Here is a 72,089-nt window from a genome sequence, read left to right as displayed (position 1 = left end):
ACTAATTTTTTTCCTCTTTTTTTCTTTTTGGTGATAACTACATTTCTACCACTCATTTCTCCTAGTTGGTACAATACAGAGCCCCTACTGATTTTCATAAAGCAATCTACAAGCACATTAGTGATTTCCTGTGTTCTCGCTTCTTGTCTTACTTTAACATATCAGTTTTTAACATAACAAATATATTCAAAAGAGAAACAGCACATTCAGGCAATAAAAATGATATAACCGAACCTAGTGACATAATAGCTAAGAAAAAATGAAATAGGAAAACAGAAACATGGAGTAGAGGTAGATATTCCACACCACGATTGCACGAGTATATGGAAGATATCATCCTCCAATTTTGACCAGCAGATCAATCAATAATGTGTTAGATAAAATCTACTATAAGTCTAATAATCTCTTTGGAATATCGCTCTGTTTTCATCTCAGGCTCGGTAGAAAAATATATTTAAAGCAATGTCCAGGTTTATATGCTTAATTCTCAAATTAAATAACAGGAATTGGACAGCAGAGAAAAGGAAAAAAAAAAAAATTGCATCCAAACCTTACAAGATGGGAAAACAGTTGCAAGAGCAAAGAAGTTTCCTGCTTCAAGAGCCGCATTTTCTGTATACTCAAGCCCAAAATGCCTTGTACACTCATCTACTAATGAGCTAAGCGGGAAGTTGCTTTCATGTCTCTTCAAAGGAGCAAGGGATACCTGTTAACATTAGAAAGTAAAATAAGATCAAACCCTGAAACCGATAAATGTTTAATTCCAAAGGAAGGTTGAAAGTTGACAAGGAAGCAACGACATATGGGCAATTTTACATACTATAACTTATGTGGCACATGTAAACCCGAGAAAGCACATTGCCTTGGCAACCACCCCCTCTTCCCAAATCACAAACCAGCTCAAAAGATTTTAATATTTTCTCGAGTAATATTTATGTTGATACACATTTTCCGAATTTTTTACCTGCTCCTTTTTCCCTTATTAAACATCTATCTGGAACAAAGATCCATATTCGAAGCTGCTTCATCAGCAAAGTTTAGTTTGGATCTCAATCATGCAGTATGTGGCCCACACAGGCTCAACATCTTCAATAGGACAATCTCTTTTGAATACGTGAAAGAGAAAATAAATGCAGCCTTTTTTAATTGTTCTCGTGATTATATTCTTTCAGTTGAAAGAGGCTCATGTTAAGTTCTAATTTGAACTCAACTCATAAACGAAGGAAAAACATAGACACATATCAGTTACAAACAAATTAAGTCTATTGACCAAACAGATTTCATCTCACATTAAGGATGCTGTTAACGAGAGGTACATAAAATTCATACATCAACAGATCAAAGAGAAAAGAAACTCAACTTGATGTAAATCAGAAGTACAGGACAAAAAATTTAAAAAAAGAACTTTCTCAATGTTCAAAAGAGATTAAAGAGAATTCAATATATATGTACGTCAGTATGTGTGCGTATGTAAAATATGCACAACCATCAATACACACATGCACGTAGATATGATTTTTTCCATTAGAACCAGATCAAACCCCTGAAATAACTACAATAAGCAGCAAATACACACACACACAGAGAGATATAATTTAATGCAGGTTTAAGGCATAACAACCACATAAACCGTAACCAGTGTTGTCAAAGGCGTGCTTAAGCCCTGAAGCGAGGCGCTCTACACACAAAAACATGTTGAGCATTTAGTGTCGTCATCAAGGCTCTAAGGCATTCTTTTTCTAGCCAATTAGTGTAATTCTGAAGAGGTGACACTAAATAATTGATATTTCATTTTATCGTAATTGTTTTTCAATTTCTTTGTCCATATATTTCTTTGCCATGCTTATAATTAATAGTTGTGGACGATACATACATATTTATATATCTTTTTCTCCATTTGCGTCTTTCTTCATTAAAGCCCACGCTTTATTTATACTTTGCACTTAAAGCCCCCAGCAGACCTTAGAGCTTTTTTGCCCGCCCCAAATAAACAATGGCGGAGCCACCCCTCATCGGAAAATCACACTGTATAGCTAGATAAAAAAAAATCTTTTCTATGTATATATATATTATATATTGACTCCCATTTGATTCTTTGTGAGTTTACTCCTTTTTATTTTGATAACCCTTAAATGAAAATCCAAGCTCAGCCACAGCTAGTAAATAATGCATATATAGTACAGAAAAAACGAATCTTTTTGAACTTTTTTATGTATATATACTATATATTGACTCCCCTTGACTTCTTCATGTATTTCCTCCTTCATATTTTAATATTCCCTAGTGAAAATCCTGGCTCCACCACCAGCTAGTAAATAATGCATATATAGAAGGGAAAAAAAGAACCTTTTTGAACTTTTTTATGCATATATACTATATATTGACTCCCCTTGACTTCTTCATGTATTTACTCCTTTATATTTTAATACTTCTTAGTGAAATTCTTGGCTCCGCCATCAGCTAGTAAATAATGCATATATAGAAGGAAAAAAAAATGAGCCTTTTTGAATTTTTTTATGCATATATAATGTATATTGACTCCCCTTGACTTCTTCTTGAGTTTACTCCTTTATATTTTGATATCCCTTAATGAAAATCTAGGCTCCGCCACTGCTAGTAAATAATGCATATATAGAAGCTTCTTCAAGACGAAACCTAAGTTCTCCCACAAAGCTTCAACATTTTTTCAAGTGAAATATATGTTCAAACACAACTTCAACTTTCAATATCCTTTTTCAACTTAACTCCAGATGCTACTTTATTTTTTCAAATATCACTCAATTCATGTCCAAACGCCTCCATGTTTTAACCAGCAAACACACACACACACACAGATATAATTTAATGTATGTTTAAGGCATAACAACCACATCAACCCCTAATAAACAGCTAGTAAACAGTGGCGCAGCTAAAAATTACACTATATAGCTAGGTAAAAAATTCTTATATAATATATATCTTGACTTCTTCGCACGTTTACTCCTTTATATATTGATATCCCTTAGTGAAAATCCTAACTACGCCACTGCTAGTAAATAATGCATGTATAGAAAAAACTGAATCTCTTTGAATTACAACCATAGAGATGAAATAAACACAAATTTACGCAAGTGAGGATTTTTTGTATATATACTGTATATATCGACTCCCTTTTGCCTTCTAATGAAAATCCTGGCTTCACCACAGGTAACAAAAAAAAAAGAATCTTTTTGAATTACAACAATAAACGTGAAAGTAAAAAAAAAAACATAAATTTACCGATACAATGGAGGCAGGTGAAATAGAATTAGCAAGCATTGAAGATTCTGAAATCCAAATTTTACAGCCTTTATTATCAACTGTTTCAACAGCATCTTCTGATATTCTAACAATTAAAGATGTTTGAGAAATCAAATTGGGGAACTTTCTAGAAGCTTCTAGAAGAGAGAACTTAAGTTGTTCTTCAGTGAATTCAACATCTGATTGAGTATTATCACTACTAATTTCTGATTGTGATAGCCTTGATGATGACTTTTGATTCTTCTTCTTTGATGGCATTTTTCCAAATTGAATAAAATTACAAAGAAATAAAAATTGGGCTTTTTTTTTTTTTTTTTTTTTTTTATCAAACAATTTTGTGAATTGAATTGAGTTTCTGCTGTTGCTGCTATGGTTGTTTGTTTAAACCCTTAACAGAGGTTTACCACTTGGGAAAAAGAAGAGTAAAATGCTATTTTCCTCCCCCAAATTTTCAGGAATTGCGTTTTTAGCCTCTAGAACTTTTAATTTTACAAATTGGTGGACAATCTACATGCTCAAGTGCTTTCTTTAGCAGTCCTTTCTCGTTTCTTTTTTCCTTTTACTTTATTATTACATGTGACATTTTTTCCCCTTTATAATGTGTCAAAAAGAATGCTACAATTTTATATTTGAAAGTAATTTAATATTAATTCCTTTTATTTCATATTCATGAAATTTACTTATCACCATATAAATGTCTGTGGCTTATTTTTAGAAAATAAGTTTTAAAAATATTTCTTTCTTTTTTGAATAACATTTTAACTTTAAAATGTGTGAGTTTACAACATGTATTAACAAATGAAAAGATGGAAAATAAAAAGTATCACTAGAACTAGAGGTTGATAATTAACTTGCTTTGTACCAGCCTATATTTTGTGTACTTCGAAGTGTTGACTGGCCTTGCTCAATGCCCTACACATTCTTCTTGAGCGCTTCATTATGCATACTCGATCTTATCTTCTATAACATGTATTTTCATTCATATCATAACTAATTCAGTAAGCTACGTGTCTGGTGTGGGAAAAACTGTCTTCAATCCCTAACATACGTACTTGTGACAACTCTTAGGCCGCTTAGAGGGTAAAATAGACATTACAACATACCCAACGAAATCCCACAGGTGGAGTTTGAAGAGGATATAGTGTAGCACTAAGAGAGATAATATCGTACATTTAAAGTCATTGGGAGAGTTTGATTTTGTCATTTTATCACACAAAATTAGAGAGAATGAATTTCTATATGTATCACACAAAAGTCATTGAGCATACTCGTCCCTATCTTTGACAACATGCATTTCTATATGTATCGCAACTGATTACGTGTCTGCTGAAGGGAGAATTGCCTTCGATCCCTCAAACTTACTTACTCATGGCAGCCTTCCGGCCGTTGAAAGTATAGAATATACATTGTATTTCGAAATTCATAGAATAGTGAAAGAGAAAATATCGTATATTTAAAGTCATTGGGAGAGTTTTGGTTGTGTTCATTTATTACACAAAATTAGAGAGAGAATAAATTTTGCCTATAAATGGAGGGCAAAAGAGGGATAATGTTGCAAATCTCCCACATCGTTGAAAGAAGCAAGTGTTCCATTCTTTATAACCAAAATACAAGAATGGTAGTTTCACTGGGCTCAGTAACGCGGGCCTGTAACCCAAGTGGGAGTATTAAGGTAATGGAAAGTTATAACCCATTTAGTTGGAAGAGAAGGGTTTGGGCCTAGTATACTCTACTACGAGGTCCAGTACAAATACCTGGCTGGTAAAGATTTGATCTCTACTCGTTTGGGTAATTGTGTTATGCGTCGGTTTGGCTTAACAGAGCAGGCCGAGTTGGTTTCACTGTTGTAATGGTGGCATTAAGGTGGATCTCATATTAGATTTGCTAGGCCCAATTCACTTCTGGGCCTTATAACTCGACCATTTCCTTTTTACTGGTTTGAGAAATGATTCAGTTACAATTTGGCTCAAATGTGATTTTTTTTTTTTTTTTTCTTGCTCGGTTTTGGTTGCTGGACTTAATAATGACCTTTTCAAGTCATTGATGTGGAACTTTTTTTTCTTGGTTTCGGTTGCTTGACTTAATAATGACCCTTTAAAGTCATTGACGTTGAACTTTTTTGACCTCCTCATCTCTGAATCTCGGCAAAGTTGTTTGCCTTTCTCGGGTTCACTGTTGTTTGGTGGATCTCGTATTACAGTTGCTATGGCCCAATTCCTCGACCATTTACTGAAGCCCAGAGCTGATTTCCCTATATATTTTTTCAGAAATGAGCTAGTTATAAGGTTGAAATGTGATTTTTTTGCTCGGTTTCGGTTTTTTGACTTAATAATGACCCTTCAAAGTCCTTGAAACTCAGCAAAGCTACTTGCCTTTCTCTTTCAATGCTCTAATGGAAGTAGGTCAAGGATAAGGAAGGTTTTTCTCGACCGGAGTCTCACATATATTTTTTCTTGTTTAATCTGGATAAGTTGCATCTTTTTGGAAGTGGACATTATATGATGCCAATCTATGAAAGACTGGAGGTGGACAAAATCCACTTAATCAGGAGAGAATAAAAAAGGAAAAGAACATTTGAAAAAACTAAAGATACACAACAATTCACAACACTGTTGGGTAAAAGAATAAGAACAGAAAAACAAGAATTCTCTTGTCATGGCCTACTTGGAGCTCAAGTAGTGCTGCTTGAGCACCAAATAAAGTTTTCCTTTTAAAGGTAGGTAGTACTGCAAATACAAATTTTTGTGTTAACATTTTCTTTTGTGCCTCACATATTTCTTGCCTAATAATTTGGAAAAGTTGCATCTTTTTGGAAGTGGACATATTATCATGCCTATGAAAGACTGGAAGTGGACAAATTCCACTTGATCAGGAGAGAATAACTAAAAAAGCAAAGAAAACATTAGAATAAACTGAAGATAGATAGATCCACAACACAATTCACAACATAGCAAAAAGAATAAGAATCAACAATCAAGAATTTAAGTTTCAAACTTCCTAATGGCTACTTGGAGCTCAAGTAGCACTATTTATAGAAACCAAATAAAAGGAGGTCAAAGGGGATTCTTGATTGATCAAACAAAAACTAAGTCATCTTCCTAGTACTGCTCTTTCTTGTAGTTTGGTTAGCTTTAGCTAGCATATGATGATGATGATGCAGCCAAGAGGGACTTGGCTGGAGATAATAATGCAACAGCACCTCTCTCAGAACTTGAGTACTTCTTGTAAATCACCTTTAGCTTGTGATTTGCAGCCTCAGAATGATAGCTAACTAACAACTTCGCACACTCTATTATCTGTGACTCCGAAAAACCAGTGTGCAGCTTAAGTGTCCCATTCCAAAATGGTGTCCTATTGAGGGTGTGTCGAGCAGCATAGACCGCTGAGGCAGCAATCATCGACGAGCAGTACATAATAGTTGCATAATTCATCAACCCCAGCTCAGCCAGAAAATATACCATGCTCTCCATCTGGTTTCAATGTTCAAAAAGTAGTTACAATTAGTACTATAAACTCATAGTGACACAAATAGTAGTAGTCAAGAATGTCAAAAGAACTTACTTCTGAATCAGGTATGGAAGCTTTAATGAAACGTGCAAGGAACACGTAAGGTGTTGGCACTGTTAAGTACCATTCCAGACCTCCAAGAATTTGTTTCTCCATAGTTAACACCTGATCATGAGTGTAAGTTTTGTCTGATATGCCCACAAAGTCATTGACCTGAAAAATCAAATCCAGAAAGTTGTAAGCTTTTTTAGCCATTAGCAGCTCATATTGTGAACAAAACTTGCATAGTTCTATACCTCAGGAGCCCAAATTTCTTCATATTTGGAGGCAATAAGCATAGCACTAATGCCAACCAACTGCAGTTCCCTTCTTGATGTAGTTTCCACGGCGAGGTAGCGATCAACAATGTTGATTGTGAGGTAAAGAGTCTCTGGATTAAGTTCAAATTTGTGGTGGACTTCAATCAGCCAATCAATCAGAATTGCTCTCATCTTTTCGCTTAACTCAGGCTGTGAGTCAATGTAGTCATGAACTCTGGTCTCATTCTGCAAAGTCATACAAAATATTCAAGTTTATCAAATACAGAAATGTCTTCAAGAAACAAAAATAGACAGAAGCAATAGATAATATATACCTCAGCTAGTTTGTAGAAACTGTAAATGTCTTCAACATATTCAAGAACTGCCAATTCATTGTTCAAATCTGCAGCATCAATGTCCACAATCTGGTCCTTTGGTTTCTTGCTCAGACCACATGCAGCCTTTATAATGTTGACAAAAAAATCAGTACAACTGACACAATTATGTAAACACAGAACAATAAAAACTACGCCTCAATCCCAAATCAGTTGGGATATATATCGAACCTTGCTTCGAGCAGTGAGAGTTGAAGTAAGAGTTGATTTCTTCTTTGCTGGGTCTTCAGCAGCCTTTTTCTTCCTTTGCATCTTTTTGTCCATTAGTCTTTCATGAGTGTCAGGACTAATTACAATAACATCCTCAGGGTTTGGCTTAACTGTGGCTTTCTTCTGAGCTGGTTTCTTTACTGCAGGTACTTTAGCAACATTTGCTCCTTTTACATTAACAGCCACAGATTTCTGCAGACAGTAAAAACAAACAACCAAAATCAGTACTTTATAACATCATTTTGATTGGAAAAACTTCTTAATGACCTTATGATTTTCAGCTGCTGCCTGTGCATTATTAGCCAACAATTGTGCACAAAAGCTCCTTGTTAACGGGCGAGATACCTGAGGAGGCGGCTTTCCTTCGACCCCACGTCCAGTAGCCAGATTCCCAATATCGCCAAGCGCCTTTCGGTTTCTCCCTTCTACTGCCATAGTCTTTTTCTGCTTTACTGCACCAGGTACCGCTACCTCACCTGAACAACATACAAATATTTCCACTTAGTATCAGACAAAACACCATTAACATTCAATAATAATTAAAGGGCTGATTATATAACATCATTTCTACTTAGTTATCAAGGACTACTACCTCACTTGAACAACATACCAATATTTCTATTTAGTACCAAACAAAACACCTTTGACATCAATATCAAACAAAACACCACTAACATTCAATAATAATACTTAAAGGGCTGATTATGTAACATCATTTCTTTTTAGAATCAAACAAAACACCATTAACATTCAATGTAATATTTAAAGGGCTGATTAACTAACATCATTCCTATTTAGTATCAAAAAAAGCACCATTAACATTCAATATAACATTTAAAGGGCTGATTATGTACATCATTTCTATTTTGGTATCAAACAAAACACCATTAACATTCAATATAATATTTAAAGGGCTGATTATATAACATCATTTCTATTTAGTATCAAACAAAACACTACTAACATTCAATATAATGTTTAAAGGGCTGATTATGTAACATCATTTACTGAATAATCTATCAAGAACATTTCAAGAGGTTCACCTAATAACAAATACTCAAATAGGTCGATTAGTTTACGAATAAAAATACAAATTTATATCCTGAATATTACGAGAAACTCATTTGAAGAATAGCAATAAGCCCCATTTTTCTTACAAGATTTACATCTGAAGTTCATAACATTTAATTCAGACATTAGAAATATTTAGTCTGTCATTGGGACACGAACAATTATGAAGCATACTTCAGAAATTTTAATACACACATGTTTACATTTAATTTAAGCATCTTTAAGAGACACAACAAAGAATAAACAACTTGGGTAAGTAGAAATTGAAGGATACATCACAGAAATGAGATTTTTTTTAACAAAATAAGATTCATGGGTTACCATTTGGGTTTCTTGAAACGACAAAAACGCTTATTCAAATCAAACAAACAAGAAAACTAAGCAATGAAGTTACTCAGACTCTCTTGTTTACATTTAATTTAAGCATCTTTAAGAGAAACAAAAAAAAAGACTTGGGTAAGTATTAATTAAAAGATCAAACACAAAGATAAGATTCATGGGATTTTTGGAAATGAAAATCACTTATTCAAATCAAATGAACAAGAAAACTAATCAAAACAAAAAGATTCAAAATCTAAGTATACAAAGAAAGAAAGAAAGAAAGAAAGAAAGAACCAAAAATCTCACCTTTATTTTGCTGTTGAAGAACAATTCTTGAAGCCATTTGAGAGAAACTCTTTTTTTGTTTTTCTGTTTAGAGTAAAAAGGGATATTTTTGGAGAGTGAACAAAGACACCCTATTTGAAGCTGTATAATCGGCGCTTCACTTCCAACGGTCTTATTTTTTCCTTTAAATCTAAGCCGTTTGATGATGTTGTAGTAGATCGAACGGTCGTGATTGGGTTTAGGATAGTTGGGCTAATGTGCTCTCTTTCACTGAGTTTGTAATAAAGCCCATTAAGGACTGTTCAAACTTACCGTTGAGTTTAATTGTATTTACTCCACTACAAGCTTTCTATTTCTTAAATATTTCTTAATACTATATAATCATAGAATATCTAATACTGCTGCTCATGATGATGATGATGATGATAATAATAATACCATATTACCTAAAATAATCAATTAATCGCTATTGTTTAATCCAATTAGTTGTAGCCAATTGTATGATTTTTTTCTAATAATTTCTTTACATGCGAGCTTTTTTCATTTCAATAATGTTAACAAAATGTTGTGACTAGCTGCCGTTTTGGCCATAAATACTAAAAATAAATTCACTTTTTTTTAGAATTTTTGAAGTTGGAGTTGTGTTTGGTCATATTTTTTGAAATTGTAATTTTTGGTGAAATGTAGTTGTAAAAGGTAAAAAAAGTGAGAAAAAAATTGAAAAATAAGTTTTTCTTGTTTTTGGTATTCCGGAATACAACTTCAAAGTTAAAAAAGTGAAAAAAAATCCGAAAAAAAGTGAATAATTTTTATGGCCAAACGGCTACTAAAAATAAGGATGATAAGTGATAACAAATAATCAAATCTTAATTTGTACTAGTTGGTATTACATATTTGGTTCATTTATTACTATTGTGTTATGTTTTTAGCTATATTCATTATGATACAGAGAGATTATAAGTCTTTTAAAGTAGTTTCTTACCATATATGTATGTTACTTGCACCTTCTATCTCACACGTAATATATACGAGTAAATGTCGCCTACCCTAAGATGGTTCGGCCACCCATACATATACACATCAATTACTTTCTTATACACATACACAATGCAGTATAGAATGAAAAAACCATAGTTAAAAAAACTCTTCGAAAAACAAAAGCTAAAAAACAAATACAAATGCCACCTTAAAAAGAAAGAGGGGAATTGAAGTGATTAGACTTAAAGTTGATGCAATGCTCTTCAATCACTTGACAGAACCAAATTTTAGTAGCTGCAGCTCTAGCTCATGTTGAAATACTAACATGGTGTCTTTATCCTTCAAGCATATCCACGCATCTATTCCACCACGATCCCTTGAATCCATCAATCGAACATTATTTGTCCCTATCCTTGGATTTGGACTTACCCATAACGGTTTTCCCCAACCAAAATCAACATATAATTCGTATCCACACAAACTATTAACTTGCATCGCTACCTCCCCTCGGATTTGCGCTTCACTTAGCTCTGTGAATTCATAAGGAATAGCCAAAATCGCCTCATCTCGACTTTGTTTCTCCACATACTTAGTGTCATACCCCTTTTTAACCGGGAGGTTAAAGTAAAAGTACAACATATTGGAGATTCCTATGTTTTTGTTTGTTTTAAGGAGGAGTCGCCACCTAATTATTTACGGTGAATTAGGACACCTAAAGTTTATTAAAGTTATGTTTAAAGTTAACTCTGTTTAAGGTCTACGAAACTTAAGATTCTAGGTAAGGGTTCAATTAGTCTAAAGGGAAGGTATTAGGCACCCTTTAAGATCCATTAACAATGGTTAACCGACCGGACTTACGATTAGATAGGCTAAGTGCAAATATGGTGTTATAGAAAAGAAAGTAGCTTTGTAAATATTGCTAAAGTTATAAATAGACATGTAAGAATGCTATTTAAAATAGAACTTGTAGAAAAATAATGATTTGTATAAAAGAGTATTTCTAATGTTATTTTGTAAACACGGCTTATAAATGTCGTCAAGATTTTAAAACGAAAGTGTAATAATGTTGTTTAAAATAATACTTATAGAAAATGTAATAATTTGCGTAAGAGAAGATTCTAAAATGTTAAATGAGACTCAAAAAAATATTGCTAAGGCCTTAAATGAAAATATAGTAATGTTATTCGAAAATAAGATTTTGTAGAAAATAGGGTAATTTGCCTATGAATAATAGCCTTTTAAAAGATGATTTGTCAAATGTTATCTTTAGATAAAAATGATGTTCTATGAATATGGTGGTATAGAAATGCCTAGACTTATGTTCTTAAATATGATGAAAAGTCCATAAGTTTCTTTTTATTTTTATCACTCTTTATTTAACCAATTTCGGCTAAAAATATGTATAATTGGATAAATCTTGAAAATATTTATAAAATATAATTGGATTCCTATTTAACGACGTTTTGAAATTCATGAGATAGTAAGAATGAAAGATGATTTATTTAACTCAAAAATATATAGTCATATTATTTGAAAATCAATTACTCGACTAAATGTTATAGATACTATAAATAGTTTAGAAAATAGAAGTGAATGTAATTCGTGGAATTAACTACCCATTATTAAACTAACCCCTTAATGCCACTAGGGTTCATTCTAGCTAAGGAAAGACAAAATAAGAAAAGTGTTAGTCACGTAATTACAAAGTAAATGCACAAAGAAACTAAAATAAAGAAGTAAAATGATTTAAATGGGCTCAGCCCATTTTAGGATTGTTGTTGTTCGCTGCCACTGTTATGGGCCTCAGCCCAGAATATTTTGACTTCTTGGCTGCGGATGGGACTGACTCGAGAAGAAGATTTTTTGCTGGGCTTTGACCCAACACCGAATGCAGGAGATGACGAGTCCCTGGGACTCGTGTGCGAGATGGTCATGCACAAAATGAAAAGAAAAGGATTAGTATGTGATTTATAGACAAGACTAAGCATACACAATGTAAATTTAAAGAAGGAACAGGTTTGAATTGTCACGACCAATTCCCCTAATGAAAGAGATCAAGTGAACATACGCCACAGTTTATGAACCAAAACACGCTTAACTACTTAAACTGACGCAGCAGATTTGAAAAAGAGAAACTCAACTTGGCAAGCCGAACTCAACTCAACTTGGCAAACAGGAAATATTCTCAATGATCAAAATGAAAATAAAAGATGGATCAGATAAGGAAGACTCAGGCACAAAATCCACAAGCTGACAGTTTGCAACATAATATAAAGAGAGGTCCATTCTCCACTTCTTAACAAGCTGCTAACTTAATGGCAAAACCAAACAAATAGCACACAAACATAGCTTATAAATTTAGGATACTGAATCTCAAAACATGGTTCAGCTTCAGCTATTAGAGCAAAACTCAACTAAAAGACATTCTGAAACTATAATTTGGAATGCAGTGACTTGACATTTAATTGAAGAAATGATGTAATGATCACTCTTTAGCTTCTTATTTGAGAACGAAGAATGGCAGCAACTAACTTCCTATTCCTTCCCCTTTATCCAATATCCAGTCAAGTATATCTGGTTTTCTTCCTAGTATAAAAAGTTCGAATCAAATAGCTGGCTAAACTTTTGAAGAGTAAACGAGCACCACACAGGAGGGATAGGCAATCCATAATCAAATACATTATCATCCTATGCAGATGCAGATTTTTAAAACAATCTTCTCATGTAAAACAGATTCAGAATCAGGAAAAAAAAAGGTTTAGAGAACTGCCCATGCACAGAAGGTCTATAATTGAGATATATTAAAACAGGGTAGAGCTATGCAAACGAGTCTAGTCAAATCCCAATCCTAATGTTGGTGTAACTACAACAATGAAACATTGATTGCAGCTTGGGGAATGCATGTCTCCTGTCATTCTAATCCTATAATTATCAGAACTGATGAAATTTTCTACTGAGCTCTTCTTAAGCAAGTACAATGGCACATTTGTCAAGAAAGAAGAAGACACAACAAATCTTTAAACAAATTAAACCTCCGTGATAGACAAAGAAAGATGTATGCAATCTGTAAGCAAAATAAAGATATGTGAACAATGCATAAACCCATAGTTTTTATTATCTGATAAGCAATCTCGACACCTTAACTTATTCTAATTCAAGCAACCCACCATATAAGCATTGAACTTAACATAAAAATCAGCGAAGGAACTGAACAGATATGAGACTGGTCGAGTCGCCTGAAGAATTAACTGTGATTCAGAGAGAATAGCAAAGAATACAGTGACTAGTCAACCAAAGTAATGAAAGTAGCAGCAAAGAGAAGAGTGATAATGCGGACAGTGATGACTAACAAGAGAACACAAGCAAGGAAAAACAAGCAGATGTAAAAGTAAAACTCACTCAATAACATGAAGGAAACAGAAGGTAAACATACAAAACAACTGGGTATCAAAGGGAAAACAACCTTCAGGCAGTGTGAGCAATCAAATAGGGCTACTGGATTCATGTTCACATTGACATATGCAAACAAAGCTAATAATAATGCATAGATGAAATGACCCCTGAGATGCATACAAACTAGTATCCAGCTTATCATGCAAAAGGTTCGACACACCACAATTTTAAACTTCTTGAGGCCAAATATCATTTTGGATATCCTTTCTATTGGACAGCGTATTGAAATATACGTGCTTAAGGTGAGATTATACTACCAAATACCAAAAAAAAAAAGTCATTTAATTAACATGAGAAAGGCATGACCAGATCAAACTAACAAAACTATAGCTTAACTCTGCTAGCAATTATACCAAAACGATGTATCCCCTTAAAACACACTCATTAATCTCATCATAATTTAATCACCTGCCAATCCCCACATTGAATAAATAGAAAAAAAAACTGAACCAGACTGTGAAAGCAAGAAAAGAAACAGGGCAGATTTTAGGACTGCTATATTCTCTTCTTCTATGTGGTTTAAACTGATCGAGTGCGAGGGGATAGTTACAACCTCATGGTCTGAAATAATGTATTTTTTTTTTGTTAAAACTGAGCCTAGGCAGTATCAAATTAACTAGCAAACAACATCCACATGTTATATAATCACTTCATCATATCTCACCCCAAACAGATTGCGTCCACATCCAGTTATATTACCTTAACAGATAGAGTAGACGAGGGAAAGTGTTGACCTATTCTGACCATATAGACAGTATACCTAGAATATGTATCAGGGTGTGTATATCGGGTGTATACCGAATGTATATCTTCTTCTTATCTTGTTAGCTCATTGTATACCACATGTATATTCGGCTCTAAATGGATTCTAAGTTCTGGGAATTCAGTCTAGACATCCAAACTACAGTATACACCTTTCAAATTCATTTTTTGCGACTAAAATTCTATCCTAACAGCTCCCAAACATCAAAGGAATAATACGACGACACAGAAAACTACATAACTACTAAATAGCAGAATCAGCTAAAATTTAACTAAAAGCAGAAATTAAAGACTAGAAGTGATAAATGTATCGAGGTTCACCTGTTTTGTGCGCAATGAACTGAGGCGTCGAAGTCGTCGAATCTACACTCTCGTTATGAATAGACCCGAACACGAGCGAACCCAAAACAGAATGGAATTTTAAACAAAAAGTCCCAGATTTAGAGTAGGTAAAGTAGAAAATGTTGAGGGTAGTAAAGAATCCTTTCTTTGATGAATCAAGCCAGATATATTTAAAAAAAAAGGAGTAGGCGTTCTTTTTCTTCGAAAACGTTCCGTCTTCCCAAAATCTGAAAAATCCCCCCTTTAGGCTGAATTTCAAGAAAATGTTTTTAAACAAAGTTGATGAAAACTGTCCTTTTCTCGGAGATTTGAGGTGATTAAACTTGTGTTTTGTGGGGAGGTTTTTTGTTTCCCCGATCTTCCCTTTTTTCTCTTTTCTCCCCCTGTCAACGATCCAAGCACAACAATTTATAGGGTTTAAGAAAGGAAAGGGAGGAGCGTATGAGAGAGAGGAGCGGGGGGGACAGAGAAGAGTGGAGGCGGCATAAGCGTGGGGAACAAAGATAGCTGGATGTGCAGAGGCGTGGAGATGAGGGGACAAGGGAACGTGGATGAGCAGGGAGCAGGCGTGGGGATGAGGATGGTGGAGAGGAACGTGGGCGTGGGGGACAGCAGTTGAGATGGCAGAGGCGGGTCAGAAGAGAGAAGGTGAGGGAGACGATGTGGAGAGAGAGAGGTGAGGGATGAAGAGAAGGGAGAGAGGAGGCGAAAGATGAAGAAGAAAGAGGGAAAGGGATTAGGGTAAAAGAAGGTGAAGGGGTTTGGGCTGATCGGGTCGGGTCGAGTAAATAATTGGGCTGGACCGGGTAGTTTAGGATATGGGCTGGTCCGTTTGGGCTGGCCTATTAATTTTAAATGTGGGTTGAAAATGCGGGTTGGGTATAAAAATGTGGGTTGTTCGTTTGGGTAGGAAATAATATTGTATTTGTATTTTAAGCCATTAATTTGCTAAAAAATATTGGTCCTTCCTCCGCTATTTTAATTATTTCCGGTCTTCTAATTTAGTAACTAGTACAATATTTATTATGTGAAGATAAATAGTAATTGGTAAGGATTTACAAAGTGTTGTCTTGTAATTAATTTAACGAGTCCAAACTCAAAAAAAATGAAATGATGACAAAATCATTAAAAATTTGTGGTAAAGTAATACTCGTAATGTTAAAAAATAAAAAGTAGCGAAAATAATAGTAGTGAAAATAAAGTATTTGGCTCGTCAGTTAGACGCCCGAGTGAATAAAATTAAATAAAGGAGGGACAAAATTGGGTGTCAACAGATGCCCCTCTTCGACCGGAGATGATGTAAGAATCTTCGGGCGAAGAAGTTGACGTAGTAGCCAATTTTGTTCCGACCGACAAATATGAATTTTAGAAAATATGGGTTAGGAGAATTGGTGGAAAATATTATGAAGGCAGAAGGAATTGTGGTCGAACCTGTTGAGCGAATGTTATTTATGGATTTATAACTTGAGAGGATTGTGGACAGGTGACGAGAAGGGAACATATGTTTATAGCCTCCTAATTATAAATGTGGTGCATAACACACCCATAAGTAGGACTCTACTAGACACGATGTAAGTTTCTCGAAACATGCCCCAGTGTTGAGTTATGGAGACGCTGGGGATGTAGAATGGAATATGAGATTGTGCAAAGAGTTGATTGAAATACAGTTTTGGTGGGGAATATGAAAGAGAAATTAACCTATGTATCACGTGTTTGTGGACATAGGCGGAATTGAGTTCGAGAGTAGATTCGTGACCTTTGCTTGTGAGTTTGATATTCCTCTTCAGCAAATTTGCCCCAGTTCACTGCATAAGATAAAGTTCCACGTTGTGTTGCGTCTCTGCAGGTTGTACTTTCTGCCAAAACTGAAATTCATGTCAAAATTAGTAATAAAGTTGAAATTATAAAATTATAAAGTGTGTAAAAGATAGTAAATATGAGTGTGGGGATGAAAATGAAGCCGTGTGGCCAATGTTGTCTCTGGTTGTCTTCAGGGACTTGAATTAATGCGTGATGCGTATGCTGAGGATGTGATAAGGTCTCTAGTCGCGGTTGAAGATGATAGTGATAGAGCCTCCGGCTGTCTTCCGGGACTCGATGATCTGCGAAATTTAAGGTAAACTCGTTAAAGTAGGTAAAGTAGATGATGAAATAAAGAAATGAAGTAAGGAGTAAAGTAAGTGTATAGCCGTTTGGCTTATGCAGGTGAGGCCGTGTAGCCATGCGATATCTCCGGTTGTCTTCGGGGACTTGATGTTGTGTCTCCGGTTGTCTTCGGGGACTTGATGCTGTGTCTCCGGTTGTCTTCGGGGACTTGATGTTGTGTCTCCGGTTGTCTTCGGGGACTTGATGCTGTGTCTCCGGTTGTCTTCGGCGACTTGATGCTGTGTCTCCGGTTGTCTTCGGGGACTTGATGCTGTGTCTCCGGTTGTCTTCGGGGACTTGATGATATTCCTGTAAAGTTCAAGGTAAAATCGTTAGAGTTGATGATGTGTAGCCGTCTAGCTTATGCATATGAGGCAGTATAGCCAAGTGATGCCCGGTTGTCTTCGGGACTTGATGATCTGTCTCCGGTTGTCTTCAGAGATTTGATGATGCGTCTCCGGTTGTCTTCGGGGACTTGATGATACATCTCCGGTTGTCTTCAGAGATTTGATAATGTGTCTCCGGTTGTCTTCGGGGACTTGACAATAATTCCTGCAAAGTTCAGAGTAAAATGGTTAAAGCTGGTAAAGTATATGATAAAATAATTGGTAAAGTATGGAGCAAAGCGGTAGAATGGCCGTTTGGCTTATAATGTTGATGGCAGCGTGACAGGCTGAATTAATGACACGGAATCCTGATTTAATTCGCCTTCAACTTCGTCAACCTACAAAAAACAGGTATATAAAGTCATAAAGTTATTGTGATAAAATAAAAATGAAATTACAGATAAAGTTGGAAATAAAGTCGTTTGGCTTTTAAGGCGAGGCCATAATGAGTCAAATGATGCTTTTGGCCCTGATTGATAGACTTGACTGTCGATCTTGCGGTCCTTTAATTCCTGCACTCAAAGAAAAATTCTTAGTTTGGGAGGGGGAAGTTGATTCGTGTTGACTCGAATCTTGACGTTGTTGGCGCTCCATTTGTTTGTTTGGATCTTGTGATCTCCGTACAAATCTCGGTAGATGACCAGTAGTGAAAATGATTGAAAGAAAATATTTCATTTGAAAGGTAGGTATGTAAGTATATGTATAAGGAAATGTAACTATATGTATATAAGTTGTGAAATATGTATATGTAAATGTATGTATGTAAGGAAACATATATATGTAAATATATGTATGTAAGTTGTAAAATATTTCTGCCAACTTCAGATTGTGATACTTCTGAAACAATTGAAAAGTCATTTGTCTAAAATACTTCCTGTCTGGTGACCTTAATCTTATCGATGTCCAACTCTTCTCTTGTCTAATCTTTCAAAATATGCCCCAGTTTTGATTCCGAAGGGTATACTAAACCTATGCTATGGTGTGACCGAACCTTGTATAGGTTGCCTACGTATCCGCCAAGGAATCAGGTCAGAACGTAGTTCGTGAAACATAAAATGGTCTGAAGTTTTCTAATAAAGGGACCGAACCCGATGTGGATTGCCTACGTATCCCACCAAGGGAATCAGGTCAGCGTAGTTCTGTTATATAAATGGTAAAAGATTTGTTGGATTTTATCTAGGTGTGACGGATCTATATGTTGATAGTGTACGAATCCCGCCGAGGGAATCAGGCCCTGTGTGGTTTCCTTTGATTTTTCTGTTATAGCGTAACCGAACCTTATGTGGGCTGCCTACGTATCCCCCATGGGAATCAGGTCAGCGTAGTTTGTACGGATAAGATATTTTTGGTTTTTTGGTTTTTTTTTTTTTTTTTTTTTTTTTTTTTTTGTAAAGCAACCGAACCCTTTGTGGGCTGCCTACGTATCCCACCAAAGGAATCAGGTCAGCGTAGTTCGTATGCATGCCAATGGGAAAAATTCTAACCTAGTATGACCGAGTCCCTATGTGGGCTGCCTACGTATCCCACCACGGGAATCAGGTCGAAACGTAGTTCGTACGCATAAGATATTTTGGATTTTTTTTTTTGTTATAAAGCAACCGAACCCTATGTGGGCTGCCTACGTATCTCACCATGAGAATCAGGTCAGAACGTAGTTCGTACCGTTGTTAAAGGAAAGGTTGCAAACTAGGTTGTCTTACCTAATGTTGCCCTTTGATCTTTTCTTGGGTTGCTAGTTTTCAGGCTTATGTTATTACCTATCGGTTATCTCAATTTTTAGTGGATTCTTGTCTTGTCCTCTAGTTTCTTTGTTACTCTCTCGGGATTTGTCTATTCGTTCATTTCATGTCACAATCGTAGAGTTGGCAGATTTGATAATTATAGTAGAAAATAACAATAATAGATGATTAAGGAAAATTAGAAATGCATTCATAGTTTTCACGATTAAGCTTCAAAAAGATAAAGTAAAGCAAACAAAAGTTTTGAGCATGATTCAAGCCTTTAAAAATAAAAGTTCACTACATGTTCAGTCTACCAAGACTACCGGCGAATCAGAGACGGAGTACAAGTCCAATTCTTCAGAGTCTCTCCTGGTTCGGCACCCTGGACGATTGGGGTCTCAGTAGTTGTTGCAGCAATCTTCACTGGCACTTGTTTTCGGATTATCCCCACAGGCGCAACGAACATTGATGACATGCCTCTCTCCATCTTTTCCAATTGGCGCAACGGCCTCCTTCCGATTCTTAACTTTTCGATAATTATCATGTTCATGTTGGCGTTTTCGTGAGTAGGCAAAGGGATGGGGATCCATATCGGGTCGAGCTTCAGTGAGCTGGATCGCTCCTTCCTTAATCAAGGTTTCGATTTTGTTTTTGAGTCCATAGCAATCCTCAGTGGCATGCCCAGGAACTCCAGAATGATATGCACAATGCTTGGAACTATCAAACCATTTTGGAATAGGATTGAGAATTTTTCCCTCAATAGGTTGTACCACGCCTGCCGCTTTCAGTCTTTCAAATAGTTGAGCCAAAGGTTCAGCGAACCGAGTGTAATTGCGGGTGTTTTTTAGAACAGGGTTTGGACGGACTTTACGTGTGGTATGTGGTCGATTTTGGTAAGTGGGAGCTTGGACAAGTGGGTTTTGATAGTGAGGTGCTAGAGGTTGGCGGTGATTTGCTTGAGTATTGTAGACAGGGTAGGGGAATAGCGGAGCTTGGTAGGGTTCAGCATAGTAGTAAGGGTAGAAAGGCTGTTGTGGATGGTCAAAGTATGTAATGACTTGGTTTGATGGGTTTAGAGGAGTAATTATAGGTGGTGGATTAGCGTTGGTGGGTAAAGGAATGTGAGGAGTATTACCTAGTGATTGATTTGGCGGGTTGACGAGTGGTGGATCAGGAGCGGCATAGGTAGTGTAGGTTAGAGGTAAGTTGTTGTTGGTAGGTACAGTGTTTTGCGGAGGAAAATGTTCAAGGACTAGAGATTCAAGTGATGGAAAACGAGGCGGGTTTGGTGCGACGTCCCTAGGTTCAGGAGGTGGACTTTGGAGTGTAACAGATGAGTTGGTCATGTTCCTAACCCGATTCAATTCTCTACGTAGATCCTCAATTTCTTGAGTTAGGCGGGCGATATGTTCATCCCGTTGGATAGTAGTGCTACGTTCAGAAGTCTCAGGGGGATCATTAGAAACCATGATGTTTTCCGGACCAGTTGAAATAGATGCGGCTGGATCGGACGTAATATTTGCCTTTCCTTGAACAACCCAGCTGCGTTGTGGTAACGATGATGTCTTTGACCTTGTGATGTAAGGATGGTCGGCCATTGAGTGTCGACACGAATCAACTCTCTTTGGGATTAAATGAAAAGAAACATAAAGTGTAAACGATGTTAGTCTCACGAACATATCTAGGTAAAGTCATGATCACGTAAAGTCTAGTAAGACATGTAGCAAATAATTCATCAAATAGAGTCAAACAAGTTGTCAAACAGATGTAAACGATTATATCAAAAAATAATAACGCTTCCTAATATGCATTTGACCTCTTTGTGCCAGAGGTAGGCCTAACGTTTGTTTGAAGGGTAAAGTGTGCCATAATATGTCATCCCGTTGCTTTGATTAATTAAACAAATTCTATTTCCCCAACAATAAAGTACAAAAGTAATGTAACGTTTATTACATGTCAAATGAATACAACATAAAGTGCTTCCTAATCTAAATGAAGTGAACACAATTTCCTATGTCTAAATCTCAGCCCTGTTTTTGTGATGTCATTGATCTTCGTCATTCATTGTACTCCAATGCAAATCCATATTTGTCATAGAAACGTTAGTCATTCTCTCCTTCCTAAAGTTTAATTAATTAGAGCAAATAGTCAATATTAGGCACAGTTATCCTTTAAACATGCATATAAAGTATGATTGGTGTCACTCGGGGTCGTGAACCCACTCGGACGTTTGGGTAAAGTCATCTAATGAATTTAATACACCAAGGGTATTAAACCTCCTAGGTTATAAAATGTATGCTCTTAATAAAAGGTGTTGGTTTAGCTCTATCTTAGGCTGACTAAGAGTTGGCTTCCTATGACACAAGGTTCCCCCAAGCGGACAACTTGGGAGTGGAAAGTCCGTGGCCGTCGACTGCACCGCTGATCGACTAAATCCACAAGATCGATCCAACTAAAGGTAATTTAATAGTGAACGGGCGCGAACCGCGAAGCCGTTTTAAGTGTGTGAATATGTGTGAGTTTTCCAGGAGTGGAAGAAACATGAACGGAATGACAGTTTATCAAAGCAGTAACACATAAACAGTTTATATCAAACAAACAGTTTATATCAAGCAAACAATTAATAGCATGTAAAAGCTGTTAACAAATAAATAAAGTAATTTTCGATAAGCACACAAAGCCTATTTAAACTAAGTCAGTTATGGTTAGAACCTAAGTGAGTTCCCCAGTGGAGTCGCCAAGCTGTCATACCCCTTTTTAACCGGGAGGTTAAAGTAGAAGTACAACATATTGGAGATTCCTATGTTTTTGTTTGTTTTAAGGAGGAGTCGCCACCTAATTATTTACGGTGAATTAGGACACCTAAAGTTTATTAAAGTTATGTTTAAAGTTAACTCTGTTTAAGGTCTACGAAACTTAAGATTCTAGGTAAGGGTTCAATTAGTCTAAAGGGAAGGTATTAGGCACCCTTTAAGATCCATTAACAATGGTTAACCGACCGGACTTACGATTAGATAGGCTAAGTGCAAATATGGTGTTATAGAAAAGAAAGTAGCTTTGTAAATATTGCTAAAGTTATAAATAGACATGTAAGAATGCTATTTAAAATAGAACTTGTAGAAAAATAATGATTTGTATAAAAGAGTATTTCTAATGTTATTTTGTAAACACGGCTTATAAATGTCGTCAAGATTTTAAAACGAAAGTGTAATAATGTTGTTTAAAATAATACTTATAGAAAATGTAATAATTTGCGTAAGAGAAGATTCTAAAATGTTAAATGAGACTCAAAAAAATATTGCTAAGGCCTTAAATGAAAATATAGTAATGTTATTCGAAAATAAGATTTTGTAGAAAATAGGGTAATTTGCCTATGAATAATAGCCTTTTAAAAGATGATTTGTCAAATGTTATCTTTAGATAAAAATGATGTTCTATGAATATGGTGGTATAGAAATGCCTAGACTTATGTTCTTAAATATGATGAAAAGTCCATAAGTTTCTTTTTATTTTTATCACTCTTTATTTAACCAATTTCGGCTAAAAATATGTATAATTGGATAAATCTTGAAAATATTTATAAAATATAATTGGATTCCTATTTAACGACGTTTTGAAATTCATGAGATAGTAAGAATGAAAGATGATTTATTTAACTCAAAAATATATAGTCATATTATTTGAAAATCAATTACTCGACTAAATGTTATAGATACTATAAATAGTTTAGAAAATAGAAGTGAATGTAATTCGTGGAATTAACTACCCATTATTAAACTAACCCCTTAATGCCACTAGGGTTCATTCTAGCTAAGGAAAGACAAAATAAGAAAAGTGTTAGTCACGTAATTACAAAGTAAATGCACAAAGAAACTAAAATAAAGAAGTAAAATGATTTAAATGGGCTCAGCCCATTTTAGGATTGTTGTTGTTCGCTGCCACTGTTATGGGCCTCAGCCCAGAATATTTTGACTTCTTGGCTGCGGATGGGACTGACTCGAGAAGAAGATTTTTTGCTGGGCTTTGACCCAACACCGAATGCAGGAGATGACGAGTCCCTGGGACTCGTGTGCGAGATGGTCATGCACAAAATGAAAAGAAAAGGATTAGTATGTGATTTATAGACAAGACTAAGCATACACAATGTAAATTTAAAGAAGGAACAGGTTTGAATTGTCACGACCAATTCCCCTAATGAAAGAGATCAAGTGAACATACGCCACAGTTTATGAACCAAAACACGCTTAACTACTTAAACTGACGCAGCAGATTTGAAAAAGAGAAACTCAACTTGGCAAGCCGAACTCAACTCAACTTGGCAAACAGGAAATATTCTCAATGATCAAAATGAAAATAAAAGATGGATCAGATAAGGAAGACTCAGGCACAAAATCCACAAGCTGACAGTTTGCAACATAATATAAAGAGAGGTCCATTCTCCACTTCTTAACAAGCTGCTAACTTAATGGCAAAACCAAACAAATAGCACACAAACATAGCTTATAAATTTAGGATACTGAATCTCAAAACATGGTTCAGCTTCAGCTATTAGAGCAAAACTCAACTAAAAGACATTCTGAAACTATAATTTGGAATGCAGTGACTTGACATTTAATTGAAGAAATGATGTAATGATCACTCTTTAGCTTCTTATTTGAGAACGAAGAATGGCAGCAACTAACTTCCTATTCCTTCCCCTTTATCCAATATCCAGTCAAGTATATCTGGTTTTCTTCCTAGTATAAAAAGTTCGAATCAAATAGCTGGCTAAACTTTTGAAGAGTAAACGAGCACCACACAGGAGGGATAGGCAATCCATAATCAAATACATTATCATCCTATGCAGATGCAGATTTTTAAAACAATCTTCTCATGTAAAACAGATTCAGAATCAGGAAAAAAAAAGGTTTAGAGAACTGCCCATGCACAGAAGGTCTATAATTGAGATATATTAAAACAGGGTAGAGCTATGCAAACGAGTCTAGTCAAATCCCAATCCTAATGTTGGTGTAACTACAACAATGAAACATTGATTGCAGCTTGGGGAATGCATGTCTCCTGTCATTCTAATCCTATAATTATCAGAACTGATGAAATTTTCTACTGAGCTCTTCTTAAGCAAGTACAATGGCACATTTGTCAAGAAAGAAGAAGACACAACAAATCTTTAAACAAATTAAACCTCCGTGATAGACAAAGAAAGATGTATGCAATCTGTAAGCAAAATAAAGATATGTGAACAATGCATAAACCCATAGTTTTTATTATCTGATAAGCAATCTCGACACCTTAACTTATTCTAATTCAAGCAACCCACCATATAAGCATTGAACTTAACATAAAAATCAGCGAAGGAACTGAACAGATATGAGACTGGTCGAGTCGCCTGAAGAATTAACTGTGATTCAGAGAGAATAGCAAAGAATACAGTGACTAGTCAACCAAAGTAATGAAAGTAGCAGCAAAGAGAAGAGTGATAATGCGGACAGTGATGACTAACAAGAGAACACAAGCAAGGAAAAACAAGCAGATGTAAAAGTAAAACTCACTCAATAACATGAAGGAAACAGAAGGTAAACATACAAAACAACTGGGTATCAAAGGGAAAACAACCTTCAGGCAGTGTGAGCAATCAAATAGGGCTACTGGATTCATGTTCACATTGACATATGCAAACAAAGCTAATAATAATGCATAGATGAAATGACCCCTGAGATGCATACAAACTAGTATCCAGCTTATCATGCAAAAGGTTCGACACACCACAATTTTAAACTTCTTGAGGCCAAATATCATTTTGGATATCCTTTCTATTGGACAGCGTATTGAAATATACGTGCTTAAGGTGAGATTATACTACCAAATACCAAAAAAAAAAAGTCATTTAATTAACATGAGAAAGGCATGACCAGATCAAACTAACAAAACTATAGCTTAACTCTGCTAGCAATTATACCAAAACGATGTATCCCCTTAAAACACACTCATTAATCTCATCATAATTTAATCACCTGCCAATCCCCACATTGAATAAATAGAAAAAAAAACTGAACCAGACTGTGAAAGCAAGAAAAGAAACAGGGCAGATTTTAGGACTGCTATATTCTCTTCTTCTATGTGGTTTAAACTGATCGAGTGCGAGGGGATAGTTACAACCTCATGGTCTGAAATAATGTATTTTTTTTTTGTTAAAACTGAGCCTAGGCAGTATCAAATTAACTAGCAAACAACATCCACATGTTATATAATCACTTCATCATATCTCACCCCAAACAGATTGCGTCCACATCCAGTTATATTACCTTAACAGATAGAGTAGACGAGGGAAAGTGTTGACCTATTCTGACCATATAGACAGTATACCTAGAATATGTATCAGGGTGTGTATATCGGGTGTATACCGAATGTATATCTTCTTCTTATCTTGTTAGCTCATTGTATACCACATGTATATTCGGCTCTAAATGGATTCTAAGTTCTGGGAATTCAGTCTAGACATCCAAACTACAGTATACACCTTTCAAATTCATTTTTTGCGACTAAAATTCTATCCTAACAGCTCCCAAACATCAAAGGAATAATACGACGACACAGAAAACTACATAACTACTAAATAGCAGAATCAGCTAAAATTTAACTAAAAGCAGAAATTAAAGACTAGAAGTGATAAATGTATCGAGGTTCACCTGTTTTGTGCGCAATGAACTGAGGCGTCGAAGTCGTCGAATCTACACTCTCGTTATGAATAGACCCGAACACGAGCGAACCCAAAACAGAATGGAATTTTAAACAAAAAGTCCCAGATTTAGAGTAGGTAAAGTAGAAAATGTTGAGGGTAGTAAAGAATCCTTTCTTTGATGAATCAAGCCAGATATATTTAAAAAAAAAGGAGTAGGCGTTCTTTTTCTTCGAAAACGTTCCGTCTTCCCAAAATCTGAAAAATCCCCCCTTTAGGCTGAATTTCAAGAAAATGTTTTTAAACAAAGTTGATGAAAACTGTCCTTTTCTCGGAGATTTGAGGTGATTAAACTTGTGTTTTGTGGGGAGGTTTTTTGTTTCCCCGATCTTCCCTTTTTTCTCTTTTCTCCCCCTGTCAACGATCCAAGCACAACAATTTATAGGGTTTAAGAAAGGAAAGGGAGGAGCGTATGAGAGAGAGGAGCGGGGGGGACAGAGAAGAGTGGAGGCGGCATAAGCGTGGGGAACAAAGATAGCTGGATGTGCAGAGGCGTGGAGATGAGGGGACAAGGGAACGTGGATGAGCAGGGAGCAGGCGTGGGGATGAGGATGGTGGAGAGGAACGTGGGCGTGGGGGACAGCAGTTGAGATGGCAGAGGCGGGTCAGAAGAGAGAAGGTGAGGGAGACGATGTGGAGAGAGAGAGGTGAGGGATGAAGAGAAGGGAGAGAGGAGGCGAAAGATGAAGAAGAAAGAGGGAAAGGGATTAGGGTAAAAGAAGGTGAAGGGGTTTGGGCTGATCGGGTCGGGTCGAGTAAATAATTGGGCTGGACCGGGTAGTTTAGGATATGGGCTGGTCCGTTTGGGCTGGCCTATTAATTTTAAATGTGGGTTGAAAATGCGGGTTGGGTATAAAAATGTGGGTTGTTCGTTTGGGTAGGAAATAATATTGTATTTGTATTTTAAGCCATTAATTTGCTAAAAAATATTGGTCCTTCCTCCGCTATTTTAATTATTTCCGGTCTTCTAATTTAGTAACTAGTACAATATTTATTATGTGAAGATAAATAGTAATTGGTAAGGATTTACAAAGTGTTGTCTTGTAATTAATTTAACGAGTCCAAACTCAAAAAAAATGAAATGATGACAAAATCATTAAAAATTTGTGGTAAAGTAATACTCGTAATGTTAAAAAATAAAAAGTAGCGAAAATAATAGTAGTGAAAATAAAGTATTTGGCTCGTCAGTTAGACGCCCGAGTGAATAAAATTAAATAAAGGAGGGACAAAATTGGGTGTCAACACTTAGAACTCAATTCCAATAACGAATTTCTTATACATGTCACCAAGGTGGCCAAGTAGTCACCATCAATATTCTTAACTTTACATGTTGTGGCTACTGCAACAGCATTTCCTACACAATGATTTGGCAATGGTGGGACAAATCACGTTCGTATATTTACAAGGTTAGCCAATTTTGATGACCCTGAATTTGCACTAGCCATGACACATTTCCATATTAGAGCTGATACAACTTCAACACGAGTGGGCCTTGGTTCATCATCGCTCACGGCCTTAGCCCTGAGCGATGCTATAGTAGAAGCATCAAAGATAAATAATTTAGGGACACGCTGCTCGTTACCAAAGAATTTTGTAAATTCAGACTGCAACGTGGGCCCGTTTGAAATATAGGGAATAGTTGGTGGTAAGAATTTTGCAGCTGCAATGAGTTCAGATGAATCGTTGCAGCTGCTACCTTGGGCAGTTATTGCCCAGGCATTGGCGAGGTTATACAACGTTGCCCTGTCAGCAATTTTGTGAAAAGCACACATACAAATAGCCATACCTCCACAATTGAAAAGTGTTAATGAAGGGATATAAGGTTGAATTATGGAATATTTTCGAGCCAGTTTTAGCAGTAGTATTGGGGAGCAAATCTTTGGCTACGTCAAGATTTCTAAGAACGTTTTCAAATTCATAATTATGAGCAAACACCTCGTAAAAAGGTGCCCCCTCATCGTTGCATTCGATTGAGTAATTGCCCTTAATTCAACCAGCAAAAAGGTAAAATCTAGCAAGCGTTTCAGATAAAGAATGTGCGAAGGAGAATCATAAATAGAATGTGCGAAGGAGATTCATATGAAATTACACAATGTGTGAACGCAATATAAGTACTTCAACAACTCTAAATTTCGTTCCAACGCACAAATCTCTGTAACAATCAGCAGTAATCTCTGTATAATTAGTTCAGATTATTTTAAAATTAGTAAAGATCTAAATTAGAGGAATAGATTCGCCTCAAACACGGCCAAAAGTTTTTTCCAAGCTTTGAAAAATACCAAGTATTAAAATTGCCAATATTTGGAATTGAAAGAAGGGAACCCTAAAATTTTACCGTCAATTTTCTTTGCCTCAAGGGCAGCGAAAAAGGAATTGAAAGGAGGAAGCCCTAAAATCTTAAGCAAAAAAGAAGTAAAAGGAAGGAAACCCAACAAAATCTTACCGCCAATTTATTTTTTCTTCCATATATGTCGCTCCATATATGAAATTCTCCATATTTTTCGGTAGCACAATGTATTAGTGGGCGGACTCAACCAATTTTAACCAAAATGGGACCGATTTTTGAGAAAAAACTGAGCCAAAATCTATAGACCCGTATCTTAGGCTACACTGATATTGGTAATGGGAAGTTTTGTTAACTCTTTGAAATGGGTCTTCGTATGTTTGCTGAATAGGAGTTCTTTTTGTTTTTTAAGGAGTATGATGTGGCACTTTCACATCCTAAGTTTAATTCTTTTTTTTTAAATTACTTTTACAAGACTTATTGGATGACTTACATATATATTTATCTTAAATATATTATTTTTATCACATATTTTAGTTCCAACTCTTTGGTTGAATATACAACTAATATTATATGTATTCACTAATTTTGAGTTCTCGTGGTAATTAAATAAGAATGGTTTAACAATTAAAGAAATGTATAGAAATTTTCAATATTAGTTGTAAATGGGGGTGCGTAGATACCTATTTCCATACCAAAATCGAAAAAATTATATCGTGGTTTTGATATTATGGTATTTGATACGGTATTTGGTATGCAATTAAATTTTTTTGGCATTCGGTATGGTATTTGGTATTTATAAAGAAAATAATAAAATAACGAATATCATACCGAAGTATAGTTACATATACAGTTCATAAAAATTAGTATTATTGTACTAACAAATATATAAACTAGTACTATTACAAAACTAAAATTGTTCAAATGTTGAAACTTTGCCTACTCTATCTTGATTGAAGTATCTTTTCGTGTAATCGATTTACGTAATAAGGGAATTACTTGCATTTTCTTTTGAATATTTTTACATGTGTGAGTTGTTATAGTACGATATAATTGAGACATTTCTTAAATAGCAGAACGTCATAATTCTCTACGATATGAATATGTAAGTTGAAGTGGATCAAATGATTACTGATTTACCGTAATAACGCAAAATACCAAAATCGTATTTAAACTGAACCATACCGAATTAATTTGATATATATGGTAATGGTATAGTATTTTTAGAAATCGAGAATCGAAATTACCGTACTGAAGCTTTAAATACCGTATCATGCCCACCCCTAGTTGTAAATTTCGATTGTTTATAGCTAGTTTTAAAAAGGATGTTCAAATGATATACATCCTCGCAATATTCTCAATTAGGCTCGTTTTTTGAGTTACTATCAATCTTCATATTTTTACAGATGACTTAAAATTTTATCCTTGCCAGAAATTTAGATTATTTGTAATTCAAGGGGGGAAAATACCTTCAATCTCTAACGTAGGTGCCAAAAAGGAACGAGAATTATATTAGAAGCCCAAAAAAGAACACAACCTTCGATGCCATAAACAGAATAAAACCATGCATATTGTGGTCCTAATTATATGACTTTGATGCAATGTCCTTCGAACGTGGATTCACGTAGCTACATCACGCCACCATACGAAGATAGTATATAGAACAAACCTAGATCATTCATGGAGTTTAAAGGTGAATCATTTTGTTTCTCTCCTAACTATATATAAGATTTCCTACAGATTGACAAAGCAATTAGATTCAAATTTGGTTTGGATAAATCAAATAATGTATGTAGAAAATAATTAAAAATCATAATTAAGTGATGATATATTAAAGAAAAAAATAATTCACACATTTAATTAATTAAAATTGATGTACTCTAACATGTATTTGTCCTCTTTGAAAGATTATTCACAATATTAGTGACTTCTTAATTATCATTCTTGAGATTTAAATAAATTGTTTTGGGTGTAGATTTTAAATGAATTTGTCGTTGAACTTTGCAAATGATCCGTATTGGTCCTTGAACTTTATGGAATGGCCAAAATATAACATAAGATAAAATTTTCTCTAAATTGTATTGTCCGGGGGAAATTTTTGACCTTTGTCCTATAAAGAATGATGGATAATTTTTAAAAAATTAGTTTTCCAACATTAGGTGTAAATGTCGATAATTAGTGACTAATAATATGACATTTAAAACAATTGTCATAATGTATTCGACATTTATATCAAATGTCATTATTTAACGACATTTTCGCCAAATGTCGTTAAAAACAACGACATTTTGCAACAAATGTCATAATATTATTCGACATTTGTATCAAATGTCATTGTTTTAATGACATTTCAGCTAAATGTCGTTAAAAATAATGACATTTTTTAACAAATGTCGTTATTTTAGCGACACTTGGGACTAAATGTGTTGTTTTAATGACATTTTGCCCCAGATGTCATTCTTCTTATGACATTTGGCATCAAATGTCGTTCTTTTTACGACATTTGTTCATAAATGTCAAGAAATTCCTTATTTCCTGACATTTATTTGAAATGTCACCAAATAAATGTCGTCGTATCTCTACTATCTTGTAGTGAAACAAATAATCTTGATGAATTGATTGCCCTTGCTTGCTCAAAGGAATATGATTCACCAGCATCCATGGGAGATGGAAAAAATAGAGCTAAGGGAGCAAATAGGGGTATTGCCATTTGATCCAAATAAGAGTATTCAAAGCATTTAAGGTGATTTGGAGTAGGAGAAAGAGGTCTAATTAGCTCCATAGAAACTATCTCAATCTTTCTTTCCATGGCTAATTTGCTGATTATGCAACTATTAAGTATAATTTGCTTATATATAGTGAATATCAACTTGTAATCAACGGTAGATTGAGGTACCTTATGATGTTCTGATTCAAATTTTTAATTATAAAGTTAAACTGTACGTCTCATGATGTGGTATCAATTAATGCTAGAATGAGTTGTAAAGGTTCATTTATTCATAAATTATAATTACATTGTAGTCAATTCAATAGATTATGCGCAGTTTATATACTAGTATCGTTTCATGTCCTCATCTAAATGGATGATCAGAGTTGAAATTCATGTAATTTCTTAAAAAAAACTAGAAGAATGTTTTAATTAAATTAAACAATTGATTAACGCATACTAATAGAAAAAACAATACGAATTGGGTGGCCAACTGCATAAATTTATGTTTGATCCATATAATATATAGATATACGAGTCTAGTGAAAATCATTACACGTATGGCTTCTTCTTTTTTCCGGTTAAACATTACACGTATGGCTTGTTAGTCAATCAGCACCAAATGATGGAAGTAAAATATAGGTAGAGTCCAATTAAAAAATTTATGTCAGCTGATTAGATTTTTGCACCCCTTACTATGTCAACTTAGTAGGCGTTTGGCCATAGATATCAAAAACAAATTCATTTTTTTTTGGAATTTTTGAACAACAATAGGGACGAATTTGAGAGAGAAATACTTGAGGTTATTTTCTTCAATTCGAATTCTGATTATTTTTCTATTTATGAAGTAAACCAAATTTCTTATCCTGTTCTTCGATCACGATGGGATTTTCCTGCTAAAAATACCTTGGGAATTACTGAACATTTTCGTTTTGCCCATGTCTAGGGATATGCCTGATGGGAAAGAGGTTAAGAGACTCAGGAGAAGATTATTTGCTTGTGCCTTTGATATTCTCACGGGCTTCAATGTTAGAATTTGAAGCCAAACAAGGAAGGCTCTGGAAGGAGAGTAATGATGATGGTGACAGGCTCAGGTTTATCACTTTAAGCCTGTAAGTATTTCATTTCGTCAGATATACTACTTCAATGTTGTGGTGAGCTTTTTTCTACTTTTCTGCTTGGATTTTATTCTCAATTGTTGCTATTATAAACTCCTTCTACTCGTGGTCAAATTTTGTTTTTGCCTTAGTGAGATGACTGATTACATTGCTTGAAAGTCTAATAATTTAGACTAAAGATGAGAAGATATTTAGAAGGTATGAGTTCCTTTTGCAAAGCATGTTTCCGGTCAAACCTTTTGAACTACATTTTAAGCCATTTTTTTGTTCCTATTTTAAGCCACTTTTCCCTAATGAAGATTTGTATATAAATGTTATTGTGCCATTAAGAGTTTTGATTTCTCCACAAAAATCTGTTGTAAGTGGACTCTACAACAGAGAATTTGATAATGTTGAAAACAAGAAACCCCAACACTCTCATGGATGTCATCATATCGAATTTTCTCTCCTGCCTTCTTTAAAAGCAGTTGGAAACAACTTCGTCATATGATGTTTTGTATTTTTAAATTAAAATGTATGAGAGTAAAAGGTGAAAAATAGATGGCAATAGAAGATGTGTGGAAAAATAAATGGCAATAGAAGAAGAAGAAGAAGAAGAAGAAGAAGACAGTGTAAACATTCCGATAGTGTTACTGGAAATGAATGCCATGAATTTTATTAAGGCTATGCCATAAATACAACACACACTCAAATTAAATATCTAAAAAGAATATATTGTCTCACATTTGTTCGAATTTTATGAAGTAATCCAAATATTAAGTCCAACTCAATAATAGTTAGCTCGACGAGATTTTTAGAATCCATGTAAACATTGAACAATATAAAAGGGCAGGGGTGCACTAAGCTCCTCCTATGCACGGGATTCAGGGAAGGGTCGGACCACAAGGGCTATTGTACGTAACCTTACCCTGTAATTTTTTGCTGTTTTTAGTTCTCTTTTTCTCTCTGTTTTTTCTATTTACAGTTGATTTGAACGAAAAGCGGTTATCAAAATCCTCACTTCTTCTCCGTTTGTCTACAGTTGCTTTGAACAGTAATTGATAATCAAATCTTCACTTCTCCATCGTTTCTGGAATCCTTTTTTTACATTCTTTGGATAGCATGCCTTTGATACCGATTTTCGTTCCCTTGATTATTGAAAGACTGTTTCGACGGCTCGAACCGGTGAACAATATGCACTAACAAAAAAAAAGTCGAATGGTGTGTTTATTTCGTGATAGAGAGAGCATTAGCTGCATGGTCTTTTGGAGTTTAATTCGAGTTTCATCTATGTGAGTTGCTTAGTCTTTGCGTTTTATTTAAGTTGGAAAACCTGATATCGAGCACCCACTGGTAACTAAAGCCTGTCCTGTGCAGAATATGTGTTCATTCTTCTAGCTTCTAGAGTTCTTGCTTACGTGGATTGGTGATTATTCCTTCTACAATATCCATAATGTATTGATACTCTATCAAGTTGCTGTCAGCTTGAGTTGCTTCAGGCTAGCTGTACTGGATGACAAATTGTTCTTCATACTTTTCTGATAAGTAGAAAGTAGGAAGTGGTTCGTTGTCCTTATTTAATTGGAAAGCATTATACATGATTGATTGTGTATTCATTTTCTTTGTGACATCTACTGTTTCATATGATAGAGCAATATTATTAATAGATAGTCCTTGTGTCGCATATAGGTAAAAATTTAATTGTGACTGTGCTACTTCAAGAAGGTTTTGAAGGTTTTCTTTTACTGCTTATAATGTCATGTGGGAATTGAAATTTCAAAAATTGAATGCATCTCTAAAAATTCATAGCATATGTGCTCATAATAAAAAAATAACTAAGAATCTGTAACATAAGTTCTCGACAGCCAAAATAAATAAGCTATCAATCATGTCTTTTTAAGATGTCACTATGTTGTATATATGTTTGGAGATTTGGTATTCGAGACTAGCCTATCCTCCATCTTGAATACTTATTTTGGTGAACAATGGATAAATACAATTCTTTCTCTGTACCACCAATGAATACAAGTCAACGGATCTTAAATTATGTCATCATAAGGACCTGTATACAATATCTATTGTGCTTTAAGTAATATGGTAAACCAATAGAGGATCAAGTTCTATCGAAAGAATAATTAATGAAAGTAGTACATTATTAAACATGGTTAAAGAGGGAGAGGACAAAAGGAGGATGAGCAATATAGACATCAACACTGATGCATAATTACTGTGACAAAGTGTATAAGAGCTTGATGTGATCTTTATGTTTATTTAAAATATGCTCATGTTTCTGTCATACTCTTTACGGTTGAAACTTGATTTACCTGAACTGCACAAGTAAAGAGATTTTCTGCATTTTACAGAGAAAGTGAAACAACTTGGATGAGACGAGGCTACGAACTATTGCTTGCCAAATTATCTCTGATTCTTTTGTGACATTTATCTATTCAATTTCTTTCCGAGATGTAGCATAATCATGATGCCATGGGATGCCAGAAATTTTTAAGGTGTGCAGTTGTTGCCTGCAATGGAACTTTTTGGTCCTTTACTATTTGTCAGCACACCTACTTCAGAAATCTCCCCGGTAAATATCAACTATTTCAACACTATCATGTTCAATATTTAAGTGTGATTAAAGCTTTTTTCCAATCTTATATTTTTACAACCACGAATTATCCACCTTGTCTACCTTGTAACAGATCCCAATGTTCTTTTCGAAGATCACAACAAAAGTGTGTGCACCTCAGCTAACCACCTTGAAGTCAATGCATCACATTTTGTTAATATGTAAACAGAATGTACATAAGTATACTGTAAATCTCTGTTCAGCTTGTAAAACTCGGCTCCTTACCAAATTTATGTAAAAACCTTATGTTCTCAGTGTTACTTATGTGTACATTTCACAACTTCCTCTTGATCTTTTGTGTGCGTGGATGTTACTTTGAAAGACTTTGCTCAGTAACAACTACATGGAGCTGCTGTATATCTGTTAAGCCTCCTTCAGCACGGGCCATTCTCCCCGTGTATATACATATATATATACACGTATTTGTTTTAAATTTCAGTTTTATAGATATATAGTTTGAGTCGAAGATAATGGATGGAGAAACACTTGATGCTCACAATTAGTAATATGCATCTGTCTCTCAATATAAAGTTTGATTAATCATGCACGACTCCCTAATTCCACTTTGGCTTCTTTTCTCTAAAATGAATTACTCCACATTTTGTAATTCGTACTCCATGTGAATGACCATTCACTATTAGCAGGACGTAGGAAAAAGAAAAAGATAATAGTAAAAAGCAATTTCATTAAAATGCAAATGGACCAATCAATTAGTAAAATTTGTTACAACCAATAATCAGGCAAACCTGAAAAAAAAGAACATTGCCTAGTAGGATGGATGTAACTAATTAGTGGGGAAAAAATTACAATGAAGAAAACATGTTTCATTACTAGTGCACACGCAAATATAATAAGAAATTGATCACTCACATTTAGAAGGAAAAAGAAGAAGCTAATTATAACTCACCAAAAATAAAAGAAAACCTAATTAAGTGACTCTCTCATCAGTGAAGAATAACTTGGAAATCAGTATATATGTCTAGAGCAAAGCATCATCATCAGGTCCAGCAAGAATTACCTGCAATTTAAAATTTTCGGCTTTAGTATCTCTACGAGCAGTGGTGGATTCAAGATTTTAAGTTAGTAACGCACAATATGATTGCACACATTATACCTCAGTGATTAGGCGTTAACTTAGTATACCATATCCAACATTAATGGGATTAATTTACATACACCAACAGTGCAAAGAATTGTTACATTACCAATGCAGTTTAACATGTCCGAGCTGATATAGATAAAAAGAATTCATTTAGCCGATTTCAACTGATTCTAGAATTGATACATAGTTGATTGAGTACTTTATAACTAAAAAAAGATCTGCAGCATGAAGTTAAAGAAACAAACAGAAGCTACTTACATTACAGTCCATGGCGTATTTCCGAGCAGCCATAAGGGCTCCGTTTCTTTCTTTCTCTGATTCAAACACTAACACAAAAGAATGTCCTTTCCTTGGTAGCCAAAACAATGACTTTGCTGCAGAATTTCCCCCTCCTCTAAATCCACATAGCTGAAATAAAAAGTTTTTTTGGGATAAGATATGATTGTCACTTAGTATTTGGTGTGAACAACGTGAGATCTTGTGAACCATTCAAAGAACCTGTGATAATAACTCAAACTGATAGCCTGTTTGGCCAAGCTTCCGGGAAGTTAAAAGTGCTTATTATTTTTAAAAAAAAAATGCTTGTTTTAGAAAGTTGAGGTGTTTGGCCAAGCTTTTAGTGAAAAATAAGTTTTTTTGAGTAGTAGCAAAAGCAGTTATTCAGAAGCTAAAAACAGTAGCTTTTTTCCGGAAGCACTCTTGGAACATAGACCAAGCACGAAGTACTACTCTAATATTGGGATAAGTGATTGTCAAATTAATTAGCCAAACACAAACTGCTACTCTCCAAAAGGACTTTTCCGAAAGGCACTTCTGAGACACTTTTCAAAATAAGCAAATTTTTGGAAGCTTGGTCAAACATGCTATGAATAGTAAACACTGGCAGCGGGCTATTGCCTATTGGAGCACGAATGAACTACTTTCTTGATTATCTTTTCACCAAATACCTGCATAGACGCAGAGTACGAATCTCTAGCTTTTGTAATCCATCCTTTGCCTAACTTCAGCTTTGTTTTCCCGACATGAAAGCAGTGTGCAGAACGTGATGAATAGTTCCGTCCATTCATCTGTGCAATAACCACCTGAAAAAAGAAGAAACGATAATCGGATTGGCATGAAATATAGTCAACTGACAGACAAGTCCATTACTATTATTTAATCACTTATGGAGTTTTTATCTAAGACATCTGCATATATATGCAGAAATTGTATGAGAAAACTTACACTGAATTCAATGTTTGACTTCCGGAAAATTGTCTCCACATAACTCCCCAATCCAGATGCTGTAAGAATCGAGTTAAAAGAACTCATTTTTGTCATTAACATAAATAAAAAAAGATAATACAGGAAGAAAATCTATGACAAAGCAACATTTAGAAGTGACCATTAAGATGGAAACTCATAAATGGAAATAAATGTGGTCCAAGACCAACCTGGATCGATAGGAGCAGCAGTAGTCAGTGAGACTTTTTGGCCATTTGAGATTATATCAGCTTCTAAAAGTCTCCCAACATCAATGGGCTCAGGAGCATAAACAAATTTATCGGCACCTGGTATAGTGAACAAGTAATCATTTTATGGCAAAAATTGTGGTACAAAAAAAGAAGGAAGCACCAGTACCCATAAGTGTACTACAGACATAATTTAGTGTCCTTGTAACATAGACTAACATTGAATTTGTTGAGATGTTAATGAATTTCCACATATCGATGTATGTATTTGCTTTCTTTAGCCGTTTTGAATGAAAGACTTGAGAAGATATATGCAGAATGGAAAGCAGAGTTAATACCAACAATAGGTTCTCTTCTGCTGCATTCAGATGATAAGCGATACCACTGAATTGAACATTTTGAAACATCTAAGGCTTCATCTGAACATGACTGGATTCTTAAGATAGAGCCTAACGTTTCAGAGCCAGTCAACTCATAAAATTTGGATTTATTTTGCCCAGCTCTTCTGCTCATTGCTAGCTGCAAACAATGAGGAATCATCAGTCTTCCAAACAGAAAAGGAGCAGATTTACTACAGCCTCAATAATTCTACTGGACATAATATCGGTAGATAAAAATGTAAAAAGATTCTAGTATCAACACTTATATCCTCTCCGGTTAGTGAAAGGTTAAAAAAGCATTAGAGTTTAAGAGGCTTATGTGTAATTCTCGAAAAATGTAACATATCTGCTTAATTATCTGGGATAGTCTTATCTTCTAAAGGTCATACAGAGCGAAACAATAATAATATTGTACATACGTTGTACAATACTATGTGAATATAATAATGACCGAAAATGTAGTTAAACAAATATATGCTATTTAATATAGGAAGGGCACCTGAATCATTCGATCCTAAACAAGAAGGATACCTCTTTCTTAAGCTTAATTGAAACAGTAGACTTCTCCCTGATCTGAATTCTCAAAGCCCTCAGTTCATGTTCCATGTCCATCACCTTAAATTACAAAAAGATTGTTCATCATAAGTGCATATGAAAGTAAGATAAAAAGGTTGAATGTTGTATGAACATGACCAACGATAAATCGTCAGATGGATCATAAGGGAAAACTTATGGACCATAATTGAAACTTATGGATCATATTGCCCATGCAGTCATAAGAAAAGTTTTACTATAACTTATGGACCATATAACAAAAGATTAGGTTAAGGTAAGAATAACAAAAAACAGACAGAAGAAATTCAAGTTAAGTAGTGCACATTGTCCAAGCAAACTGATATTTCCATATGTTGATAGATATACAAAGTAAAGTGAAGCATATTTAAAGCATACCTTACTAGGCTGATGCAACATTTTTATTCTTCTAGCTTCTTGAACCTCTTCCAGCAGTCCCTCCACTTCCTGAAAAGGACAAGAGTTATTTCCATGGGGAAACAAAACGTTCTTCCTTTCGTGAAAGTAAAATTGTTTTTGTATATAATTACCATAATCAACTATTGTCAAGAAAACAGAAGCCCTAATTTGGATATCTAAAGCGGAAAACCAAACTCAGATGCTTTTGTAGTTCTCGACACATTGAAATTGTCAAGGCAACTGTGGACCATCAGCAAGATTGAGAATAGTTTAGATAAGGTAACCTTGCTGACCTTCAACTCAGATGGAAGTCAAAAAGGGCATCTATTGAGAATTTAGTACGCTTTCTTTCACTTGGCTAAAACTAGTTCTGCATATATGCAGAAAGATGGAATTTATATTTATCACCTCCATAGACACTATATTCTTTTCAGATATTATTAGTCGGCTCAAGACTGAAAATATTTTAGATACGTATGCATACGAGGATTTCTTTTTGCAAGTTTCGTAGTATATAGAAAATGCTGGGTCGAATGTAAGCCTTACGTATTGTATTTTGTGACAAGATAAAAATAATAATAACAACAATGAATGTTCTTTCAAGGCCGATGATCAGAATTTTAGCAGACCAAAAACAAAATAAAAACTTTTTTCCCTTAATGAGTTCGTTATAGTAAATGAAAGACTAAATAAATAAAGCGAAAGCGGAAGAATGAGTTGGACACTAGAACTACTGGGCTAAATTTCAGAAGATCAAAAGCGCAGAAGTTGACTTAATCAATATTTTTAAAAACAAGTCAAACTTCAAAGAGGCAATTTAACAGCCTGAAAATGGAAAATGAATGGATATATATCAAAAATAAAAATGGAACAATGCATGGTAGTTACCTGTTTTGCTGAGGTAGGGGAATTCCTTTCTTCTTCGTCAAGGGCCTCTCCAATTCTTTGCACAACTGATCTGGCACTCTCAATTTCAGCACAAGCAAAAGATCTTTCCTGGTTAACCAATCTTTTAGCATCTTCTGAGGCCTGTAAGAAGGAAAAAAAAAAAAGACTTTTAGTTTCTTTTCTCCATGTTTCTTTCACATACAGAAAAACACAGAAATTAGCAATCGAGGGTTGACCATAATTCAAATGATATATAAATAACCTGCTTGAGAAAATTCACTAGCTTTTTCACTTCAAACTTCTCTTGAATCAGCTCTCCCTCATTTTGTGTCAACTTTACTGCCAAAGCTTCCACCTGGACAAAGTATGCCCGAGGCTTTAGGGAGATATATTTTTGGCTATGTATATCATAGATATTGCTGGGTTCCTTATAGCTTATTACTACCTGGCATGGAAAAAGAATTGAAGCAGAAATACTAGTGTGTGGGATGATTAGCAAAGAAGACTAACCAACGAAATAGCAATTTCAATGTCCTCCTTATTTAGTCCTGTCAATCTTCCTTTGAGAAATTCCAAAGAATCTCTGAGCTTCTTCAAAAGTACATGTCCCTCTAAGGAAGGTGCTTCTCTAATTTTAGCCTGGAAAACGAAAAGCTTTAATTAGTATATAATTCAAGTCCTGTATTTATATCTTCATAAAAAATACATCTATCTCAAAGACCAAAAAAGCAGTAAATGCTGTCCAGTTTCACATGAAAAATTTCATGTCTTTGTTTACCCTTTTCATCTCTATTTTCATACGTGATGTAAAATGAAAATAGTGATGAACAATGTGTTTGACCATGAGAATTATTCACTTTTTCCCGGAATAGATTTTCACTTTATTTCAAAATCAGTGTTTGGTTATAAAATTTCCAAATCCAACTTGGAGTTGGAATCCAGAATTGGAAAAGTGCTCCAAAACGTATTTTCCAACTCCATCTTCATAAATTCCAAATAAAGTGCTCTATTCTCTCCTTCGCAGAAACTATAACCAAACACAACTCAACTTCATAAATTCCAAATAAAGTAAACTATTTGGAATCTATGGCCAAACGCCTACTAAAAGTACCTGAAATCAAATGGCCCTAGACGTGCAAACAGAAAAATGAATGTACCTCATTAGACAATTTAGCTGCAGCAGACAAATTTTTGTCAAATTTGCTAGCAAGGTCACGAACAGAAAGGCGGTTGTGTTGTTCTGTAAGCCGGTTTGTTTCTTCCTCGACTACCTCCTTTAAAGGCGGGCCTTTATTATCCTCTTTTGTCTCCTGTAGAACCTCAAAGTTGGGTCCTAACTTGTATGTTGGAAACTGGTTATTGATCAAGGTCACATCTGTTGATACTGACCGAACTATCTGCATTTGATCAGGCTCATCTACAAATTCTGGACTGACCTTTGTCATTTGACTAGTTTATCTGTTCATCAAGAAGCAATAAAATTTAATATCCCAGCAGACATCAGCAACAGATCAAGTAACTACAAGAAAGGCTCCAGAAATACAGATAGAATATAATTCTTTCCCAAAATTAAATAAAGGTCACATTTTGCATTTAATTCAGATAACTTGAGGTGATGGGATATAACTAAAAACCATTGATGCCCCAAAAAAGACAATCTGGGAAACTAACCATAAGCTTTAGAATAACATGTTGAATATAGGCCTGTAAACCCAAAATAAATAGGTAATTGCCTAAAACTTGGTAACAATAGTGGAAAAGGGTATTCACAAATTAGCAAAACTGCAACTGGTCAAGGAATGAAATATTAAGTAGAGTGTTAATAGAATAAAGTTCCACACACAAAATAAAAAATATACTAAAAGGAGGTAATTTAGGAGTTTTGGTGGGTGAAATGGGGGGCAACATAAAGTTAAAAGGCTGCAATATACAATCAAAGAAGGAACAAAGCATGATTTGGTTAAAGACATAATGATAACTGCTTGAAGTTAGCAATAATTGTATTAACAAAAGCTTACTAGTGAAGATCCATCATCAACAATTCTGATCTTAAATGTCATAAAAGAAATTGACAAAAAAAATAAAGATTCAAAGAGCATTTTCAGAGAAAGTAAAGTGAAAAAAGGCAAACCTCAGATTTTAACTTTGACAACCAAAATAGAGAAGAAAAAAGTGAACTTGTAGAATCAAGAATTAGTACAGTTTTTAAACTGGAGAGATATCAAAATTTGTACTGTAATTATTTCTTGAGAGTGAAAGTTCTTGTAATTTGGTAAAGTAGCTCATCTGTCTTCAAATAGAGAATATGAAGATATCAAACCTAAAGTCTTGACACATGCATTACCAAATTTAGAAACCAAAATTTTCTTTACTGATACAGACATTTCTTTATAATTAACCCTTTTATTTCGCGTGAATATTACTGCATTAAGATGCATAAAGACACAAACTTTCCTTACTAAACATGCTTAAGAAACCAAAATCAAGGCATTTAATTAAGGAAAAAACATCCTTTTACTCACCAGCAAAGCAAACAAAAATCCATCAAGCAAAATAGTTTTAAAATTAAAAAAAATCATGCATTAACAGAAGAACAAACATGGCAGAACCCCATATGAATAAAACACTAAACAATGAATCAAAAATCTTAAAAAATGCTAATACTTACAGATTATTGAGGAACTAGGCATATAATAAAAACAGGAATTTTCCTTAATGTTAATAAGCAAAAATCAAGGCTTGATTAAGGAAAGAACATTCTTTTACTCACCAGCAAAGCAAACAAAGACCGAACAAGAAAAATAGTTTTAAAAAAAAATGTTAAAAAAAGCTTAATGCATTAGCAGAGGAACAAAAATGGAAGAACCCCAAATGAATAAAACACTAAAGAATGAATAAAAAATGCTAATACTTACAGATTATTGAGTAAATTAATTAGGCAGATGAAAAGAACATGTTTTTTAATGTTCTTGAAAATGAAGAACAATATTAGGCCACTTGAAACTGAAAGTTCCTTGAGAAAGAGAGAAGGGTTATGGGAACAAGTGAGAAGAAGAGAGAGATGAATGTTAGGCTTTTCTAAAAGCAAAGTGAAAAAAGAAAAGCTTCCTCTTCTGGTTTACCAGATTTCAGTTTTTCCCTTTTTCTATTTCTCTTTCTGGTCTACTCACAGCTAAGCAAAAGACATTTACAGATACTATATGTACAGTAAGTAGTATCTCATAATAGACTATGGACAGTTACCCTTCCTGGTCCGACTCGCAATATTACTCGGGACTATACTGGATATATTATTATTGTTATAATAGGTTATGGACAGTATCATTAAATTTTTAGCACAATCGGATTGTGATGTGCTCGTAAGTACTCCTTCAATTTTTATTTTTAATCATAAATTTTGAATTCGAGCACTAAATATAGAGTTGCTTCTATTAGGGACGGCTTACCCCTATTGTGAGATTTCTCAGTGTGAATTTATGTTTAGTCAATTAATATAGGTATCGAATACCCTTTTTAGCGCTACATGGGAAGATAATTTCTCTATTCAGCACCCTCCTCTCCCGACTTCAATTACAAACTCTTGCTTCTTGGTCTAACTTGGACTAATCCCTTAGCGGGCAAGAAATTTCTACTAACCAGACAGAAAGTAAGTTTCTACTCACTATCAAAGCGTTGTCACACCTCTACGAATACTCTATAGAAAATAAAAATAAAATTCTTTTACGATAGCTTGATTTAGAAAAAGAATATTAAAAATGTTTGTAGAAAAGAAAAAACCAATTTAGATGGTAAGAGATTGTGATCCAAAAATAAGATAACAAATGTTTTTTGGAAAACTGGAAATGATTCAAAGTTAGTTTTTTCCAAAACTAAAATTATGTTGGTTTATAATTTTCAAATTATTTCTTAAACGAATTGTTTTGGAAAAGAAATTGAGCTTAGGCCTCATTTGTTTTCATTAAGATTAAAAAGTCTGAATCTGAATACACATCTGAATGATTAAGACTGTTTATTTTTTAACATCTGAATGTGCATAATGTATTTATTTAAACACAATAAGTAATTAAATATTAGAAAATAAAGATAAATTTAATAAAATAAAAATATTATTTGATAAAAATATAAAACATTTATGGTCGCTAGTAATGGTGGAGATGCTTTTTAGTGGAGGTGGGTAGGGGATTGGTAGGTAGGTGGTGGGTGGTGAGTGGTGGTGGGAAGGTTGTGGGAGTAGTGGGTGCGATGCGTGGTGGTGGTGCGATGGGTCTAGGGTAGGGTGGGAATGGGTGGTGGTTGGGGGTAAGGTAGGTGGGTGATGGGGGGTAGGGTGGGGTTGGTAAATGAGGTGGTGGTGGTAGGATTGTGGTTGGGGTGGGGTGGGGGTTGGTATAAAGGGTTGGGTAGTAGAAGATTGTGGTGGGTGGTGGGAGTGGGGGTGGGGTGGATCCGGTGGTAAACATTATCCATACAAAATACCTTTTAATGATATTAAGACTTTGTTCAAAATCTTAATGATTAAGACCTATTCAGACCATATAAGTGTTTAAATTTTAATGTAAATAAATGTACTTAATGGCTTAAGGTCTCGACCATTCAGATCCAGACCGCCGTGCAAACAAATAAGGCCTAGTCTACTTCTTATCAAAAAAATTGACTTTCTTTGTCATTTTTATTATTGGTCTTATAAATTTATAAATGGGGAGAAAAGACTTTCATATTTAGTTAACTTTAAATAATTCTTGAAAATGAAAGTCTTGCAGTAGGGATAATGATACCTACTCCAACTAAGGCAATTATTTCCAATATTAGTCTTGTTAAAGAGGACATATCACACCCAAATTCTTTAGAAAAAGTAATGTTATGACTTGACTCTTTGTCCCAAGTTCATAATTTTTATGACCAATATCAAAGTTATGATAATACGAGACAACAATATCATAAAGGAAAATTGTATAGCCATCTGCTATTCAATATTTACTGGCATGATTAATTCAGATTCTCGCAATTACGATTTACTAAAAAGAAAAAAGATTCATCTTCATTTTTATTGCTCCAATAATAACAATGTTATGCAGTTTTGTTGATGCATTCCTCTTGAGAATGAAGAAGAAGAAGAAGAAGAGATAATACGAGACAACAATATCATTAGAAATTGTATCACCATCTCATATTTTGGATTTAGTGGTACGATTGATTCAGATTCTCGTTATTAAGAGATTTTTCATTTCTATGACTTAATCCAACAACAACAACGTTACCCAGTATAATTCCACAAGTGAAGTCCAGAGAGGTTAGTTTGTACGCAGACCTTATCCTTACTTTGGGAGGTAGAGAGGTTGCTTCCGATAAATCCTCGATTCAAAGCATGCAAATCAAAGCAGTTTGAAAAATAAAAGTAATGGAAGTGAAATCAAGGAAAATACTATAGCAAGCATGACAAAAGATTATTAATTATTAACCTGAGACTTATTATTAAACTATTTTATTTATTTATTGCAACAAGTTTGCAGTCTTAGTCAAAAAGAAGATTGACCAAAGTAAATTGTGAAGTGGAAATAGTAGGCACTCACGTGGTGTCTCCTAACAGGCTGCACACTTGAAGCCCATCATTATAAATCCGTAAAAAGGTCAATACTCAATAGGTTAAAATTAGGGTAAAGAGTCAAAAAGCCCAACAACAGACCACGCGCAAGTGGGCCCACATTACAGCCTGATCAACGCAATAATCAATGTGTTTTCGCTGGCGCGTGCTAAAGTGCGAGTGGGATTATCATATTTGAGGACATGTTTTTACGGTAAGATATGGTTATTAGGTTCACCTTCAAGTTTGAGAGATTTGCGAAATTGCCATTTCGCGCCGTTGTTGGGTGACTTTACGTCAACGACCGTTTTCGGTTTAATCTAAGTTCCTAGGATGGATGCACGTGATGTAGCACGTGCGTGTTCTCTTTTTCAGTTTTTTTTTTTTTAATTAATAAGAAGAGGGACGGGGGTTTGGGGGCGGGGGTGTGCAATTTTGGGAATTTCTTTGTGGATTTTTTTATAAGAGAAACAAAACTTTTTTTTTTTGGGTGCTTTATTTATTTTTCTAATAAGAAGATGAAATGTGTGTATCTTGCTCTCATATTATCTTTTCTTCTTACTTTTGATTTTTTAACAATCTCCGTTCTTTTCGTTTGTCCTTTATCCGAACTGACTATTGTGTTGCAAAAAACTAAAAATATTAGGCAAAGTTAAGTTATACTGTATAGTAAACATTATTAATGTCTCCTTGCATGAGAAACTAATTATTTTTACCTAAGTTTAAGTGCATTATATAAACAGTGCGTTACCGAGAAAAAGGCATTATATAAATAGTGTCAATATCACCAAATCCCTTTGATAATATTTTTCTCTCCTTTCTTTTCTCACTCTCCTTTCAATTCGACGTGTTTTAAGAGGGGGGCGCAATAGCTTTCATCAACCCTTGAGATGTCATTACCTTTATATTGTTATGTCATTTTCAAAATTATAATATGTTGTTCTCCTATTAAAAAATAAATTGTGTGATTGTTATTTGTTAATTAATAGAACAAATTGGATAATTTGAAGCTATTGAACAAATCAACGATTTTGAGGTTTGACATAGAAACAATGAATTAGAAAATTGAATCGAACCCACAAAGATGACTTGAGTCTAATTATACATGAGGTGTGCGCTCATTAAATGACTATAGTTTATTCTCATAACATATTTTAACTAATGCCCAATGAATTTCCTAATGCAACTATGTTATACTTTGTGATCATGTCATACGATAACTTGATAAAAACTTATCAACAACACTCGGTATTTACATTAAAGCATATATATCTTATCATGGTTTAGTAATAAGTCATGTGAAATGCACATGAATTAATCATAGCTAGGTGATAAAAGAGTTTGCAGAAGATGCATGTCATGCTTTCACTAGTTTTGTGTGAATATTGGGTGCGAGTAAATTTTTTACCAGTGACGTCATTAATTAATGCCTTGTAATTCAATTTTACATAGTCGTACTAAAAAATATCCAAATGTATAGGATTTCACTAAAATTAACAAAGCGATTCACGAAAGAGAATATCTTATCATAAGATAAACAAACACAACTTTGGATTTATTTCATGAATAGGAAAAGAATTAGAAAATGAAAAACATAAAAAGGTGAATCAAATGTTTTGTTTCAGTTAGTACAAATTACTACGTCAATCCTCTCGCACAAGCTTTAATCATTAAATCAGTTGGATGCAACTAACCTTTTTATTTTCTTAATTTTTATTAAGGCTTTGGGTTCTATCTTCTCATGATGAATATACTCGAGTACTAATAAAGAATGTTGTTCGCTTGTAACAAAAATTTTCTAAATATTCCTTGTGGCTCCCACGGCCCAATCACATCTTGCCACGTATATTTTTTTTTCTGATTATATGTCCACTTAGATTTTTTCAATTAATTAATCAACGCTTTGTCCTCATGATGATATGTTTTTGTAGATAAATTTGAGCTAATTGACAAAGCTTTGCTTTAACATTTGGTATTGTTTATTACATGTAGGTGGGTTGCAATCGGTAGGTATCATCGAAGCAGCTATTTTTTTTAATTGTAATTAGTGATTAAATTAGAGCTAAATTCTGAAGTATGATTAAAGTGACCAATAAATATAAAAAAGGAAGTGAAATTGGAATCTTAGAGAGTTGTTTTGTTGAACCTAACTAGATATAGCTTTCATCAACCCTACTTTGTTTAATGTGAGTTGGTAGCTGTCCATTAATGATTATTTTACCTAATGCTTATTATTATTATATAGTTAATAAGCAAAACGTCATTGAATATGAAAGATTTTTATTAGAAAGGAGAAACTCGTTATGATTAACTATTTCTGAAAAAGATAAGAGGACATGAGAATAATTAAATATTTGTTTTTTCTTCACACGAGAATAGATAAAATATATATTTGCATCGTTATAATTATACGTTTAACTTAATTTTATGGTGTATAAAAAATTACACAATGTTAATGTACAATAAAAAAAGGTAAATATCTTCTTTCTTTCACACAAAAATGCACTTTGGAGGCTGACTGGACTCCTTCGGATGGTTTAATGCAACTAGCAAATCATATAGTGTTCAATCGCGTGATGTGCTCTCAAAAGGCTAAATCTTCTAAGACTAAAATGAATAGATCAAAAATTTAATTTCGAATTCCACTACAACATAAGACATCTATAGCTACGGAATATAAGCTATGAATTTAAAAGTCGTAGCAATTACTTAGTAATAGCCACAAAAATTCAAATTTTATGGCTATTTACAAAATCGTAAAATTTCTTAGCCAAGAAAATTAAATTGACAAAGCTAATTCCATATTTTTGCTATAATTGCTAATAATCGTGGCAATAAATACTTAAATAGCTACAACTTTATTGCTACAATAAAATTTTGTAGTTGATCATAAGTTTTTGCCACGACATAAAAGTTATCGTAGCAATAACAGCCTTTTAGCCACAAAAATGATTTGAAATAAAATATTGTAGCTAAATAAATATATTGCTTCAAGTTATAAAAAATTGCGGCAATAGTTAAATGATATAGACATAAATTGTTTGCTACAATAAATTTCTGTAGCTAATCATAAGTTTTTGCCACGCCATAAAAGTTGTTGTAGCAATAGTAACCTTTTAGCCACAATAAATTATTGGAAACAAAATATTATAGCTAAATAAATATTTTTGCTTCAAGTTATTAAACATCGTGGCAATAGTTAACTGATATAGCCACAAACTTTTTCCTAAAGTAAAATTTCGTAGCTAATTATTAATTTTTGCCACGAGTTGAAACTTACTATAGTAATAGTAACCTTTTAGCCACAATAAATTATTTGAAACAAAATGTTGTACCTAAATAAATATTTTTACTTCAAGTTATTAATAAAATATTGCAAATGTTAATTTATATAGCCATAGATTTTTTGGCTATAATCATTTGTAGCTAATTATTAATTTTTGCCACGAGTTGAAACTTGTTGTAACAACAGTAACGTTTTAGCTATAAGAAGTTATTTAAAATAAAATATTATAGCTAAATAAATATTTTTGCTTTGTACTAAGAAGACGTGGCAATAATTAGCTCGATAACTATAAATATTTGTCATGCCAAAATGATATAGCCATAGATTTATTATTGTGATAAAATTCCGTATCTAATAATTGTATTTTTACCACGAGCTGAAATTTGCTGTAGCAATACTCATCTTTTAGCCACCTTAAATAATTGTTTTCTTACACTTAAGGTTACCATAAAAATAGTACTAATACAATCACAATAATTAATTGTAGCAAAGTTTTTATAGTTAGATGAATAGTTATAATGCTTTTTGAGATATCTCTTCTGTTACGTATAATTGATTGTATAAGCAAGTTTTCAAATGGCATCATAAAATAAAAAATTCATCAAATCAATATCTAAATGAAGATAAATTCATAAAATAAGTGCATAAATTAAATTAGAGAGACATACTTTATGATAAAGCCACACAACTGTTTCATCGCAATAATACCTTTATCAATCTAGCATAATTAGAGGTGTTAATCGTTGCATTCAATTTTACCGGGCTTACTTGTAAGTTCCAATATAATTTAAATAAATAGGTGATTATATCTAATTACTTTTGATTAACTAATTATAACAAATTTAAATTTACTATGTCCCACTCAAGTTTTATATTGATCAAGTGTTTAGAGAATTGCTACTTTACTCGGACCTAATCTATCTGAACAATACCTTTATGATCTACTGTTAAATTGAATTACTTAATAATTATTGTAAATGTAATTATAATTAGTTGAACTGAGGATTAATAATTGAATAGAGTTATTACATAAGTGTATCTATACCATATGTTACATCTCAATAAATAGATGATTAAATCTAATTACTTTTTATTAACTAATTATAACTAATTTAAACAAAACTTCACTAAGTTTTATTGAAGCTTCATCTTAATCAAATGTTTCTAGAATTGTTATTTAACTTAGATCTGTCCCATCTTAATAATGCCTTTATCGTTTTAGTGTAATTGGAGACATCAATGATTCGATTCAGTTTTATAGTTTGTAAGTTTGGATTTTAAATAAATAAGTGATTATATGTTAACTTCTATTACCTAATTATGTCAAATTTAAACAAAACTTCAAAAAGTCTCACTCAAGCTTTATCATGATCAAGTGGTTCAAGAATTGCTATTTGACACGAACATGTTCCATCAGAATAATAGCTTTATCGATTTAATGTAATTAGAAGTGTTAATTGTTCGATTCGATTCAATTTTACGGGCCTTATTTGTAAGTTAAAAATATAATTTCAATAGATATGTGATTATATTTAATTAATGCTGATTAACTAATTATATTGAACTTAGACAAAACTTCACTAAGTTTCAGTGAAGCTTCATCCTGACCAAACGCTTCCAGATTATTATTTGACTTGTTCCATTAAAATAATATGTTTATCGATCTAGTGCAATTGGAGGTGTTAATTGTTCAATTCGATTCAATTTTATAGCTTGTAAATTTCAAATATAATTTCTATAAATAAGTGATAATATTAACTCTGATTAGCTAATTATATCAAATCAAAACAAAACTTCAATAAGTATCACTCAAGCTTCATCCTGATCAAGTTTTTCTAGGATGGTTATTAATTTGACTTGGACGTGGTCTACTAGAGTAATACCTTTATTTGTAATTAGAGATGTATATCATTCGGATCGAGTTAAATTTACAGGATCTTACTTAAAAAATAAAATAAATATAATTTAAATTTATCTTACTTGAAAATTTTAAGTATAATTTAATTAAATAGGTGATTTATCTAATTATCTTTTATTAACTAATTATATCGAATTTAAATAGAAATTCACTAAGTCTCCCTCAAGCTTCACCCTATCAAGTGTTTTGAGTATTCATGTTATTTTATTTGGACATGATATATTGAAATAATACCTTTATCGATCTAGTGTAATTAGAGGTGTTCATCATTCGACTCGATTAAGATCTTATTTGTGTTTCAAATATAATTTAAATAAATATGTGATTATATCTAATTACTTTTGATTAACTACTTTTATCGAATTTAAACAAAACTTTACTATGTGTCACTCAAATTTTATCATGATCAAGTGTTTCGAGAATTATTATTTAACTGAACCTAATGTATTTGAACAATACCTTTATGATCTACTATTAAATTAAATTAACTAATAATTATTGTAAATGTTATTATAATTAGTCAAACTAAGGATTAATAATTGAATTATTAGTTATTACAGAAGTGTATCTATACCATAATTTACATCTAATACGTATTAACTTAAAATAATGTTTAATGATTAATAAGTTATAATAAAATGTGTAAATCTAATATTGTACGTCTGTACATCGAATAGAAAGGTACTACTAAATAAAGAAGAAAATATTCTTACCGGAGCTTCTTTTTTGTTGTTATAATTATTAGGAGGGAAACATGAAATTCAAATTAAAAAGAGAGAAAACGAATTAGCCAAAAAACCCTCCAAATTATTTCCCTCTAATTTTTTTTGTGCCTAAATTAGAGTCCTCTTTTCCTATTAGAGATTAGAGAGTAAAAATAAAATTGACAAGGAGATTGGAGAGATCAGAGAACCAAAAACCCTAAACTCTCAAAACAACCATTTCCAAAAAAAAAAGGTACGTCTTCTTCCTCTGTCATTCACCGGAAAAAAGGCCAAAATTGCATCAGATTGTAGCAATCCGGGGTTATATACTCATTCATATCTTAACTTGCTATTACCAAATATGCCTAAAAAATCAATTCATACAAGTTATGTGCAACAGAATGTATATTTTTTTTGTTCTTGTATTGTGTGCTCTGTTTTTTAAGATTTTTCAAAAAGCTTTTATTCATACTCATAAAGAAAAATAACTCACTCCAAATTCATTGAGAGATATATGGCTATTATAAGAATTTGAAACTATGGCTACCTAACGAATCATCTTTGGCTAAATTAATTATTTTTGTAGGACTTGAAGATGGAAGGAGTAAGGTATTCTGATTAAGTTTTTCTCCCTAAAATTTAGCTCACCCATGTAAGATATTCTGATTATGTCTTTACAGCAACAATTTATTGCTTTATTCTGCTTACAGTTGCTCAAATTACTGATCCTTCTGAATAATGTAGGCAATTTCCTCTCTCATTCTTAAAGCTTATACTTATCTTTCTTATTGTATTTTCACCTGTTGACCTCGAAGTCATTTCATTTTTATTATTTAACTTATTGATTTATCTATAGCAGTTAAAATTACAGGGCCCTAGTTAAAAGACACCATAACGTTGGAGGAATATATAAGGACAAATTAATTATTTTCTTATATTTATAATAATTAGGTTTAAAATTTTTAAAATAAAAATAAGAGAGGTATGCATAACCACAAAAGCGTTAAGTTAAACGAAATGAAACTTGAGGGAGGTTTATGTGATTATTTCTTTATTTTTTGGCTATTGACTTTGTAGATAAAGTATTTTAACTTGAGTGACTTTATTGATACAAAACAAATGACTTTGATAGGGAATTTGATATAGTTGAATGATTATTTAAGTTATTAACTCTCTATATCTATCAGTTTGAAGTAGTATATTTTATTGAATTCCCGTTGGCTAATTTCTTTTCGATCTTATTCAATATTTTGATCCGTCTGAACTTCTACGGTCGTTATTTGAAGCCAAAGCTATGTAACTTGGTGAAAATTAAGTGTTAAATTCTTCTTATAACTGTGGGAAACTATATTTCTAGCTTTGTATCAAGTATATGGCGTTTTAGAATGGGCTTTATAGATTTGATAGCCACCTTCCTTGTTATTTTTCCCTTTACTGACTTCCTGCTCTTTCTTCTACAAGGCAGAGAATGTTAGAAGTTGAACTTTGGCTTTTAAAAGTAAATGATTGGAAAGAGATTGGGCAAGAAGCATATGTGGAACATCGCCTTGGTAAGAAAAAATAGTAAATAATGAAGTTTTTTTTAATCTTCTTTAATTTTCTTATGGAGCGACAATTATTATAATATATGATCCCAAACTTAGCTACATTCTGTAGCTATGTATGCACTATATTTGTAGTTTAGGATCATATATGATCATATATTTGTGGTAAATGACGGGAAAAAAAAATTCAAATGATTGTTGCAGCTCAAAATCGACAATCAAATGATGCAAATCTAACCGTAAGTAGCTTATTTATATATTTTTATATTATTCATTTAGTAAATATGTGATTTTTGTAAAAAAAAAAAAGATATTCATATTAATAAATAAACTTTATTTGCTTAAAAGAATCCTTTATTGTATCATTTTTCTTATTTGTTTTTTTAATTGTTATTGCAGCTTGTGGAGGAGTGAAGGAAGCAATAGGGGCATGAATAATTATTTTTTTCTCTTGCAAAAGTATATTGATATGTTTGAATAAAGTGATGTTTCACTATTTTGAATGATAGTGTTGAACCTTTCAGTCTTTTGTTTTCTAATATATTGCTTTTATTACACAATTGAAGATATTATGCTATGATATTGTTTATAAATTTCATGCCAAAAATGAATTCTCAGTTACATGATGTGGCTAACAATATTGGTGGCAAAATTTTCAATTAGTAGCTATGCAATTTTTGAATTCGTAGCTAAACATACATATAATTGCCACACAAATGAGAACCTGGATACAAATTTTTATTTTCATAGCAAAAGAAGAAAATCTTTTGCTACAATTTTATCCTTTGTGACAAAAAAGTATGAACTTTTAGCTATGAGATTTTGAATTCATAGCTAGACATATACTCCTACAATTGCCACGTATGAAGAACATGACTATAAATTTTCAATATTCGTAGCAAATGAATATTCTTTTTAGCTATAATGCAATTTATTTCATGGCTAAAGATATGGATTCTTAGCCATATGAAAATATTTGTGGCAAATACTATAATTCATAGCTATAAATTTTTTAATTCGTAACTAAATATGAGTACTATTGCCACGAAACTAAGTAATAGAAATAGCCATAAAATATGAGTTTGCATGGCAAACAAATTAAATCTTTTGCTACAATACAACTTTTTGTGGCTACAATATGAAGATAGCTATATATTTTATTAGTCGTGGCAAAAGAGTAAAATCACTTGCTATAAGTATATATTTCGTGGCAGGAATGCTCTACCATCACAACTACAAGACAAAAAAACTCGTAGCAATAAGTATAAGTCCTTAGCCACGGATCATGTAAAGTTTGTAGCTAACTTTTAGCTACGCTACATTTTGCTACGAATGCTACGGAAAAAAAAAATTGTGGCTAAAGTGTTTAGCCACGGAAAATTTTATATTTAGCTACGACGTATTTTGTAGCAATATGTGCCTTGTGTTGTAGTGTTCGCTTCTTTCGTTTTTCCTACTAAACAGTCGTACCTGATGTGCCATGAAATTACGACACATTTGATGCTAATTTCTTAGACTTTTGTGACTCTTTAAGTACTTTTTGTGTTACTTTTCTTGTGTTTGTGTCGTTTTGTAGGACAATGGCGAAGCCACAGCCTGGTAAGGGTGTTCAACCGAACACCCTTCGCCGAAAAATTATACCGCGTAGACATGTCAATTATTACGTATTACAGACATATATTATATATTGAACACCGTTAATATATAGATTATATGAATTCGAACATCTTTGACAAAATTCCTAGCTCCGCCACTGTTGTAAGATAGGATGTTCGGAGAGCATAACGGAGCAAAATGGAGCAAAATGGACCAAGGATACAGGAGAGCATGACCTGCAAACCGCAGCTCATGCCTGCGAGACACAGATGAAACGCAGATGGTGATAATAATTTGAGAAATTTGAGAAATTGAAAGCAGCATATGCGAGCACCATTTGCGAGACGCAGATTCAACATGCGAGTCATATTTGATGCCGCCGATGATGCCACCCACACAGTGGATCCGAGACCTCTAATAAATAAAAGAGAGATCCTAACTATCCGCACACATTCTTTTGCTGTTTGAAAATCAGTACTTACGTATAATAAATAGATGGAAGAATGACAAATGGTTCGGTCCTCAGTTAATAAATAAATCAATTCGTTAGAACAGCTAGAAAAAATTGATAGTCCAGAACTTTATTAGTTTCTTGTAATGTACAAGTCTGACTTGGTGAATGGATTGTGTGTACGACGTTATCCAGCCATTTTAATATTATTTAAGTTCTACAGAAATAAAAAGTTTTTCCAAAATGGGAGTTCACAGGATTGATAGCAGTGGGACAATGACCTTATAAATAACCCTAGCCTATATAATGGAAATAACTACTACTGCGACTTGTATTTATAGTTGCATTAAAAATATTAGGTTTGCCTCATAAATTTAATAAAAGGATCGTGATCGATCAATAGCCCAGTAGCTAGCTAGTTTATAATGGATCCTTTTCTTCTTTCATTTTAATGCACATTGTTTTTAATTATTGTGGCCTAGACGGGATTTTACGTAAATGATGTTGATCTTTATTAATTGTCATAATACATGTTGTATGTAGGGCCATACCAACAAAACTGATAAACCGCATCAAATCGATAACATTTTTTTGTGCGGATTGCCCTTCTTTTGGGGTGGTCTTTAAATTTTACCCTTCAAATTTGTGATCTTTAAATTTTGCCCCTCATATTTGTGGTCTTTAAATTTTGCCCTTTGCTTGGAAAGGTGGGCAAATACATGAAGTTCTGGGTTCGAACCCCCGCTCAGGCATAAAATAAAAAATTAATTTCGCAAGGCAGGACTGGGGGAGTGTATGCCGAATCCAGCATACAATCTTTAAGGAAAAGCTAAAGTTATGCCGGATCCGGCATAACTAAAAGTCTGCCCCATAAGTCAGAATTTTACCTAAGACATAGTTTAGTTATGCCTTATAGGGCAAAATTTTAGTTAAGGCATAACAAAATTATGCCCCATTAAGGCAAGAACTTTTCTTAAGGCATAGACTTTGCCTTATAAGGCAAAGTTTAAGTTATGCCTTAAGGAAAAGTTCCGCCTCATGGGCATACTTTTAGTTATGTCTTTGGGGCACACTTTTTAATTAAGGCATAACTAAAAGTTTACCTTGAAAAGTGAATATATATATATATATATATATATATATATATATATATATATATATATATATATATATATATATATATATATGCTTCAAGGTAAAGTCTGCCGGAGGGGGCAGACTTCTAGTTCAACACAACTAAAAGTCTGCCCCCTCCGGCAGACTTCTAGTTAACACACAACTACTTCTAGTTAAACACAACTAAAAGTCTGCCGGAGGGGGCAGCGCATAGCAAAATTTAAACTTTGCCTTATAAGGCAAACTTTTAGTTATGCCTTAAGGAAAACCTACGCCTTATGGGGCATACTTTTAGTTATGTTTTATGGGGCACACTTTTAGTTAAGACATTACTAAAAGTTTACCTTGAAAAGTAAAAAAAAAAATACGTATATATGCTTCAAGGCAAAGTCTCCCCCCTCCGGCAGACTTTTAGTTAAACATGACTAAAGTCTGCCGGAGGGCGCATAGCGAAATTTAAACTCTGTTTTGCAATTTTTTTTTAAATTTTTTGACTGAGCGGGAGTTCAAACCCCCGGAACCTATGGGTTTTAGCCAAAGGACAAAATTTAAAGACCATAAATATGAGGGGAAAAATTTAAATACCACCCCGATAATTTGAAATAATCCGAGAAAAAAGTCCGACTAGTAGTTTGGCTTTGACTTGGTTTGGTATTGAAAAAAAAATCCAATCATAATTGGTTTGATTTGGTTTTAACTAAAAAAAGGTCAAACCGAACCAAACAAACCCGACATTACATGTATACAGTTTTTGGAAATATTTTATGTAATGTAATTTATAAATATATCTTAAGTTTTTTCATAGTTTTTGTCTTTTTAACATATTATTTCAAGCTTGGATTTAGAATTTTAAATGTTCCAATAAGTTTTATAATTAACCATAGATGTTAGTAACTCAAATATAATAAAGTCCAAGTCAAAATCAAATCAACACTAATGCTAAGAAACTCAATATAATTCTAACACTAGGAATAACAATAATGTGGGATATCTATTCTTTAGTTTTGCATTGGTTTAGACAATAAAAATAAATAACTTAATTTTATTTTTTCCCTTGTCATTTACTTAATATTTTGGCACGACTTAGTATTAATTTTTAGATTATGATCATTTTCATTATGGCATATTTATTAGCAATATTTATTTTATGCGATTTCATTATTTTCATTGTTAAATATTTTATTTCAATTCATCTCTCATCTCACATTTTGTGTTATTTCTTAATAAACACCTTAATTATATTGTTGTTGTATCTTACTAGGACTAAGGACATAGTTGAAGTAAAAGTTATAAGTTTTGTATGAAGACTTTTCTGAAAAAAACCCGTAGAAAACCCGAGGTTAAAAAATATAATTTTTATTAGTTTGGTTTGGTTTACAGATTTAAAACCCGACACAATTGATTTGTTTTGATATTTAAAAACCGAGACCCACCCGACACAGTTGCATGTAAGTGGATTTCAATATGAAATCACGTTCAAGGTCTTATAAGTTGAATTAATCAAATTCAATTCTTTTCGTTCTATCTCAACTTTTGTTTCTACTATAATTTCCGTAAGCGGGACAGTTCTTTTAATTTTCTAATAGTATTCAAGATTTTCCGCTTTTGATTTGTGCCAAAAATATAACAGATGCCAAGAAAATAAAAGTTCTTGAATTAATACTTAATGAATTTTGAAGTACTATTTCTACGTCTTCCTAGAAAAATCGCCTGCATTAGGATAAACTCGTTAATGCATGGTTGGTAAAATTTGATAAACGGTCTCGGAAACAAGAAGATTTTACTTTCTTTTCCAAATCGACATATACTTTGTATATTGTTTTCTAGTGACAAGGAGTTAATTAGTTTTGGACTATTACTATAGACTTCTTTATATTTTTCGTATATCCCAAAAAGACTATTGCATGATTCTCATGTTGAAAAAGCTCTCAATAAATTCATGGAAGGTTTTCTCTAACTGCCAGAAAACACAACACATGGTAGGTCCAATATATATCCCCATGCATGTACAAATAATACTATGTGTAGACCCTTAGCTATATAGGATATTAGTAAGTAGCCCCCCCCCCCCCCCCCCCTTTTTTTTTTTTTTTTTTTAAGTTTTCGCCCCGTGTCCTATAGTCATATGAAGATCCGATTAAAGTTGAATTCGTGCAGAAAATTAATTCACATTGGAGATAAGACACTCACTACCAAAAGCAAACTCATAAATCATATCCAGAACTCGAATTAAGACTATGATTAAGAATGAAATTACACTTATCACTCCATCTCAGTGTTAATTAGGTGGTGGTAGCTAGGGCCCTTATTGCCTTTATAAACTCTTCTCTTATGGTTGCCCTTTTTTTCTTGGCCTATTAAGGCCTCAAACTTTGGAAGATATAGCCATCAATTTGGATAACAATATTTTTTGGAAAAAAATTAAAAATGTATCTGGATTTAGTCTCGATCAAAGAAGTTATTATTTTGTTGGAAGAACTCGTTTTAGAAATATCTCTTGACAGATTTTCGTTTATTTTCTTTGGAAAACAAATTAAAACAGTTGGTATTTATTAATAAAAAACAAAGACAAAATTCCTTTTTATCGCTTTTCTTTTTGTTTGTTAATGGGTTTGGTCGTATTGCATTAATAACAGCCAAGTGGGAAGTGTGGCTATTGCATCAAAAAAAAAAAAAAAACTGTATATATATCACATGTCAATACTCACACGCTAGAATAATTATTCCAAACCAATAATTGTTTGTTATAACACGGACTGTGATCTATATAATTAATTTTAATTTCATATATTAACTAACCCAAGCGGGATATTAAGTTCTAAGTCACGGGTCTAAATGAAGACATTACCAGTGGTGTATCACATGATATTGTTTTATATCTAGATTTCGGAAAGGTTAATAAGTACCTGATAAAAGATAGCTTGTTAGGGTTTTCCTTATAATACAATATAACTACCAACCCATATGGTGGGATGGATAAGGTATTTTAATTCTTAAATCGTAAATAATAAATTTGTATTAATTTTAATAATCAATTCAGATATTCACGTCAAGAAGTACTGGATTCTCTTTCAAACATATCCTAAAAAGAGAAGAAAATTAATTGTAGTCAACAAACACCTATTATATAAATTGAATTTACCAGATAGTCTTCATTTTGGGAACGTCTAACACCAAAGTCAATGAACGGGTAGATTGTCAATTCCCGCACTATGTAATGTACTTTTATCTACTAGGTTATTGACATGCATTTTCTCAGAAATTTCTAGTCTACCCTTTTTTGATTCTTCGTTAAGGCATATACTAGGGACTGGGTACAGGGTGAAAGATTTTAAAGCGGACTCCTCTTTCATTATATAAAGAAGATTACCAAGAATTCATGATCCGTTATTGAAGTTTATTCCAATTTCAAGAGTTGGGATTGAATTGGTAATCAATAGTACTTTAGAAATGATAAAGAGCGCGACATTCTTTAATAAATTCTACGCAATACGAATCAAAAATAAATGGACCAGTACGTTTCAAATCTCGAATAGTTACTAAAAGTTACAATACGAAAATGGTGGTCCAAGCTATACACCTTTACTGGGAAAAAAAAAAACTATACATCTTTTAAAAAAATGTGTTTTATACAAAATAGACTGCTTCTTTCTTTTAAGTTCTAAGAAGGAAAAAAAGAGGCATTCAATTTAAAGCCATTACATTAATGACTCATCAACTTAGCCATACTTTTTATCTCTTATTGTGTTTCTGGATTTTTGCAGCTTTTCTAAAGTTGCTACTTGATAGTATTTCCCTCCATAACATTATGCTTCAACATCTTACTTTTTTTATTTGAATTGTGATCAACTTTTTAGGAAAATACTAAAGTTTCTTAAAGAAAATAACACTTCAATATTGTATGAAGAGTTAACTTAATTTCTTTTTCAAGACGAGGAGAGGACAATATTCCTATTATGTGTACTCTATTTTGGTTGCAGAAATCATCACTAGAAGACACAAATGTCACAGAGAATAATTGTTTGAACTGTTCAGAAATGTCCAATATAGTATAGACCTGCTAAGTGCCAACAATCTGTCTATATGACTCCTCGAGCTTAATGATTTTTGTCACTTTCCTCCTGCTTTTTTTTTTTTTTAAAAATTTTCTTTTATATATTGTGAAAACCTAAACAATATTTAAACTCACGCTTTGACATTTTAAATTATATACATTTACGGGGATTTAGTCGGTTATAGTGAATACATCGGCTTACTGTCTTGTCTTGTTCCCTTAGTTAACGGGAACTGTCAATAATCAATATGCCAATGTCACAATGTTATCAACAAACAATCACCTTACTTTACTAATAAATGAATTTTTCGCATTATTTTGCTAATTCTACGGATGCCTATTTGTCCCAAAAAAAAGGAAAGGATTCAATCCAACAATAAGAGAGACAACGTATCGTTAATGTCAATAGCAACTATTAATGCTTCTTCACACCGTCTCTCACGGTATGAAATTTGTTAATACAAATATAGCATTTGTACTAAATATTAAATTCTGTCAAACACCTAACTTCAACTGTAAATCCGTCTCCGTGCCTCACTTTCTCTTACACTTTCCCACAACTCGTTTTCTCACCCTTTTTGTTTCTTTGGTCTCCCAAACCTTTGGGCCAATTAAACGAAGTAGTCGAACTTCTTTAAAAAAATCATTTTTTGTGCGGATTGCTCTCCAAAGGCACTGGTCTTTAATTTTTATCCCTCAAATTGGAGGTCTTTAATTTTTGTCCTCCGCCTAATACCCCGAGGTTCTGGGTTCGAACTCTAGCTCAGTTAAAAAAAAAAAAAAAAAAAGGAATTTCGCAAGGCAGAGGTTTGGATTCGCAAGACTGAGTTTTGCCTGAGGCCTAACTTTGGTACGAAACTCTACCTTACAATTTTTTTTACTGAACGGGGGTTCAAACCCCAAATCTCATGGTATTAGGTGATGGAAAAAAATTAAAGACCACCAATTTGAGGGGACAAAAATTAAAGACCAGTGAAGGATAGTCGTGCAAATGACCCTAAAAATTCTGGACCTTCTGCAATTTGGGCCACTTTATCAGGTAGTTGGGCTTTTGCCTTATGGTATGGCTAAGGATGGGCCATAGAATTTGAGAATAACTTTTTGCCCTTTTCCATATTCAACAGGTTTCACACATAAAAAAAAAAAAAAAAAAAAAAAAACCTCGTAATATTAGTCATAGAAAATCCTTTTCCCCTGTTTCTTTCTTCCAATATTATTTTCAGCATGGATGAATTAGACCCTGTCATCCTTAATTGAAGGTCTTGAGTTCGAACTTTGACAATGAATTTCCCCTTTAATGAGTCTTATACATCGTGAATCGTGATTAGTCGAGCTACCAAAACCCAATACTGGATATCGCGTGGACTTTTCTTTTTAAAAAAATAAAATTAAAAAAGCGACTTTAGAAAGGTATAAGATGCTTCATTGTTCCATATAGAATATTAGTTGACTAGTTGGTTCGATTTGGGCCTGTCCATATATCAGTGGCATCTGGTCCATTACAAGGAAACATACATTAGTATTTTTTTTGACTCAAATATGAGTAGTTCAATCAACTAATAGTGTGAGTATGACTGGATATTTCATCTACAGAGAAGATAAGGATTATATTGCAATTGTTCAATGAGTTATAGTAACTAAAGCTATACATGTACATTTTGTTTCTTGTGTATGTAATTATTGTAATAATACCTAGCTTAATTGAATTGCCTATTTTGAGTGGAATGCTAAAATCCAATTGAGATATACTTTCCAAATTTTAAAAAGAGTAGTTATGATTTATCAAGTTACCTTTTCACATATTAGAAAACTCACATCATTGATTATTGTAACTTCGATAAATAATAATAAATCTTTAAACATTATTTTGCATAAAAGAAAAATATTTACTCAACGAAAAAAGTGTAAGCCTATCTTGAAATATTTATTGAAATGAAATTCTATTCAAATATGATAAGAGATTCGCATTTAACTAAGCGTTTAATTAAATCTTAACATCACGCAAACCTTAAACTGTCAGTATTTTTTTATGTACTTAATATGCTTTATGAATATTATCATGCAACGAGATTTATAAATTGACGATTGTTACAGAAGAGTTATTGCCTCTCACTGAAAGTCGAAATCTTATTTAAATGTGAACTAAAATATATTAATATATCCTTATAAACCGTCTTTATTTCGTAATTATTTAATCGCATCGTGTTAATAATAACTATTCACAAGTTTACAACATCATAATTTAGTTGCAACCCAATTAAGATAGATGAAGATTACTTATGAAGTTACTTTTTTGCATATATTGGGATAATCATGTGATTGATCGTTGTAATTTTGCTAAATAGGTAAGTAGTTATCCAATAAATAATCTACATATAAAAAATGCAATTACTCAACTTTAAAGTGTAAGCCGGACCCAAGATATATTAATTGAAACTAGACATTATCAATCATGATAAGAGAGCCGCATTTAACTAAACGTGTAATATTAAACTTCACACAAAACCTTAAACAATTGTTTTCTCTATGTTTTATGTACTTATGCATTATGATATTATCACATAATCAGATTTATAAATCGACATTTGCTTCTTAATGAAAGTTAAAAACCTATATAAAATATGCTAAAGCCTTTACAATAATTATCTTTTCGTGTCTGTTTCATTAGTATTTATAACACCGTATTAACTATAACTATTACAACACCCCAATCTAGTTGCATCGTACTTTCACAAATGGATTAAAACTTAATTTAAAATCCTTAATTTCTATTGTTGCTATTATTTTCCCTTTTTTTTTTTACTATGCTTAAATTAGAAATCAAACAAGTCAACCTTTTTTTAAATATAAGAAAACTTTTATTGTAAAGAAATATCCTTTTGGAAACAAGTTGAACCTTCAATGAACCCCGCTGTTTGTCAAGGTTTTCAAACTTTGACTCTTTAAAACAAAAAACAAATAAATAATCACTATATAAATAGTCTAAATAAAAAATATTTCCCTTTCTCACTTGTTGTCCCTCTAAAACAGCACCTTATTGAGAGAAATGAGAATATCTCTATGGAATTTTCCATTGACATCTAGGAATCTAATTCCTGTATCAATTCTAGTTCTTGAATAAAATCTTTTAATTGATCCTTAAAAAAAAAAAAAATTGGTTGGGAGTTTTTATCTTTTTTTTTTTTCTTTTTCTCTAGAATATCATAGGTATCAGATTTTTGTTGAATTTTTTTCTCAAACATTTACTAGAAATTTTTAATGGTTTATTCAAAGATTCAAGAACTGCGACTCTTGTTATAGTGATAGCATTTGAGTCAGAACTTGATTGAAATAAAGATTGAGTTTTTACTATCAAATTTTAACAAAAATCAAATTTTTAGTGCTTGGGTATTATCAAAATCTGATAAAGATTGAATTTTTACTATATGGGTGTCATAAATAGTTAATCTTTTTATTTGGGTTGTTTTTAGATTTTTTTTTTAAGAAGAGTTCTTGATTTTCAGTAATGACTAAGATTTCTGAGAAACTTAATAAATGGAGGGATTATTTTGGGAAAGCAAATTTAGATATATTTGATATAATTGAGAATGCTGTAATGGTGGCAGCTATAGATCATCCAAAAGAGTTCAAATTGAAAAGAGAAAGAATTGTTGAGTTGCTTTTTACATGTAAAATCACAAAGTCTTTTGGTAGTGACAAGGTTGAATTAGTTGTACCAAATGCTGATGAAGTTGTACCAAATGAGGATACAAAAAATTGTAAAAATGAGTTTGTTAGGCAGTTAGAAGGTTGTGATGGTAAAGAAAACAAAAGTGAAATGAATGTGAATAAGATTATTAGCAATTATAGCTATGGTGAAGCTGAGGCATTGACTGATGAGATAGAGAAAGAGAATCAAACTGTTAAGGAGGTCCTACGAATCAAAGAACTCATCGATAACAATCAAAACGAGGTTCATATCAATCGAGTGATTTTTAATTCACTTTAATTGAAATATTTTGCTGTTGTTTTGCTTGGTTCATAGGTTCTATTATTTTTCCTGATGTTTTTAGACCTTATGAAGTAAGATTGTACAGTCACCTCTATATAACAGCGTCATTTGTTCTGATATTTTTTTGGATGCTATAGCGATATGTTATTTTAGAGAACATATACTATTATAACATGAAATCGGTTCCACAAAAAACATGGTTGTTATAGAGGATGACTGTTATAGAGAGGTCTAGTCAACTATAGTTTAGCTTGTGAGGATTCTGACATAGGAAGGTCTATGAAACGATCGTAAAATTTGATGTCTTTTAGTTGCCCTTTTATCTATTTTCCCCCTAATTGAACAGGTATGTATGTTTGCTTTATGTAAGCTTTGAAAGTTTTATGGTAATACTTAACTGTTGGTGCTTACTTTCTTGGTTGATGGAATTATTTGTTTCTACTTTTCTTTAGTTGTAAGGTTTTGACAGTGTGATGTTTTTTGACAGTCCGAATCAGTTATATATGAGAGCTTAAGGAGGCTTCAACTGATGGCTTTGTCTGTGGAGACTTTGAAGGTTTGATCTTTTTGTACTGTATAGACTTAATCAGAAATGTGTTTCGTTAGCAGTACTTAGTTATCAGAGTTTTTTTTATCAGCAATTCGTACTAAAACATATTTATTTTGTATTAGGCGACAGAGATTGGGAAGTCAGTTAATGCTCTCAGAAAGCACAACGCAAATAATATTCGGCATCTGGCCAGGACATTGGTCGAGTATGGAACTCTTGCTTTATTGCTGTTGAACTACGACATAAACCCTAAAATGATTGCCAATTGAAATCGAATTTATGTTATTAAGCATCTCATTTTGCCCTTGATTTGAATATTAATTGTCTTCCTAAAATGAGCATGAGAATTTTGTTATCTGGCGGCTCTTACAACTTGCTTCACTTAATATAGTTTTGAGTTATATTTTCTTTTCAAGATATGGCACGATTTTGTCGCATGCGGCTTTTATTTGACGTTAATATCTACTATTAATTTACATGATAGTGTGGAATACAGAGAGTGATGATGGTCCTTTCCTTATCTGTGCAGTGCTTTAATGAATTTCTGCTTCAATATTGAGTAATTTTTTATTCATCAGAAGAAGCAGAAGCATATTTATCTTACCTCTTAGTTGTGCACTTCAACGGTTCAACCGCTGCTTCTTCTGTTTGACATCCCAACTTGTTATGATCTGTGTGTTTGATTATGTGTGCCTTGGCAAAGCTTATTGCTTATGTTTATTCATTTTTCATGTATCACAGGGACTGGAAGGTTATGGTACACGAATGGGTGAAGGCTATAGCAGCATTTCAAGGTTCTTGTTATTTCTCCTTCAAAATTCTGTGTTCTGTATTCTATTTTTGTAGTCGTTATTGAATTCTAATGTGGTGAATTGCAAATTATTGGTACAGAAAGCACCCCCGAGTCTATGAAAGCATCTGTTGTTGATGAAGAGCAGGAAGGACTTCCTTCCCCGCCCTTGGAGGACTTAGCTTTTGTTTCTACTCAGACCACTTCAATCGAGTTTTCAGAAGTATGCCTAACATCTTCCCTTTCTTCTACAAAATCTTTTATCCTGCCTTCAGGATTGACACTGACTCGTTTTGCACATTCCCGATAAATGTAGTTCTTTGATGGCATGGATGACAATGGAAGTGAGTAGAAATTTTGTCCTTATAATTTTAAATACAGTCAAATCTCTCTATAACAGTATCGTTTGTTCCGATAATTTTTAGCTGCTGTAGCGAAATGTTGTTATAGAGTACATATAATATCATAACATGAAAGATCGGTTCCACATAAAACATGGCTGTTATAGTAAAATGTTATTATAGAGGATGATTGTTATAGAGAGGTCTGACCATATAACCTTTTCTATTTTTTTCTTTTCTTTTTCTGATTGGGAATTTTCTGTCAGATCTTCAAAGTAGTGGGGAATCCAACAAGAGCCATGAAAATGGCCGGAAGGCATCGGTGGAGAACAATAATCCTGTCCGGAAGCAGCGGGTTACCGAGAGCGTCACTGTTGCTCCAAAGGACAAGAAAGGTGAGCAACCAAAGAAAAAAACATCAGCTGTCAAACCAAATAAGCCTTCCGGAGGCGATTCAAGACCTGGAAGACCGATAAAACCAACATTTGAAAGGCAGCTTAACGTGGTCAAACCAAATAAGCCTTCTGGAGGCGATTCAAGACCTGGAAGACCGATAAAACCAACATTTGAAAGGAAGCTCAACGGTGATGAAAGGAAACTCCTGCAGAAATCTGACAAAAGCAAAATTCAAAAGAGGCCCGTGTCTATCCAACAAAATGTGAGTATTTGAAGGGAATTAGTTTTGTATTTCTGTGTTGAGCTTCAGTCTCTAACAAACAGTTTATAATTTCGTGTTATTAGAGACTGAAATGTCCAGATGAGGACGCAGCTCATGTCAAACTTGAGTCGACAAAGAGAAAGCTCCAGGAGCGTTACCAAGAAGCTGAAGAGGGTAAGTTTTGTGTGTACTTTTAATGGTGATAGATATACACTCAGATCTCTCTATAACAGCCTTTATCTATAACAACATTTCACTATAACAATCATGTTTTCTGCTGAACCGATCTTTCATTTTATATTATATTATATGTTCTCCATAACAACATTTTGCTATAGTAGCCAAAAGGTATCGGGAGAAATGACGCTGTTATAGAGTGGGGTTGGCTATTTTGTTATGGAATGTAGTAATTAAATGATTGATGCACTACAAGATCTAACCATAATCTGATGGTATCGTTCTTCAGGCAAGAGGCAGCGGACAATTCAGGTTATGGAGTTGCATGACATTCCCAAACGGGTGCTCCAAAAGAAAGGTCCCGGCCTTAGAAATCCTCATACGAGACCGGGTAACCATAATAGGCATTTGGTAAATGGGCGTCGGTGAATCATTTCTTCGCCTTTGCAAGTCGCCTTACTGATCTGACCTTATCACTCAAAACATAGTGGATCTCATGTAGTTGAACTCTATAGATAGGTCACTCCCGAATTAGGAGAGGCCTGAGTTTTGAAATGTTGTCAAGTTATACATTTTGCTGAAAAAATACAGGACAAGGTTTGGCACCTTTGTTCTGAATTTCTTCATCTGTTGGAAGGAACTGAGTTGTGCCCCCGTTTTCGACGACTATTCGCACAGAATAAGTATATTTTCACGAGGCTGGACCTTTTTGTATACAGATGATTCAAATATGAAAGGAATACAAAAGTTGGACTTATGCACCTATTGTTTTATTTAGCAGCTTGTGTAGCTGCTAATTCTTATCATGTTTTGTGTTAATGCAAATGGTTTTGTGTAGTGCTTTAAGGCATCCTTTCTCCAAGGAGGCGAAGTAGCTATCGGAGCGTTGAAGTGATAAATTTGGGCAAAAAAATTTCTGAACCATAGCAAAGGCGAGGCGACATTAGGTGAATTCTCTCTAAATCTTGATAGATAAAGTTACCATATACTTATACTGATGGAAAGTAGCTAGTACTCGACAAATCAGTTGAAATGTACGTAAAGTGACTCTAACACTACAATTATAAGTGAAAAGACAGTGCTTCTTAAGGCATCCTTTCATTATCATCCACGTGGGGAAAGATTTTGCTGATTGCCTAGTGTAGGATGACTTTAGGTTGAAGATTGTATAAAGCTTGTTGCTTTGAGTGATATCCAAATAGCTGGATTAGCAGCATCAAATGATGTGGACACATATAAGCATGTAATTAGTCCCTCCGTCCCAAAATAAGTATCGCTTTAGTAAAAAAAAAAATGTCCCAAAATAAGTGTCACTTTAGGTTCAAGACAAAAAATAGTAATTAATTATCTCCAATTATACCCTTATATTAAAGAATTAGTTCTTCCTAATAGTGTTTAATTCTCAAGAAATATCTAATACATAGGGGTAGCTTAGCAAACTATACCTTGTATTTATTGTTTTTCTTAATGGGCAAGGAATGAGCTAAAGGGACACTAATTTTGGGACGGAGGGAGTATTTGATTGTAACATTATCCAAGAAGATATGCATCCATTTCAGAGTTTTTTTTTTCTTCTTTTGGTTACTTTTTATTTATTTAGATTTCTGCCGTTTCTTTTTCTGGGGGGTCTGAATAGGACAAAGTTTTCAAACTTGTCACATTCACCCCTTTTATTTGTGGCATTAAGATACAAAGTAGAAATGCATATTACAGAGAATATTGCGGAGTTTGGACCCTTTGTTCAATGTGCGATTGTTAAACAGTTTGTGTGTGTACATATACATACTAGTCCTGGACACGTGTGTTGCATGTTTGTTTCATGTCAGTTTGTGTAGACTCATTAGAGCAATATATGTGGAACGATATATAATTGCTAACACATGATAAATGTAATTTCCAATTGAACATAATTGACAGAAATTTAAGGAATTACTTTCTGACACGCACCTAAACAAATCATATTAATTGCTTATATAATTATCATTTATCTGAAAATATTTGATCAAGTGTGTCATTACCATAAGCTTATTACACAAATGAGAAAAATACTACACTCTTTTAACTCTTGCTGAAGCTATAATACAACAGACCTCTTTATTGACCAAATTTGAAATTCACCAAATTAAAGGCAGCCACCATAGTTTTACGGCGTCAAGTACACTCAAAAGGAATTTGTTATTTAACTTAAATTAAGAGGAAAAAGAAAATAGCAGAGAAAACAATGAATTCTCTTCCTAGACAAAAACAAATAAAATAATTTCAAAATGTAATGAAGATGCAGAGCATTAGTAACACTTTCTGATCAATTATGGGTTTTTTCTTTTCTTGTTGTTGTTCTTCTTCTTTTTCGATGCTTCTTTCTTCTCCAGCCTCTCTTAGGATATTCATTCACAAATTTCAACATGACTGATTTTCATATAAGAAAGTGATCGCTTATAAAGTAATATTAAGTATTAACAATAATATACAAGAAAGGAAACGTATTGATTAAAAAGCAAACTACTAATGTTTATAGACAAGATAGTGGGATGAACCTTCCCCAAAATAGAGGCACTCCAGGATATAGTATAGTAGAGCAGTGAGTGCATAGAGACGTATACTTATAATGCAGCTTGTTGTTAATAAGATAAACTCCAAAAGGAATGAATATCCGTATATCATAAACATGTAGATTGATCTCATAATTCTGATATCAATATAGACCTCAATACCGACAGCTTGAAAAGACTTAATGGAAGATAACCATCTAAAAATACTTTGTAACATTGTAGATGAATTTGGTATATATATATATATATATATATATATAGTTTTATCAATTGCAACTTTACAAATTCTTCGGTTTAAGACTAAAGAAGAGAACCTTGGTTAATGGAAGAATCAATTCGTTTTTATTGTTTCATTAATTACGTATAACTCTTCAAGTTCTTCGGTTTTCATATTCACGTGGAGAAGTTTGGATAGTATGTTGAGTTTTTACTTTTACGTGGCATTTATTTGTACTTACAAGTATTGTTATAAATTTCAATTACTTCTGAATTTATTAACTATGGTCATGCTTTAGAGTTTAGAGATGCTCAGCCTTAACTCTGCAATTCCTTCTGGATTTATTAAGGCTAAATACCTAGATGGACCCTTAAACTTGACATGTTTTGTAAGATAGGCATATAAACTTACAAGGTGACCAGATAGACACTTAAACTTACTCAAAGTGTATTTTTCAAGTTTTCCAGTTATTTTGAAAACAAAAACTATATTTTTCAAACACTCACAATTTTCATGGCCAAACAAGCCCTAAATATATCACAAAATATATTTTTTTTAAATGCAAAAATAAGGCAAACGCATATACATGAGACTATAAATGTGCACTTAAACCAATAAATACTCGCTAATCGCAATTTTGCAGCTTTCAATTAACTCAGTTTTTTTTTACACTTGAATAATTAAAAAACAATAACTTTAACCAATAAAAATTCTTAAAAAAAGAAATTTCAAATTAAGAAAACTGTAAAGCCGAGAAGAAAATCCTTAAAAAAAGAAATTTCTTAATTTGAAATTTCTTTTTTTAAGAATTTTTATTGGTTAAAGTTATTGTTTTTTAATTATTCAAGTGTAAAAAAAAAAAACTGAGTTAATTGAAAGCTGCAAAATTGCGATTAACGAGTATTTATTGGTTTAAGTGCACATTTATAGTCTCATGTATATGCGTTTGCCTTATTTTTGCATTTTAAAAAAAATATATTTTATGATATATTTAGGGCTTGTTTGGCCATGAAAATTGTGAGTGTTTGAAAAATATAGTTTTTGTTTTCAAAATAACTGGAAAACTTGAAAAATACACTTTGAGTAAGTTTAAGTGTCTATCTGGTCACCTTGTAAGTTTATATGCCTATCTTACAAAATATGCCAAGTTTAAGGGTCCATCTAGGTATTAATTAACTATCGTCTTACAACTTTAAAGCAAAGCATGTGAATGGGTCCCACATTTGTCTTAAATTCAATTAATATGGCTTTTCATTTTTTATTATCTTTAACGATTGTAATCCATCTGCCCCAAAAAGATTTTCCTCCATTCTTTTTTAGTCTGTCTCAAAAAGATCGTCATCTTTCTATATTTAGAAACAATTTAACTTTATGAGATGATTTACAACCACACAAATATTTAAGGCTTATTTTGGACCACACATTTTAATTTTTTTTTTTTATTTCTTAAACTTTGTGCCCAGTCAAAAGAAGATAATCTTTTTTGGATGGAGGGAGTAAGAGTAATCACTTGGACTTCTCTTTTATGAGATGTTCAAAATGATTATGGACTTTTGGACTTCTATATTTAATTGAAATGGAAAGAATTAGTGAAAAAATAAAAAACGAAGAAAAAAAGATGCACAGATTTGTTAATCATTAATAGAATTGCAGGAGCAAAATCATAATTTAAATTTGAAAGTAGAAATTTTCCACTTTTAGTATAATATATACCCCTGAACTATCGAAAAAGGGTCAAATATACCCTTCGTCATATTTTGAGTCCAAATATGCCCCTACAGTTATTTTATTGGCTCAAATATACCCCTTCACTGTTAAAGTTGTCCAAGTTGTAACCCAATTCCACGTAACACTAAAATTTTAATGAGGTGGGTAGTATGTGGCATGCCATTTCACTAGCCAAACTTAATTTTAGCCCACCTCCCTCTCCTTCCATATCATCTTTTCACCATAGTGGGTTGCTTCCAATTTCCTCCATGGCTGGATGTAGAACATCATCTGCCATGATATATTCCCCTGTATGAGAAACATCGTCATCCTCGTCCACTTCCTGTTTTTTCCCCGCCATTTTTATTTACAAACAGAGAGTATGAGAAACCAAGAATAGAAGCATTCAAGAAAAAAAGAAAGCATTATTGAACAACAAAGTGCAGAGGAAAAGGATGAACCTTTAAGTATGCCTTTTCCAAACTTTATTTATGAGAAAAACTCCAAGCAACTGTTCGTACAACAACGACTAAAATGAATCCGCAACTAAACTCAAACATTGACCACAATCAATGCAAAACTCGAGCAGAACCTATCGAATGGAGCTACTGAAGGACACCTAGTTGACTCGACTCAGCATTTTGGAGCTTGTTTGACGGAGATTTACATGGTACTCTGATGGTGCAGTTATGGTGAAGAAATGGTGGTTTACAGTGAGTGGATAGACGAATGGAGATGGTCACTATAGGGTGGCTGTTTGACTATGGTGTTTTCATAGTTGTGTTTAGCTATTACAGTGTGTAAAAGACGAAGGAAAATAATCTTCTTCTTAGATGTTAATGGTGAAAGACGATATGGAAGGAGAGGGAGGTGGCGTAAAATTGAGTTTGGCTAGTGAAGTGCCATGCCACATATTGCCACCTCATTAAAATTTTAGTGCCATGTGGTGTTGGGTTTCAACTTGGACAAGTTTAACGGTGGAGAGGTATATTTGAGCCAATAATATAACGGTAGGGATATATTTGGACCCAAATTATAACGAAGGGTATATTTGGCCCTTTTCATATATATATATATATATATATATATATATATATATATATATATACTAGTTATGTGAGGCCGTGCTAAGCCCGAGCTCAAACTCAAGATATAAAAGTAGATATTTTAACTAAAGAAATATAATTTGTGTTAGTACAAGTGTACAACAACAACAACAACCATATACCCATTGTAGTCTCACAAGTGGGTAATTACGTTAGTTATAATTAAATTTCATATAAGTATATTTTCAATATATGAAAGCAAAACTTTCATTCCACTCCTTTAATATTTTAACTTCCATTTTGATGAAATTATTTACTTCAAATCAAATGCGGAGCCAAAATTTGACATTTATAGGTTATGTATCCTAATTTTATGAAGTTATTTAGTTCTAAATAAATAATCTATACATAGTTAA

At 33.3% G+C, this 72,089-nt stretch overlaps 4 protein-coding genes and 1 long non-coding RNA gene across 8 annotated transcripts in view; 2 read left to right on the top strand and 3 right to left on the bottom strand.

The window, feature by feature from the left end:
- LOC132607575 (calmodulin-interacting protein 111) overlaps positions 1-3,634 on the bottom strand; it is a 10,207-nt gene extending 6,573 nt beyond the window's left edge. The window contains exons 1-2 of one of the 2 annotated variants that reach the window (XM_060321605.1): positions 3,259-3,634; positions 551-706 (exon numbers count right to left, since the gene is read on the bottom strand). In XM_060321605.1, coding sequence (XP_060177588.1) covers positions 551-706; positions 3,259-3,537 — 435 coding nt within the window. In that variant the 5' untranslated portion in view covers positions 3,538-3,634. The remainder of the gene's footprint in view (positions 1-550; positions 707-3,258) is intronic. The other variant, XM_060321604.1, reaches the window with a different exon arrangement.
- A 2,547-nt stretch (positions 3,635-6,181) lies between these two features.
- Positions 6,182-9,495, bottom strand: LOC132607574 (G2/mitotic-specific cyclin S13-7-like). Of its 2 annotated transcripts, none has more exons than XM_060321602.1 (7): positions 9,389-9,495; positions 7,958-8,166; positions 7,652-7,882; positions 7,421-7,546; positions 7,083-7,331; positions 6,841-6,999; positions 6,182-6,749 (listed from the first exon to the last, which is right to left on the bottom strand). In XM_060321602.1, exons 1-7 carry the CDS (start codon positions 9,423-9,425, stop codon positions 6,411-6,413), a joined length of 1,350 nt encoding a protein of 449 aa, XP_060177585.1. In that variant the 5' UTR covers positions 9,426-9,495; the 3' UTR covers positions 6,182-6,410. The 2 variants fall into 2 exon arrangements, with proteins under 2 accessions (XP_060177585.1, XP_060177586.1); XM_060321603.1 differs by having other exon boundaries at positions 8,036-8,166.
- A 25,774-nt stretch (positions 9,496-35,269) lies between these two features.
- LOC132607573 (stomatal closure-related actin-binding protein 3-like) lies at positions 35,270-42,571 on the bottom strand. 2 transcript variants are annotated; one of them, XM_060321600.1, is made up of 13 exons: positions 42,313-42,571; positions 40,555-40,855; positions 39,908-40,036; positions 39,660-39,752; positions 39,398-39,538; positions 38,489-38,557; positions 38,069-38,152; positions 37,496-37,676; positions 37,140-37,256; positions 36,931-36,989; positions 36,654-36,788; positions 35,965-36,114; positions 35,270-35,622 (listed from the first exon to the last, which is right to left on the bottom strand). In XM_060321600.1, the coding sequence occupies exons 2-13, from the start codon at positions 40,840-40,842 to the stop codon at positions 35,584-35,586; spliced, it is 1,485 nt and encodes a 494-aa protein (XP_060177583.1). In that variant the 5' UTR covers positions 40,843-40,855; positions 42,313-42,571; the 3' UTR covers positions 35,270-35,583. The 2 variants fall into 2 exon arrangements, with proteins under 2 accessions (XP_060177583.1, XP_060177584.1); XM_060321601.1 differs by lacking the exon at positions 42,313-42,571 and adding an exon at positions 41,529-41,666.
- Positions 42,572-51,470: 8,899 nt separating this feature from the next.
- On the top strand, positions 51,471-52,990 carry LOC132605520 (uncharacterized). Its single transcript, XR_009569205.1, has 4 exons — positions 51,471-51,538; positions 52,348-52,436; positions 52,635-52,669; positions 52,830-52,990. It is a non-coding gene; the product is annotated as an uncharacterized LOC132605520 (long non-coding RNA).
- A 9,672-nt stretch (positions 52,991-62,662) lies between these two features.
- Positions 62,663-66,915, top strand: LOC132607572 (probable mediator of RNA polymerase II transcription subunit 26b). The gene is made up of 9 exons (XM_060321599.1): positions 62,663-63,599; positions 64,126-64,194; positions 64,311-64,393; positions 64,930-64,982; positions 65,080-65,201; positions 65,295-65,322; positions 65,586-65,977; positions 66,061-66,151; positions 66,444-66,915. The coding sequence occupies exons 1-9, from the start codon at positions 63,153-63,155 to the stop codon at positions 66,581-66,583; spliced, it is 1,425 nt and encodes a 474-aa protein (XP_060177582.1). The 5' UTR covers positions 62,663-63,152; the 3' UTR covers positions 66,584-66,915.
- Positions 66,916-72,089: the final 5,174 nt, after the last annotated feature.

The sequence above is a fragment of the Lycium barbarum genome, chromosome 8 (assembly GCF_019175385.1).
Source record: "Lycium barbarum isolate Lr01 chromosome 8, ASM1917538v2, whole genome shotgun sequence".
Taxonomy (NCBI): Eukaryota; Viridiplantae; Streptophyta; class Magnoliopsida; order Solanales; family Solanaceae; genus Lycium; species Lycium barbarum.
This window is presented reverse-complemented; position numbering and strand designations above follow the sequence as displayed.

Excerpts from the sequence above, each read along its gene's own strand:
- LOC132607574 (XM_060321602.1), bottom strand. The coding sequence starts at position 9,425 with ATGGCTTCAAGAATTGTTCTTCAACAGCAAAATAAAG. Across the intron at positions 7,883-7,957 it reads CAGCAGCTGAAAATCATAAG|AAATCTGTGGCTGTTAATGT; the intron begins GTCATTAAGAAG and ends TACTGTCTGCAG. Across the intron at positions 7,000-7,082 it reads AAGAAATTTGGGCTCCTGAG|GTCAATGACTTTGTGGGCAT; the intron begins GTATAGAACTAT and ends TTGATTTTTCAG.
- LOC132607572 (XM_060321599.1), top strand. The coding sequence starts at position 63,153 with ATGACTAAGATTTCTGAGAAACTTAATAAATGGAGGGATTATTTTGGG. Across the intron at positions 65,202-65,294 it reads CTTCAATCGAGTTTTCAGAA|TTCTTTGATGGCATGGATGA; the intron begins GTATGCCTAACA and ends CGATAAATGTAG. Across the intron at positions 65,978-66,060 it reads CCGTGTCTATCCAACAAAAT|AGACTGAAATGTCCAGATGA; the intron begins GTGAGTATTTGA and ends TCGTGTTATTAG.
- LOC132607573 (XM_060321600.1), bottom strand. The coding sequence starts at position 40,842 with ATGACAAAGGTCAGTCCAGAATTTGTAGATGAGCCTGATCAAATGCAG. Across the intron at positions 39,539-39,659 it reads TAGTGAATTTTCTCAAGCAG|GCCTCAGAAGATGCTAAAAG; the intron begins GTTATTTATATA and ends TCCTTCTTACAG. Across the intron at positions 37,257-37,495 it reads CAGAAGAGAACCTATTGTTG|GTGCCGATAAATTTGTTTAT; the intron begins GTATTAACTCTG and ends TCACTATACCAG.